Source organism: Pecten maximus, chromosome 4 (genome assembly GCF_902652985.1).
Source record: "Pecten maximus chromosome 4, xPecMax1.1, whole genome shotgun sequence".
Lineage (NCBI taxonomy): Eukaryota > Metazoa > Mollusca > Bivalvia > Pectinida > Pectinidae > Pecten > Pecten maximus.
The window spans coordinates 51,306,324-51,378,412 of record NC_047018.1 but is presented as its reverse complement, the minus strand read 5'-3'; the positions used below and the strand labels follow the sequence as shown (position 1 = coordinate 51,378,412).

At 37.4% G+C, this 72,089-nt stretch overlaps 1 protein-coding gene across 2 annotated transcripts; it reads left to right on the top strand.

Moving 5' to 3' along the window:
• Positions 1-14,146: 14,146 nt before the first annotated feature.
• Positions 14,147-55,261, top strand: LOC117326375 (nuclear factor interleukin-3-regulated protein-like). Of its 2 annotated transcripts, XM_033883101.1 has the most exons (3): positions 14,147-14,286; positions 14,484-14,600; positions 51,930-55,261. In XM_033883101.1, exon 3 carries the CDS (start codon positions 51,969-51,971, stop codon positions 53,577-53,579), a length of 1,611 nt encoding a protein of 536 aa, XP_033738992.1. In that variant the 5' UTR covers positions 14,147-14,286; positions 14,484-14,600; positions 51,930-51,968; the 3' UTR covers positions 53,580-55,261. The 2 variants fall into 2 exon arrangements, with proteins under 2 accessions (XP_033738992.1, XP_033738994.1); XM_033883103.1 differs by lacking the exons at positions 14,147-14,286; positions 14,484-14,600 and adding an exon at positions 14,614-15,127.
• The last annotated feature ends 16,828 nt before the right edge of the window (positions 55,262-72,089 follow it).

Here is a 72,089-nt window from a genome sequence, read left to right as displayed (position 1 = left end):
AATCGATTTCTGATTGATACACGACTGAAAAACACTACAGGGTATGTTGCATTATTGATATATGCAAAAATATAGCAGGGGAAAGTTTACTGGATAACAGGCTGATTACGTCATAATCCTATTCAAATTATTTATTGTTTACAACTTATCACAATAACACAAGATATGGCAGGGGCTGCGGTGGCCGAGTGGTTAAGGTGTCCGGACACTTTATCACTATCCCTCCACCACTGGGTTGCGAGTTCGAAACCTACGTGGGACAGTTGCCAGGTACTGACTCTAGGCCGGTGGTTTTTCTCCGGGTACTCCGGCTTTCCTCCACCTCCAAAACCTGGCACGTCCTTAAATGACCCTGGCTGTTAATAGGACGTTAAACAATAATAAACCAAACCAAGATATGGCAAGATATTTAACCACGATCATATTAACCTTACATCCTACCCAAGTCACTTTCTCACTTAAAATCGTATTTGATTTCGAGACATGACGCTGTAAAACAAATATTTTCAAGACTTGACTAACCGAATTAACAGTATGATTGTTACTCTTTATCGTCTTCTCTACACGAATCTTTTCCCTTCTTTGTTAATTTCTTTTCTGTTTGTCTGCCGAAACCGTGCTATATTTGCTAACAAGCCGAGTCGCCAAGACGCTTTCCAATAGTACAATACAAGACGTCAATAAGTCCACTAGCGTAGGGGAGATAACTCTTACAAATGTTTCCAACCAAATACAGGAAGGTTTGCGTTCCAGGGATGATTGGGAATGCGTATTTTTTAGATCTGTTTTGTTATAGACGAGGGCCCAAAAAATTTCGAATCACCCCTATATTCTCAAAGGGGGTCACTTCATTTAAAATGTGAATTAAAAAAATAATATGGCAGGGTAATGATTACTGTGGAAACTACAAGGTTGGCAAACCCGCCACGAGCAAAACGACACCACATTACCTCACTTCAATCGACTGAAAATCACATTTGATTCAAGTTGACACGGCGCATATTCATCTTTAACCTACCGTGTCACTCAATACGAATTGTTACATCCAAAACTGCTCCGTCAGCCTGTCCGAGAGGCGACTAAATTTGGGATCTTATCTTTTCTCTTCTTTCTTAACAACTTTCTTTTCCCTAATGTCTCCCTTGACAATGCCTCACTTTTGGCCTTTAGTTGAGCGTTCGCCCCTGTGAGGGCGGCTTTGGGTTCTGTCCCCTGGCCGAGACATACCAGAGTCTTTAAAAATGGTAGTTGTTGCTCCTGCTTAACGCTCAGCATATTAGGCCCGTTGTCAGTATAATGTGACCGGTTGGGTGTCCTGCTCGGTGTCTTCGGCAGTATGCTTCAGTGAGGTAGCACTATAAATCGGCAAAAGTTCCGGCCTATCACAAGGAGACTTAACACGAACATACCGCAGCCTCCCAAAACACACATACCCACTCACCACACGCATGCATGTCGCACGCACGGGAGGCCGTCCTTAAATGACCTTAGCTGTTAATAGGACAATAAACAAAATAAACCAAACCAAACAGCCTGTCCTCAATCCTCATTTGCATACGTGGTTAAAATGGTCATGCAGTTATATAATCAGCTGTCGCTTGGTGTACATATGTATCTGTTGGGTCATCTCGACATGCTTTTTTTTTTTACATGTAAAGTACGTACAGGACGTCGTTCGTGAGATAACAGACTTAATTATATGACAAGCATTTTATGTCAGTGACGTGGTCGTCCATTCATTTTCTTCAACTGCATCATTTTGGTAGTTTAAACCGCGTTTTCGGAAGACTGCATATACAGTGACGGTTCTTAACTTGGACGGGGTAATAATGTGATGCGGCAGTGATTCCGGAACGTGGGACCGGTCTCCGTTTTGTGTTATAGATTGCTTAGTTCGATTTCCGTTGTTCGCCATTAAAGGTTGTACCTGAGACTTTGACAAACTTACTGGTTATTTCACAAGGTTACAGCGAGCCATACAAAATAACAAGTGGTGTCAGAAGTGGGGTTTTAGTTACACGAACTGGAGGAAGTCAAAAACCCGGTTCTGTTTGTGTAATATATTATAATTCATATCATAAAGTTGACAGGAGTCTGCTTCAGGTACAGTGTAGTGTATTGTCATAGTGAAGTGGCTGCTCGTCCTCTTATTCTTCTTTCAATATTAAAGTTAGACGATGTTATTTCAGGTGTAACTCAAACGACGTGCCGGCCGGTTCATTAATTTCGCACAGTTTGTTCTGAGCCTGTTATGAACTACTATCGTTTTACATTTAGATTGTGCGGTCAAATACTGTTGTAGTTCACTGTTTAACGGATCGTTCACATCGAACGGTGATTGTCTTATTTGTCTCTCCTCCAGAGGTCAGAACAACATCTCATAGACTACTTATATATACACCTATGTCGGACAGCAAGGAGAAGCGACCAGCTGATGTATGTAGGGACGGTATTCCAAAGCTACCCATCCCGTTCACTTGTAAACGTGTCGCTAAATCATCAGTCCTTGTTGCCTTGCTCAAGTAGCAGGTCCTAATACTGAAGAGGAAATTTGGTAGCTGTTGTCGAAGTTTGGTAGTTGCGGAACGACACCGTCAAAGATGACGCTCTAAGGTGTAACTGGTTCAAACGAAAAGACCAAAATATCTTCATGATTGGCAATGCACGATGATGATACAAAAACTGTGTACGGCATAATCTGCGATAGGGAGACGGTTCTCGTGGAGGAGGCTCAAGCCAGTAGTCCTGTTTTGCGAAAGTCTCTGCTTACTCGCCGACAACTCAAACTTGTATAAGATGTCTTCTCCAACCAGGAGTCACTGCGACGCCTAGTCCGTTCCAGCTGAGAAAAGAGATCATACAGGCGTGTCATGGGGCAATTTTCTCAGGTCACCGAGGGGAAAAGAGAACCCCTGAACTAGTTAAAAAAAAACTTTCACTGGCACAACATGCCCAGGGATTATATATGCCCGGAAATACCATGTGTGTGCAGTGGAGGAAAAAAACAAAAACAAAGCAATGATGACATCCCTTCAGACCTATTTCAGTGGAGCACCTATGGACAGAATGCAATTAGATATCGTTTGCCCGTTTACAACCAGTGATACTGAAAACAAATATAATTGTTATCATAGACCAGTTTACTAAATGGGTTGAGGCGTATCCAATCAGGCAGCAGGACAGTGCGACGACGGCAGAAATAAGCAATGCAGTTCATTTTTAGATATGCTGTATCTCTGGAGAACCATACTGACCAGGGAGGGAACTTCCAATTATCCCATGCTGGCTTCTTGGGGTAGCTTCGAACGACCAGGTGGACGATTCAATCGCACACTGATGGCCAGGTGTTTTCTGAACCAGGGACATGCAGATTGGGACGAAAACATATCGCTTCTTTTATCAGCGGACAGAGGTACAACGTACCTCGCTCCTGGGTATATACCGAACCACCTGATGCTGAAGATCCCCACCTACATTGATAGGTTGTTATCGGGAATACATCTTACTGAACAGGAAGCAAGGGTCACTTTTGAGGCTTCCAAGGACCATCAGAAAAGATTACACGACTTACACACTCGAGAGAGGGATTACGAAGTTGGGGACTTGGTATACGTAAAGAACCAGCCAAGAACTGTTTGACAGTCTCCAAAGCTTCAGTCTATTTGGAAAGGTCCTTTTGTGATCACCAAGAAATACGGCTCGGTTGTGTATGAGGTCAGTGACCGCAATAGAGTGTCTGGTCTTCACCATGACCGTTTGAAGCTTTACTTACCTGATATCGTACCAGTCTGGGTTACCGAGTTGAAACATTCGTTTGACATTCCTAAAGTTGTTGAGGACGACCATTCTTCCTCTGATCTAAAAGAATCAGCGTTGCGGTCGCATATGTGTGGTCTCTGTGTGTCCGAACTTTATTGTTTTGTTTTGAATTTATCTATATTTCCACTGTATTTGTACTGATAAACCGTAAGGTTTAAGTATAATAAACTAAATGAATTGGAAAACCTGTATCAAAGTGTTAATTTAGGTACAGGTAAACAGATCAAGAAACCTTACCACAGATGAACTGCCTTAGTTGAACAGGCTATGAATAGACATATAGGGCTAATTGTAAAAAGGAGAAACTGACCAGGTGTGGTGATGACTAACACACCTGAATCCGATGAATCCTAATCAACTGTATATCAATGGCCATCAGGTGAAGTTGATGGATGGGTGGTGATGGGGGATTAGTACCCGTGGCAACGGGTTAGTGGGACAATTAAGTAAAGTACTTGTACATGTCTGGCAAGTCTATATATAGCAACCACTGGTACATATTACTGTTGTGTAAGGAGGGGGGATGGGGAGGGGGTCAGTACCCCTCAGTTGAGTGTCGATCAGTTAACCTTTGCACCTTAGGAGAAGTGAGGAGTGCACGAGATTTAAGGTATTGAAGTAAGCGTATAATGAGTGCACAACTGTTTTTTTTTTTAACTTATCGTCACAAAAGTCATAACCCGGTAATACATTGTACAATGTTTAAATGTATAAAGACTTCAACAGTGTAGAGTGAAAAAATCTACTTTTGAAACTAATTTTAATGCTGTTTGCGATCATTTTTATCATTTACCAACTTCTTTTAAAACATCAGTTTGTGTCAGTGGCCTAATAATGGCTGACTCAGGTCTCTCTCTCTCTCTCTCTCTCTCTCTCTCTCTCTCTCTCATTTTGTCCAATCATTGCAAAATTCTATAAAAACCTACAGTACTATCTGACTGTTTAGTTATAATCTGCGAATACACATTTAAACACTTATAACTGTGAACTGTAAAGAACTTGTTGCTGTAACAACTAACTCAACATAACACATCTGCTTGATGCTCTATCAATACAAACTAGTTATTTAACAACAATTTTGGAACCGACATGGTTCCTATGCTACACACGAGGAGTATTGTGCTCCTGACACAGTGTGTTCATATAAATTACTAGAAATATCTGCGAACACTCAAACAGAAAACTAGGTCGTAACAAAGTCTTGAAGCTTCTTTGGTGGAACGATGTTGCGACGTGGATAACGCCGCTCCGGCGTCGACATATTCTCTGGCGTCGGACAAGGCTCAATGACAGGAGACTGTGAACTGACTTCATTTGACGACTATTGACACATTGTTGATGGTACTGACGACACACTGTTGTCGATGACTCTTGACTTGTTACTGACTGTATTTTCCAATAAGACTGTTGGAGAGTTGGGTGTAACATCTCCTTTAACAGGTAAGTTGACTTCTGATGGTTTCTCGACCACCTCTGTAGCACGAAGCTGGTCCAAATATCTCCGCCAGAATACACCTGGTGCAATTTCAACTTTGTATGAGACTGGGCCTGTCTTCTCTGCAACCTTGCCATGAATCCATTTTTGTGAACCACGATAGTCACGTATAGATACTTTCTCTCCCACAGAGAATGATCTACAAGGATTGGATTCTTGTTTCCAGCGTTGTTCATCAACGCGTCGTCTTATATCCGGTTTGATCAAATCAAGCCGCGATGGTAAGTTACGTCCAATGAAGAGCTTTGCTGGGGTCTCATGTGTGGTCCTATGTTTACTGTTTCTATATGCCAATAGAAAGTTCGCCAGCCTTTTCTGTACTCCACCAGAGTCCTTCATGCTTGCTTTCATTGCACCTTTGAAAGACTGGACGAAACGCTCCGCGAGACCGTTAGTGCTTGGGTGATATGGAGCTGATGTTTTGTGTTAAATCCATTACACCTCATGACATTGGCAAAATTTTCCGATACGAACTGGGGGCCGTTATCGCTCACTACCTGAGCTGGGACTCCGTTTCTGCTGAATATCTCTCGCATCACCTCCACCGTTTTCTCTGCTGTGGTCGTTTTCATCGGAACCACTTCAGGCCATTTTGAATGGGCATCGACTGCCACAAAAAACATCATGTCGAGGAATGGGCCTGCAAAGTCTATATGAATACGCTGCCAGGGAATGGACGGCCATTCCCATGGGTGGATAGGCGCGGCGGGTGGCGCGTTCTTGACCTCCTGGCATCCTGTACAAGATTTACAAACGTGTTCAATGTCTGAGATAATGCCCGGCCTCCAGACATAGCTTCTTGCTAAGCCTTTCATCTTTACCACGCCGACATGTCCTTCATGTAACTCGTCTAGCACTCTTTGCCTGAGTGCACCGGGGACAATAACACGTATTCCCCAAAACAGACAGTTCTGATGAATGCTTATTTCCACACGCTTGTTGTAGAATATGCCTAAGCATTTATCTTCACCCTCGATCCACACTCGCTGTACAGTGGTGTACACTTTTGACAGGGTTAGGTCTTTTAAAGTTTCTCGTGAGATTTAGCATATTCCTTTACCTTTATTCTGGCAGTAATGTCCTTAAGGGTACCAAGCTCATCCTTGAACACTTCTGGATATTTCTCAAGCTGTTGAGCTACACTTAGTGTTTGTTTCGAACCACTTGTAACTGTAACTGTCTTAATTTCATGCCAGTTCAGTTTTATACTGCCTAGCCAGTCTCTCCCAAACAAGGGAGGTCCTCCATGTTTCACCACGAACAATTCCAGACGTTTATGTTGACTGTTGAGTCCAACTTGTACTTCAAAAACAGCAATTGGGCTCAGTTTTTCTCCAGAATATGTTTTAAGTGTCACTTTTGTTTCTCTAATATCACTCTTTCTCTTAGAGAAGTACCGGTCAAATGTTGATTGACTTATAATTGACACAGCTGACCCAGTGTCCAACTCTATGGCCAATTCAACATCATCAACCATAGGGTGTAACCAAATGGTGTCAGAACCGACAGATTTCCCTGACCGGCTCGGAATGTCAAATATCTCTAGTGAGCTCATGGTTTACCGGACAAGCACGCTTTCTTTATATGTCCCTTTTTATTGCACTTATGACAAATGGCATCTTTGAAACGGCAATCATTGGGGTGGTGTGTGTCCCTTACAACGATTACAAACCTTATTCTTGTCATGCTTGTTGGGAAATGAAGGTTTCTTGGTAGTTTGCTGTTGTACTTTCTTTTTCCGTATCTTATGTACCGGAGTCTTAAAATGTTGTCTCTGTAGCTCTACCGCATCCTTCGTGGCTGTTTCAAAGGCTATAGCGACCTCTAGTGCCTTCTGGTAAGTTAAATCAGATTCGGTTAATAACTTTTTCTGTATATGTTCCGCCTTCAACTCACAAACTAATCTGTCTCTCAATGTATCATTGAGGGTGTCTCCGAATGTACAATTCTCGCTCAGCTTCCTCAAGGCTGCATTATAATCCCTAATTGACTCTCCCTCACGTTGATCCCGTTTGTGAAACCGAAACCGTTCAGCTATTACAAGCGGTCTCGGCGAGTAATGGTCTTGCAAAATTTTCGTCAAAACTGGGTATGTTTTGGTTGCCGGTAAATCTGGCGCGGGCAAATCACGCAGAAGTCCGTATGTCCTTTCGCCAATCAGACTGAGGAGAGCGGGGACTTGTTTTTCTTCTTTTATTGTATTAGCAATAAAATGTTGGTCTAGCCGTTCTTTATAGGCCTCCCATCGTTCTATACTCTCATCGTAAGTGTCAGTTCTGCCAACTTTACCCGTCATACTGGTTTATATTGATGTTGGGGAAATTCACAATTATCCGCACTGATACACGTGGTTTGAACAACGAAATCGACCCAGAACAAAAATACCTTCTACCAGGGGTCTCCTGTAAAATTGCGATGTTTAGATTTCTTGATTATCTTATAAACAAGTCTCTTGTAACACAACTGTCATATTCAATGGCGGCAACTTAGAACTATTTATTTCAGTAAAACGTATTCGCTACGCCAGGCGAGACTAAATGGGATCCGGACACTTATATAGTTCCGGAATGAATAAACTACATATGTCTTTATCCATTCCCTCTATGTCTCTTGTTTCGTTCCTATTTCTTAATTATAATTTTTCTCTTTGATTTACATTTTCTCCTCTGCTCTCTCTCTCTCTCTCTCTCTCTCTCTCTCTCTCTCTCTCTCTCTCTCTACACATCAGACCTAGTCGTGGCAATGACCGATTGGTCGAGCTTCATATCAGGGTGGATTTCAGATAATTAGCTAGATCCTTATGTCATAGTTCTAATTTGTTCGGAGACCATCTGCCAGGCTAGTTATGTGAGATATTACACCAGTAACGTTATCCTACCCAGCGATAACAATACCCTATTCCGGCACATGGACATACAGGTTTACATATGTCAATCAATTGATTACGAGCCCCTGACTTCGTTACTCTAACGTCTAAATTGACTGTAGTGTGGAAATCAGCGCTTTGCAGTGGTTCATTTTATTTGCTCTGTGTTTTTGTTTGCCACTTTTATTTGATAATTTTGCCTTTATCTTTTTTTAGTATGATAGAATTGTGTGTGATACGGAGGAGAATGGAATTATATAATTAATCACTATTACGAAAAATACTTTATAACGCGTTAACTCTTTGACAATGTTAACACTAAGTGGTATACTTATATCATGTTTATACAAAGTCTTGTAGGCAAATGATATGCTTGACAATGCAAAAAGAATATGAAAAGGTTAAAAATAAAATGAAACTCACCCTCAATATTTCGAGAATCATACATTGATAAAATTTCATGCGAGTCCCGAGTACTGAGTCATGTATGTACTTTTTGATAGGGCTATTGATTTCTGGAGATACTTAAATTTAAACTTGAGGAACTCATTTACTAACAACACAGTCAAAAATAGCTTATGAAATGAAATCGTAGATTGATCACTGATCACATGACGTACAAATCGTTTGGCAATTTTCACCTCAACTTTATTAGCACTTAATTACAAAAATGTAATTTGGTGGCTAAACACCATGAACAAAATCTAAATAACAATAAAATGTTTACAAAACACTAAATTAAACGCCTTCCTCAGCTCTAACCACCTGTTGATAAATAAACAAATCTGACATGGTTTGTTTGTTTTTGTTTAACGTCCTATTAACAGCCAGGGTCATTTAAGGACGTGCCAGGTTTTGAAAGTGGAGGAAAGCCGGAGTACCCGGAGAAAAAACACCGGCCTACGGTCAGTACCTGGCAACTGAAGCTCATTTTCGTAGTTGACTTTCCCTATTATAAGTAAGCTGTTGACAGTCTTATTCGTGATGTATTCTTATTTATGTTTGTCCTTATTTTAAGCAAACTGATTAGAGTTATTCATACAAATAGGCATTTTGTTCAAAGTTTGTGACAAAAGCGTCCTTATCCATTTCACATTTTTTTTTATTTTCAAAAATGAAAGGCCAAGACCTACTTGTATGTGGTTGTAGAGTGGGTTTCTTGATTTCGTTTGCTTTTCATGTGAGCTGTCAAATTCGATGCACGGGACTCTCACGTATCAACTCATTCATAACAAATGATTATATATCATCGTTATTTAAACAAAACTCTTCAAACCTCTCGTAAGTTAAACTCTTGAACTATCCTAAGCGTTCCCAGCACAATATGTTAGTTCAACAGAGGTGAAAATGCACCTGTTGGCAGTCAATTATAAAACCGCATTACCTTGTAACCTGTATGAGGATTCTGGACAGGATGAGAGGCGAAAATGATGTCAATATCACCTCACTACATCATATATCACCTCACTACATCATATATCACCTCACTACATCATATATCACCTCACTACATCATATATCACTACATCATATATCACCTCACTACATCATATATCACCTCACTACATCATATATCACTACATCATATATCACTACATCATATATCACTACATCATATATCACTACATCATATATCACTACATCATATATCACTACATCATACATCACCTCACTACATCATATATCACCTCACTACATCATATATCACCTCACTACATCATATATCACCTCACTACATCATATATCACCTCACTACATCATATATCACTACATCATATATCACTACATCATATATCACTACATCATATATCACTACATCATATATCACTACATCATATATCACTACATCATATATCACTACATCATACACCACACAATACACCCACACAACAAAACACACACATAAAGCACCGACACCCACCAACAATACACACACAAACACCCACACAGCCCAAACACGAAAAGCAAATCCAACAATACACCCACACACATAAGCACACACAAACACCCCACTACACAAACACCGCACTACACAGAAGCACACACAAAACACACAGAACACACACCCAAATCACACACAAAAACCCACTACACAAAACCCCAAAATAACACTACACAAACACCCACACAGCCAAATCCCCTACACAGAAAACTACAGCATATATCACACATCATAACACCCACGACATCATTACCACACATAACACACACAAAAACACACAATACACACACAATACACCCACAACAAATCACCCACACAGCAGAAACACCCACACACAACACACACAGACACACCCACACACAAAACACCCACGACACAAACACCCACGCAGCATAACACCGCACGAACATAAAGCACACACAGACACACCCACACCCAAACACGACAGCATACAGCACCCAAAAGAAGCAAGACACCCACGACACAAACACCCACTACACAATGACACCGCACTGACAGCAGAACACGACAACAAGACACCACCATAGACACCGCACTACAACAAACACCCCGACAGCAAGGGGCACACAGCAGAGAGCACGACACAAAACACACAGCAGAAGCACACACAGAAGCACCGCACAAGAAGAGATCACCACACGACAAGAGACACAAACAGGAAGCACGACAGCAAACACCCACACAGCAGACAGCACCGCACGACAACAGAAGCAACACGACACAGAGACACCGCAGACCGATGCACCGGCACACACATGGCACCCGACTCAAACAACACAAAAACACACTAAACAGCATATCACACATCATATAGCACCGCAAACACAGCAATATCACAACAACCCATAACACTACACAAACACACAGCAAGAAGCACACACAGAAAAAAAACCAAACACGACATCAAAATAGACACCAAATCAGAAACACCCCCTACTCAAACAACCACTACACAAACAACCACACACAGAACCCACACACAAATCCCCTCACACAAACACCATACACCAACACCAACAAACACCGCACTACAAAACACACAGCAAACACCCACACAAAATCAAAACACAAATCACTACACAATATCACACACAATAGCACCTACACATCATAATCACACACAAAAGCACCCACACAGAACACACACATCAGAACACACACATCAGAACACACAAGGCAAGCACCCACACACAACGACACAAAAACAAGTACACACAGCAATACACCCAACACATCATAGAACCCACGAAACAAGAAGCACCCGCACGACAAAACAAACACGACAACAAACACTCAGCAAACACCGCACACACAGAAACACCCGGACCCACAAACACACCCCACTACATCAAACCACACAATACAAACCCCACGAAGCAGAAGACCCACTACACAAAGTCACACTCATATATTCACTACAGCAGATATCACTAATCAGTATATCACCACCTCACGACATCATATATCACGTACATCAGATATCACTACAGATCATATATCACCTACAATCATATAATCACCTGCACTACAACATATATCAAATCCTATACTACACTACATCCTATATCACTACATCATATATCACTACAGTCATACATTACCTCATGCACTACATCATATAGCACCCTCACTACGTCATATATCACTACATTCATATAATCACTACAATCATATAGCACCTCACTACATCAATATACACTACAATCATATATCACTACATCATAGATCACCACTTACACTACATCATATATCACCAGCACTACATCAATATCACCCTCACTACATCATATATCACCTCACTACATCATATATCACTACATCATATATCACCTCACTACATCATACATCACTACATCATATATCACCTCACTACATCATATATCACTACATCATATATCACCTCACTACATTCAATATATCACTGAACCTCACATACATCACTACATCATATATCACCTCACTACATCATATATCACTACATCATATATCACCTCACTACATCATATATCACCTCACTACATCATATATCACTACATCATACATCACCTCACTACATCATACATCACCTCACTACATCATATATCACTACATCATACATCACCACACTACATCATATATCACCTCACTACATCATACATCACCTCACTACATCATACATCACCTCACTACAACATACATCAACTCTATATTTAATCATCTCATTATGTCATACATTACCTCACTACATCATATCTATATTAACTCATGACATATCAAATTAATAAACAGCCTAATAATCATTTGTTTCTATAGTAGCAGCTGTTTCCCTGGCGTGTTAGACGACACGATTTTATTGGAGACCAGATCGATAAGATGACGTCAGATAATAGAGGATGTGACATGTGGTAAAAGCTGATTGCACATTATGATCACGTGACTTAAACGCAAGAGTACGGATAATTATCTGGTAACCGCGAGTTTATGATGGCAGTTTCTGTAAGCTCAGTATATAGAGCACTGTACGTATACATGTGTGCTATCAGTGTATCGGCTCTCACGAGAGGTTTCTAATTAGCACAGCAGCCACAGAAATTATGAATGAAGATATTTCTATCGCTGTTATTGGTATATCTGGATATATGAATGAGTAACGCGGATGCATTTGTACACATGCAAAGCGCTAAGCGATCGAGCTGTGGTAAACATATCGTACGCAGTACACGTGTACCCATATTGATAGATATGTTTTACTATTGATATTTCTCAAAATAGATAGTGTTTTGCGAAGTCAATCGTGCATACGAAAGCGCATGCCCGAACGTGTCATCTATACTGCTACGTCGTACGTAACGAGAGTTGTAGGTGGTTGTTAAATCGCTTTCATCACTTGACCGATTTCCTTCCTACATAACACACACGTGTATACGTAGTGATAATGTGACGCGGCCCTTTTTTCACTCATACACTGCTATTCAGAGCGGAATAGGCTAGTTTGTTTTAATATAAGCACTGTCTTACCGTCGCTCACTAAGGCTTTAGAACATAAAATGTGTTAAACTTCTGATAAAATTAACATTATGCTAAGAAGCTCAAATGGTAACAAAGTACATGTTGTCATGGAAACACGTGGCCTTTATCGATCAAAGTTTGTAATGGTTGAATGGCTAGCTGGCGGTCCGGAGAGGAAATTGCTTTATGCAAATGTGGTGTGAGAACCTCTGGCCGGGCTTATCCTCCAGATGACCTCACATAAAACACAAACATAGCCAGTGAACCAGCTGTCCCCTTCTCACATCAAACAAGTTTTGAATCTAGGTGGTCTAGCGTTATTTCCGTGGACAGTGATAGACCGGGCCCTATCTCTAAATACTAATAACTATGTATTGTCTTCGTTTTTTTGTATTCATGTATTTATACATATATACCTAGAAATATAAATATGACGCAACCTATATCATCATAAACGCTTCATGGGAGAGCGGGCATGGACGGGTAAACCCCGAAGTGTCTTAACCTTGACCTGCCGGTCACCACACATTATCATCCCGGCAGCTGGACGGAAGCTGCTCCAGAACGCTCAGTACTGAAAGCATGTCAAGCCCTTCATTTAAACAAATCCTGTCCACGTAATACACAGAAATATGTTAGTCCCCAACCTGTGTGAGTTCCCAGCTATAATTATCGTCCTGTATTATACGTAAACAGCAGGCGAGCTCGTCCATAGATAAATATGTTGAAACAACAGCTTGCCTAAAGCTATCATCTAATTATTACACATATAGTAATTTACTGACAGCTCGCTAACAACCCCATTATATGTGCTCACACACAAACGTACACACATACATATGAGTACATGTACACGTAAAAGTGATCTACTCGCCGGTATTTCCCAGTCCTGGGTAGAATGTGTTCTGACATCGTTACCTATCGAGGCCAGGATTGGCTCGTTTTTCCAAGTAAGGCAAATATGTGAAGATTTATTGGTGACCTATATACAGCAGAACGTATCGGCTCTCCATACGTTACGCGCCCATTATATAACTTGCATGCGCACGCATCTATGCCGGGTCACGACTGTTATTGAGGACACGGTCCCGCTTCGTCCTGAGTTTGGCCCTCAAATTCAATGGCTGGTTCACCTCAGTTCACCCCAAAACTGAGGTAAGTCTGGGCCAGTGTGTAGCCGGTCTCATGGTGATTAGTTTGGCCAGCTGACCAATTGCCGGCCAGTCTGTAAGCGTAAAGCGCTGTTGTGTTCGCTCTGGTGTACTCTGGAGGTTATATCAGTTCACGGACCACGTGACTTGCGTTGTGGATGTCCAGTTTTAACAAGTTATATAATTATTCATATTTTGTAGCATCTACCTCGAGCTTGGACGTGGAGAACGGGATCTAAAAGACGTCGTGAACTTTCTCAGGAATTAATATCTATGTTTATCAGTGGACTGGATAGATGTAGGTCGAAAAGCCAGAAGGTATGTATTGGTGTGTACTTCCCCCTTTGTGTACTGGGGTCTCGAGAGGTCACCGCTTGTTTGTTCAGCGGGACCTGGAACAGAAAATAGTGGGTAGTATGTGGCAACCAAGATCGTATATACACATACACATAGTGTAACATACTGTTACTCAACCTGTTGATGACACGGCTGAAATAAAACCTGTACGTGGCTAACGCTCTCCGCCACATTTATGTAAACAGGTCAGTTGTATATAAATAAGTAGCTGGTCGCGCCCTTGTTAAAATGCTGTAACATAACTTGACTTTAGAAGGATACTGATTTCACATAAATTTACTGTTAATAACTTACATGCATGATGATTTAAGATAAAGACACTGCTATACTTGTCACATGACATGATAAATGGTGACATCGGAGTTGCGTAACCGAGGCTCCTGTTTACATTAACTTGAGCGCTGTTGCGCAAGGTGTATTCTAAACGATATGGCGATGACGATGTTTTTTCTTTGAAATCCATCCCAGTACTAATGGCACGATGACAGGTTTGTTCACAGCATGGCTGAATTTTTTATTTTGCTAATACTTTTTTCAGAGATGTTGACAATACTGTTTTTTATCTGCAACGAGCTTTATTTCCGTTACATGTTTTACACATATAGATTGTACAGCAAATAGTTTTTTGTCCAGTTGTTGTCTATTGTTGATTCCAGTGATATATAAACTTTATTCATGATAGATATAATTTAGTATTCAAGTGAAATTAGACAAACTAACCATACCCGTACATAATTTATACATTTTAAAGATTTAAATTATAAGAATGAGATCTACAACAATTATGATTATGAGGAGAAGAATGAGAACTACAACAAATATGATTATGAGAAATGAAAGTCGTATATATATCCACATGGATATTTACATATGTACCATACTCGAGTAAGGTCTTGGTGACATCTCGTCAATTTTACACTATAGTGTAAACATGGATTAAGCATATCAAAGTTGACTATTGAATTAAGACTGTGTGGATATGTGAGGAAGACTTATGGGAATGTTGCCGCGCGTGCTTACAAGGAGTGGTTGTTACGGAGAATATCAGGCTGAAACAAGTACACGATGATCACTGGGTGATTCATCCGAATAATCATTTACCAAGACATTACACACCTTTTCGTGATCGCGTCATACAAGGCGGTTGAGTAATTCTCTCTATGTAGACTTATTAGACCCAGATAATGGGATATCTTTATTCGTAGTCGTTGACCTGACACAAGCGGTTAACTTGACAGTGGTTGGATTTACACCAATATGTACTTACTGAAGTCCATTAATACATATATATAGACAACACAATCAAATTAGAAACAATGTTTCAAATATTCAATAATTTATACAAAATCAACGATGATGTTGATGTAAAGCTGTAGTATATTATGCGTTCATGAAAAAATAGTAGTTTCCTCAAGTCGAAAACTTCCGCTGTGTTTTTATTTACCGTTTTCGGTTTTATGTATTCACTTGCAACGTATAAGAAAAAAAGAAGTAAACAATTTAACCTTGTGAATAACATTAAGGCCGTTCGTGTTTACCAAAGGATTTATATGATGTTTTTAATGGTTATGTACGTGACTTGAGTATGGTCGCATTGGCAGTTGGTGGAAATATACAGCGACCGGGTGTAATGTTACTAGTTCAGATACAGGTGGCATGCCAAATCGATGTTCACATCAGTAGCGCGGAACAATCGATATCATCAAGATATATCTAGTAGTTTTTGTGGTTTAAAATGAATGTTTATACAAAATCTATCATCACAAAAACATGGGTAACCTAGGAAACGGTTCAGCTTTAAAGAACATCTTTTTATGTCGACCAGGTGTAGGTAAAATAAAAAGGCTGATATGACGGGTACAATAGCACCCCGAGGGCACTGATGTATCATCAGTTATGTCATCTGGTACACGTCAGACTAAAACACAGTAGATATAAAACACACAACACACAGTAGACATGAAACCAAAACACAGTAGATATCAAACACACAACACAGTAGATATAAAACCAACAACACAGTAGATATAAAACACAACACACAGTAGATATAAAACACAACACACAGTAGACATAAAACCAACAACACAGTAGATATAAAACACAACACACAGTAGATATAAAACCAACAACACAGTAGATATCAAACACACAACACAGTAGATATAAAACAAACAACACAGTAGATATAAACACACAACACAGTAGATATAAAACCATCAACACAGTAGATATAAAACACACAACACAGTAGATATAAAACACAACACACAGTAGATATAAAACACACAACACAGTAGATATAAAACACAACACACAGTAGATATAAAACACACAACACAGTAGATATAAAACACAACACACAGTAGATATAAAACACACAACACAGTAGATATAAAACCATCAACACAGTAGATATAAAATCATCAACACAGTAGATATAAAACACACAACACAGTAGATATAAAACACACAACACAGTAGATATAAAACACACAAACACAGTAGATATAAAACACAACATAGTAGATATAAAACCAAGAACACAGTAGATATAAAACACACAACACATTAGATATAAAACCATCCCCCAATAGTACAAAAAAAACCAACCCCGTAGAAAAAAAAACACAAAAACACAGTAGATTTTTCCAACCACAAATAGGATATAAAAACCCCAAAAACAGTGGATATAAAACCCCAAAAACACCGTAAAATTTAAAACACACAAAAAAGGGATAAAAAACCACATAACAGAAATTTAAAAAACCCAAAGAACACATAGATAAAAATCAACACCCCAAAAAGATTAAAACTAAACAAACAGTAGATATAAAACAAAAACCACAGAACTAAAAACAAAAACACAGTAATAAAAAACCCAAAAAAACAATTTAAATAAACCAACCACAGGGTTTTAAAAACCATAAACACAGTAGATATAAAAACCCACAACCCCAGTGGGAATAAAAACACCCAACACAGAGAAAAAAAACCCCCCAACACAGTGATTAAAAACAACACACAGTAGATTTAAAACAAAACCCCAGTAAAATATAAAACACACAACACAGTAGATATAAAACACACAACACAGTAGATATCAAACACACAACACAGTAGATATAAAACCAAAACACAGTAGATATAAAACACACAACACAGTAGATATAAAACACACAACACAGTAGATATAAAACCAAAAACACAGTAGATATAAAACCAAGAACACACTAGATATAAAACACACAACACAGTAGATATAAAACACACAACACAGTAGATATAAAACCCACAACACAGTAGATATAAAACACACAACACAGTAGATATAAAACACACAACACAGTAGATATAAAACAAACAACACAGTAGATATCAAACACACAACACAGTAGATATAAAACACACAACACAGTAGATATAAAACACACAACACAGTAGATGTAAAACCAACAACACAGTAGATATAAAACACACAACACAGTAGATATAAAACACACAACACAGTAGATATAAAACACACAACACAGTAGATATAAAACCAAAAACACAGAAGATATATAACCAAGAACACAGTAGATAAAAAAACAAAAATACAGTAGATATAAAACACACAACACAGTAGATATCAAACACACAACACAGTAGATATAAAACCAACAACACAGTAGATATAAAACACACAACACAGTTGATGTAAAACCAACAACACAGTAGATATAAAACACACAACACAGTAAATGTAAAACCAACAACACAGTAGATATAAAACCATCAATACAGTAGATATCAAACCAAAAACACAGTAGATATAAAACCAAGAACACAGTAGATAAAAAAACAAAAATACAGTAGATATAAAACACACAACACAGTAGATATAAAACCAACAACACAGTAGATGTAAAACCAACAACACAGTAGATATAAAACACACAACACAGTAGACATCAAACAAACAACACACAGTAGATATAAAACACACAACACAGTAGATGTAAAACCAACAACACAGTAGATATAAAACACACAACACAGTAGACATCAAACAAACAACACACAGTAGATATAAAACACACAACACAGTACATATAAAACACACAACACACAGTAGATATAAAACACACAACACAGTAGATATAAAACACACAACACAGTAGATATAAAACCATCAACACAGTAGATATAAAACCATCAACACAGTAGATATAAAACACACAACACAGTAGATATAAAACCATCAACACAGTAGATATAAAACACACAACACAGTAGATATAAAACACACAACACAGTAGATATAAAACCATCAACACAGTAGATATAAAACACACAGCACAGTAGATATAAAACACACAACACAGTAGATATAAAACCATCAACACAGTAGATATAAAACACACAGCACAGTATATATAAAACACACAACACAGTAGATATAAAACCATCAACACAGTAGATATAAAACACACAACACAGTAGATATAAAACACACATCACAGTAGATATAAAACACACAACACAGTAGATATAAAACACACAACACAGTAGATATGAAACACACAACACAGTAGATATAAAACACACAGCACAGTAGATATAAAACACACAACACAGTAGATATCAAACACACATCACAGTAGATATAAAACCAACAACACAGTAGATATAAAACACAACACACAGTAGATATAAAACACACAGCACAGTAGATATAAAACACACAACACAGTAGATATAAAACACATATCACAGTAGATATAAAACCAACAACACAGTAGATATAAAACACACAACACAGTAGATATAAAACCATCAACACAGTAGATATAAAACACACAGCCCAGTAGATATAAAACACACAACACAGTAGATATAAAACACACAACACAGTAGATGTAAAACCACACAACACAGTAGATATAAAACACACAACACAGTAGATATAAAACACAACACACAGTAGATATAAACACACAACACAGTAGATATAAAACACACAACACAGTAGATATAAAACACACAACACAGTAGATATAAAACCATCAACACAGTAGATATAAAACACACAACACAGTAGATATAAAACCATCAACACAGTAGATATAAAACCATCAACACAGTAGATATAAAACACACAGCACAGTAGATATAAAACACACAACACAGTAGATATAAAACACACAACACAGTTGATGTAAAACCAACAACACAGTAGATATAAAACACACAACACAGTAAATGTAAAACCAACAACACAGTAGATATAAAACCATCAATACAGTAGATATAAAACCAAAAACACAGTAGATATAAAACCAAGAACACAGTAGATATAAAACACACAACACAGTAGATATAAAACACACAACACAGTAGATATAAAACCAACAACACAGTAGATGTAAAACCAACAACACAGTAGATATAAAACACACAACACAGTAGACAGAAAACAAACAACACACAGTAGATATAAAACACACAACACAGTAGATGTAAAACCAACAACACAGTAGATATAAAACACACAACACAGTAGACATCAAACAAACAACACACAGTAGATATAAAACACACAACACAGTACACATCAAACAAACAACACACAGTAGATATAAAACACACAACACAGTAGATATAAAACACACAACACAGTAGATATAAAACCATCAACACAGTAGATATAAAACCATCAACACAGTAGATATAAAACCATCAACACAGTAGATATAAAACCATCAACACAGTAGATATAAAACACACAGCACAGTAGATATAAAACACACAACACAGTAGATATAAAACCATCAACACAGTAGATATAAAACACACAGCACAGTAGATATAAAACACACAACACAGTAGATATAAAACCATCAACACAGTAGATATAAAACACACAGCACAGTATATATAAAACACACAACACAGTAGATATAAAACCATCAACACAGTAGATATAAAACACACAGCACAGTAGATATAAACACACATCACAGTAGATATAAAACACAACACACAGTAGATATAAAACACACAACACAGTAGATATAAAACACACAACACAGTAGATATAAAACACACAGCACAGTAGATATAAAACACACAACACAGTAGATATAAAACACACATCACAGTAGATATAAAACCAACAACACAGTAGATATAAAACACAACACACAGTAGATATAAAACACACAACACAGTAGATATAAAACACAACACACAGTAGATATAAAACACACAGCACAGTAGATATAAAACACACAACACAGTAGATATAAAACACACATCACAGTAGATATAAAACCAACAACACAGTAGATATAAAACACACAACACAGTAGATATAAAACCATCAACACAGTAGATATAAAACACACAGCACAGTAGATATAAAACCAAAAACACAGTAGATATAAAACCAAGAACACAGTAGATAAAAAAACAAAAATACAGTAGATATAAAACACACAACACGGGAGAATTAAAACCCCCCACAACAAACGGACCTTAAAAAACCAAAAACCACAGTAGATAAAAAAAACCCCAAAACACATTTTGGTTTAAAAACCCAAAACAAAATAGAAAATAAAAAACCAAAACACAGAGCCCATCAAAAAAACAACACAAAGTAGATAAAAAAAATAAAAAACAAAACCACACAGTAGATATAAAACAAACCACAGTAATATAAAACAAAAAACACAGTAGATTAAAAAACCCCACAAAACATTTAAAAAAAAAACAAACAGAAATAAAACACACCACATGGGATAAAAAACACCCCAACCGTAAAAAAACCCATCAACACAGTGATAAAAAAAAAACCCCCCCGTAAAATAAAAAAACCACAACTCTTTTTTTTTTAATTAAAACCATAAAACCCCAGTAGTTTAAAAAACCACACAGCACAGAAAAAATTAAAAAACCCCCCAAAACACAAAAAACCAGTAATAAAACACACAACACAGTAGATATAAAACACACAACACAGTAGATATAAAACACAATCAACAGTAGATATAAAACACAACACACAGTAGATATAAAACACACAACACAGTAGATATAAAACACACAACACAGTAGATATAAAACACACAACACAGTAGATATAAAACACACAACACAGTAGATATAAAACACACAACACAGTAGATATAAAACACACACACAGTAGATATAAAACCATCAACACAGTAGATATAAAACACACAACACAGTAGATATAAAACACACAACACAGTAGATATAAAACACACAACACAGTAGATATAAAACCATCAACACAGTAGATATAAAACCATCAACACAGTAGATATAAAACACACAACACAGTAGATATAAAACACACAACACAGTAGATATAAAACACACAAACACAGTAGATATAAAACACACAACACAGTAGATATAAAACACAACACACAGTAGATATAAAACACACAACACAGTAGATATAAAACACACAACACAGTAGATATAAAACCAACAACACAGTAGATATAAAACACACAACACAGTAGATATAAAACACATCAACACAGTAGATATAAAACCAACAACACAGTAGATATAAAACACACAACACTGTAGATATAAAACCATCAACACAGTAGATGTAAAACACACAACACAGTAGATATAAAACCATCAACACAGTAGGTATAAAACACACAACACAGTAGATATAAAACACACAACACAGTGGATATAAAACACACAACACAGTAGATATAAAACCATCAATACAGTAGATATAAAACACAACACAGTAGATATAAAACCATCAACACAGTAGATATTAAAACACACAACACAGTAGATATAAAACACAACACACAGTAGATATAAAACACACAACACAGTAGATATAAAACACACAACACAGTAGATATAAAACAAACAACACAGTAGGTATAAAACACAACACACAGTAAATATAAAACACAAAACACAGTAGATATCAAACCAACAATACAGTAGATATAAAACTATCAATACAGTAGATATAAAACACAACAGACAGTAGATATAAAACCAACAACACAGTAGATATAAAACCAACAACACAGTAGATAAAAAAAACAAAAATACAGTAGATATAAAACACACAACACAGTAGATGTAAAACCAACAACACAGTAGATATAAAACAAACAACACAGTAGATATCAAACACACAACACAGTAGATATCAAACACACAACACAGTAGATATAAAACCAACAACACAGTACATGTAAAACCAACAACACAGTAGATATCAAACACACAACACAGTAGACATCAAACAAACAACACACAGTAGATATAAAACACACAACACAATAGACATCAAACAAACAACACACAGTAGATGTAAAACACACAACACAGTAGATATAAAACACACAACACAGTAGATATAAAACACACAACACAGTAGACATCAAACAAACAACACACAGTAGATATAAAACACACAACACAGTAGATATAAAACACACAACACAGTAGATATAAAATCATCAACACAGTAGATATAAAACACACAACACAGTAGATATAAAACCATCAACACAGTAGATATAAAACCATCAACACAGTAGATATAAAACACACAACACAGTAGATATAAAACACACAACACAGTAGATATAAAACCATCAACACAGTAGATATAAAACACACAGCACAGTAGATATAAACACACAACACAGTAGATATAAAACAAACAACACAGTAGATATAAAACACACAACACAGTAGATATAAAACACACATCACAGTAGATATCAAACACAACACACAGTAGATATAAAACGCACAACACAGTAGATATAAAACCAACAATACAGTAGATATAAAACACACAACACAGTAGATATAAAACACACAACACAGTAGATATAAAACACACAAACACAGTAGATATAATAACACACAACACAGTAGATATAAAACCATCAACACAGTAGATATAAAACACACAACACAGTAGATATAAAACCATCAACACAGTAGATATAAAATCATCAACACAGTAGATATCAAACCATCAACACAGTAGATATAAAACCATCAACACAGTAGATATAAAACCATCAACACAGTAGATATAAAACACACAAACACAGTAGATATAAAACACACAACACAGTAGATATAAAACACACATCACAGTAGATATAAAACACAACACACAGTAGATATAAAACACACAACACAGTAGATATAAAACACACAACACACTAGATGTAAAACCAACAACACAGTAGATATAAAACACACAACACAGTAGATATAAAACACACATCACAGTAGATATAAAACACAACAACACAGTAGATATAAAACACACAACACAGTAGATATAAAACCAACAACACAGTAGATATAAAACACACAACACAGTAGATATAAAACACACAACACAGTAGATATAAAACACAACACACAGTAGATATAAAACACACAACACAGTAGATATAAAACACACAACACAGTAGATATAAAACACACAATACAGTAGATATAAAACACAACACACAGGAGATATAAAACCATCAATACAGTAGATATTAAACACACAACACAGTAGATATAAAACACACAATACAGTAGATATAAAACCACAATACAGTAGATATAAAACACAACACACAGTAGATATAAAACCAACAACACAGTAGATATAAAACACACAACACAGTAGATATAAAACAAACAACACAGTAGGTATAAAACACACAACACAGTAGATATAAAACACACAACACAGTAGATATAAAACACAAAACACAGTAGATATAAAACACAACACACAGTAGATAAAAAAACAAAAATACAGTAGATATAAAACACACAACACAGTAGATATAAAACACACAACACAGTAGATATAAAACCAACAACACAGTAGATATAAAACACACAACACAGTAGATATAAAACACACAACACAGTAGATATAAAACACACAACACAGTAGATATAAAACAAAACACAGTAGATATAAAACCACAACACAGTAGATATAAAACACACAACACAGTAGATATAAAACCAACAACACAGTAGATATAAAACACACAACACGTAGATATAAAACACACAACACAGTAGATATAAAACACACAATACAGTAGATATAAAACACAACACAGTAGATATCAAACCATCAATACAGTAGATATCAAACACAACACAGTAGATATAAAACACACAATACAGTAGATATAAAACTATCAATACAGTAGATATAAAACACAACACACAGTAGATATAAAACCAACAACACAGTAGATATAAAACACACAACACAGTAGATATAAAACAAACAACACAGTAGATATAAAACACAATACCCAGTAAATATAAAACACAAAACACAGTAGATATAAAACCAACAATACAGTAGATATAAAACTATCAATACAGTAGATATAAAACACAACACACAGTAGATATAAAACCAACAACACAGTAGATATAAAACCAACAACACAGTAGATATAAAACCAACAACAAACACAGTAGATATAAAACACACAACACAGTAGATATAAAACACACAACACAGTAGATATAAAACACAACACACAGTAGATATAAAACACACAACACAGTAGATATAAAACACACAACACAATAGATATCAAACACACAACACAGTAGATATAAAACCATCAACACAGTAGATATAAAACCATCAACACAGTAGATATAAACCATCAACACAGTAGATATAAAACACACAACACAGTAGACATCAAACAAACAACACACAGTAGATATAAAACCATCAACACAGTAGATATTAAACAAACAACACAGTAGATATAAAACACAACACACAGTGGATATAAAACACATAACACAGTAGATATAAAACCATCAACACAGTAGATATAAAACACACAACACAGTAGATATAAAACACACAACACAGTAGATATAAAACACACAACACAGTAGACATCAAACAAACAACACACAGTAGATATAAAACACACAACACAGTAGATATAAAACCACAACACAGTAGATATAAAATCATCAACACAGTAGATATAAAACCATCAACACAGTAGATATAAAACACACAACACAGTAGATATAAAACCATCAACACAGTAGATATAAAACACACAACACAGTAGATATAAAACACAACATAGTAGATATCAAACACACAACACAGTAGATATAAAACACACAACACAGTAGATATAAAACACACAACACAGTAGATATAAAACCAACAACAAACACAGTAGATATAAAACACACAACACAGTAGATATAAAACACACAACACAGTAGATATAAAACACACAACACAGTAGATATAAAACCATCAATACAGTAGATATAAAACCATCAACACAGCAGATATAAAACACACAACACAGTAGATATAAAACACACAACACAGTAGATATAAAACACACAACACAGTAGATATAAAACCATCAATACAGTAGATATAAAACACACAACACAGTAGATATAAACACAACACACAGTAGATATAAAACACAACACAGTAGATATAAAACCATCAACACAGCAGATATAAAACACACAACACAGTAGATATAAAACACACAACACAGTAGATATAAAACACACAACACAGTAGATATAAAACACACAACACAGTAGATATAAAACACACAGCACAGTAGATATAAAACACACAACACAGTAGATATAAAACACAACAACACAGTAGATATAAAACACACAACACAGTAGATATAAAACACACAACACAGTAGATATAAAACCATCAATACAGTAGATATAAAACCATCAACACAGTAGATATAAAACACAACAACACAGTAGATATAAAACCATCAACACAGCAGATATAAAACACACAACACAGTAGATATAAAACACACAACACAGTAGATATAAAACACACAACACAGTAGATATAAAACACACAACACAGTAGATATAAAACACACAACACAGTAGATATAAAATCACACAACACAGTAGATATAAAACACACAACACTGTAGATATAAAACACACAACACAGTAGATATAAACACACAACACAGTAGATATAAAACACACAACACAGTAGATATAAAACACACAACACAGTAGATATAAAACCATCAACACAGTAGATATAAAACACACAACACAGTAGATATAAAACCATCAACACAGTAGATATAAAACCATCAACACAGTAGATATAAAACCACAACACAGTAGATATAAAACACACAACACAGTAGATATAAAACACACAACACAGTAGATATAAAACCACAACACAGTAGATATAAAACACAACAACACAGTAGATATAAACACACAACACAGTAGATATAAAACACACAACACAGTAGATATAAAACACACAACACAGTAGATATAAAACACACAACACAGTAGATATAAAACCAACAACACAGTAGATATAAAACACACAACACAGTAGATATAAAACACACAACACAGTAGATATAAAACATCAACACAGTAGATATAAAACACACAACACAGTAGATATAAAACCATCAACACAGTAGATATAAAACACACAACACAGTAGATATAAAACACACAACACAGTAGATATAAAACACACAACACAGTAGATATAAAACACACAACACAGTAGATATAAAACACACAACACAGTAGATATAAAACACACAACACAGTAGATATAAAACACACAACACAGTAGATATAAAACACACAACACAGTAGATATAAAACCACAACACAGTAGATATAAACACACAACACAGTAGATATAAAACACACAACACAGTAGATATAAAACACACAACACAGTAGATATAAAACACATCAACACAGTAGATATAAAACACACAACACAGTAGATATAAAACACACAACACAGTAGATATAAAACAACAACACAGTAGATATAAAACACACAACACAGTAGATATAAAACACACATCACAGTAGATATAAAACACACAACACAGTAGATATAAAACACAACAACACAGTAGATATAAAACACACAACACAGTAGATATCAAACACACAACACAGTAGATATAAACCAACAACACAGTAGATATAAAACACAACACACAGTAGATATAAAACACAACAATACAGTAGATATAAAACACACAACACAGTAGATATAAAACACACAACACAGTAGATATAAAACACACAAACACAGTAGATATAAAACACACAACACAGTAGATATAAAACCATCAACACACAGTAGATATAAAACCATCAACACACAGTAGATATAAAACCATCAACACAGTAGATATAAAATCATCAACACAGTAGATATCAAAACCATCAACACAGTAGATATAAAACCATCAACACAGTAGATATAAAACCATCAACACAGTAGATATAAAACACAAACACAGTAGATATAAACACACAACACAGTAGATATAAAACACACAACACAGTAGATATAAAACACACACACAGTAGATATAAAACACACAACACAGTAGATATAAAACACACAACACAGTAGATATAAAACACACAACACAGTAGATATAAAACACACAACACAGTAGATATAAAAAAAAACACACAGGAGATATAAAACCAACAAAACAGTAGATATAAAACACACAACACAGTAGATATAAAACACAACACACAGTAGATATAAAACCATCAATACAGTAGATATAAAACACAACAACACAGTAGATATAAAACCAACAACACAGTAGATATAAAACACACAACACAGTAGATATAAAACAAACAACACAGTAGGTATAAAACACAACACACAGTAGATATAAAACACAAAACACAGTAGATATAAAACCAACAATACAGTAGATATAAAACTATCAATACAGTAGATATAAAACACAACACACAGTAGATATAAAACCATCCACACAGTAGATATAAAACCATCAACACAGTAGATATAAAACCATCAACACAGTAGATATAAAATCATCAACACAGTAGATATCAAACCATCAACACAGTAGATATAAAACCATCAAAACAGTAGATATAAAACCATCAACACAGTAGATATAAAACACACAAACACAGTAGATATAAAACACACAACACAGTAGATATAAAACACACATCACAGTAGATATAAAACACAACACACAGTAGATATAAAACACACAACACAGTAGATATAAAACACACAACACAGTAGATATAAAACACACAACACAGTAGATATAAAACACACAACACAGTAGATATAAAACACAACACACAGGAGATATAAAACCATCAATACAGTAGATATCAAACACAACACAGTAGATATAAAACACACAATACAGTAGATATAAAACCATCAATACAGTAGATATAAAACACAACACACAGTAGATATAAAACCAACAACACAGTAGATATAAAACACACAACACAGTAGATATAAAACAAACAACACAGTAGGTATAAAACACAACACACAGTAAATATAAAACACAAAACACAGTAGATATAAAACCAACAATACAGTAGATATAAAACTATCAATACAGTAGATATAAAACACAACACACAGTAGATATAAAACCAACAACACAGTAGATATAAAACCAACAACACAGTAGATATAAAACCAACAACACAGTAGATATAAAACACACAACACAGTAGATATAAAACACACAACACAGTAGATATAAAACACACACACAGTAGATATAAAACACACAACACAGTAGATATAAAACACACAAACACAGTAGATATCAAACACACAACACAGTAGATATAAAACCATCAACACAGTAGATATAAAACCATCAACACAGTAGATATAAACCATCAACACAGTAGATATAAAACACACAACACAGTAGACATCAAACAAACAACACACAGTAGATATAAAACCATCAACACAGTAGATATAAAACACAACACACAGTAGATATAAAACACAACACACAGTAGATATAAAACACATCAACACAGTAGATATAAAACACACAACACAGTAGATATAAACACACAACACAGTAGATATAAAACACACAACACAGTAGATATAAAACACAACACAGTAGATATAAAACACACAACACAGTAGATATAAAATCACAAACACAGTAGATATAAAACACAACACAGTAGATATAAAACACAACACAGTAGATATAAAACACACAACACAGTAGATATAAACCATCAATACAGTAGATATAAAACACACAACACAGTAGATATAAAACACACAACACAGTAGATATAAAACCATCAACACAGTAGATATAAAACACAACACACAGTAGATATAAAACACACAACACAGTAGATATAAAACACACAACACAGTAGATATAAAACACACAACACAGTAGATATAAAACACACAACACAGTAGATATAAAACACACAACACAGTAGATATAAAACACAACACAGTAGATATAAAACACACAACACAGTAGATATAAAATCATCAACACAATAGATATAAAACCATCAACACAGTAGATATAAAACACAACACACAGTAGGTATAAAACACACAACACAGTAGATATAAAACCATCAATACAGTAGATATAAAACACACAACACAGTAGATATAAAACACACAACACAGTAGATATAAAACCATCAACACACAGTAGATATAAAACACACAACACAGAAGATATAAAACACACAACACAGTAGATATAAAACCATCAACACAGTAGATATAAAACACACAACACAGTAGATATAAAACACACAACACAGTAGATATAAAACCATCAACACAGTAGATATAAAATCATCAACACAGTAGATATAAAACCATCAACACAGTAGATATAAAACACACAACACAGTAGATATAAAATCATCAACACAGTAGATATAAAACACATAACACAGTAGATATAAAACACACAACACAGTAGATATAAAACACACAACACAGTAGATATTAAACACACAACACAGTAGATATAAAACACACAACACAGTAGATATAAAACACACAACACAGTAGATATATAACATGTTCCCATTATGGTGATTTCATTAAATGACGTCGTCCACTTAAATTATTGAAACATCTGATACAATTTTACGTCAATAAAAACGTGAAGCTGCATATAATACCTTAATCATAGTATGAATGAAGGGAATGGCCAGCATGTCTTCCCTCTGACAGTCTTCCCTCTGACAGTCTTCCCTCTGACAGTCCTCCCTCTGACAGTCCTCCCTCTGACAGTCTTCCCTCTGACAGTCCTCCCTCTGACAGTCTTCCCTCTGACAGTCTTCCCTCTGACAGTCTTCCCTCTGACAGTCCCTCCCTCTGACAGTCTTCCCTCTGACAGTCCCTCCCTCTGACAGTCTTCCCTCTGACAGTCCTCCCTCTGACAGTCCTTCCCTCTGACAGTCTTCCCTCTGACAGTCTTCCCTCTGACAGTCCTCCCTCTGACAGTCCTTCCCTCTGACAGTCTTCCCTCTGACAGTCTTCCCTCTGACAGTCCTCCCTCTGACAGTCTTCCCTCTGACAGTCTTCCCTCTGACAGTCTTCCCTCTGACAGTCTTCCCTCTGACAGTCCTCCCTCTGACAGTCTTCCCTCTGACAGTCTTCCCTCTGACAGTCTTCCCTCTGACAGTCTTCCCTCTGACAGTCTTCCCTCTGACAGTCCTCCCTCTGACAGTCTTCCCTCTGACAGTCTTCCCTCTGACAGTCTTCCCTCTGACAGTCCTCCCTCTGACAGTCTTCCCTCTGACAGTCTCTCCTCTGACAGTCCTCCCTCTGACAGTCTTCCCTCTGACAGTCTTCCCTCTGACAGTCTTCCCTCTGACAGTCTTCCCTCTGACAGTCTTCCCTCTGACAGTCTTCCCTCTGACCCTCTGACAGTCTTCCCTCTGACAGTCCTCCCTCTGACAGTCTTCCCTCTGACAGTCCTCCCTCTGACAGTCCTCCCTCTGACAGTCTTCCCTCTGACAGTCTTCCCTCTGACAGTCCTCCCTCTGACAGTCCTCCCTCTGACAGTCTTCCCTCTGACAGTCTTCCCTCTGACAGTCCTCCCTCTGACAGTCTTCCCTCTGACAGTCTTCCCTCTGACAGTCTTCCCTCTGACCCTCTGACAGTCTTCCCTCTGACAGTCCTCCCTCTGACAGTCTTCCCTCTGACAGTCCTCCCTCTGACAGTCCTCCCTCTGACAGTCTTCCCTCTGACAGTCTTCCCTCTGACAGTCCTCCCTCTGACAGTCCTCCCTCTGACAGTCTTCCCTCTGACAGTCCTCCCTCTGACAGTCCTCCCTCTGACAGTCTTCCCTCTGACAGTCTTCCCTCTGACAGTCGAAGTGATACATTGCCTTCTAAACTGATGATCTGGTCTGTAAATCAAAGGCACAGTTGAGCAAATCAATATCAATAAATAACAATAAATAACAACAAATGGTCTTATATCGGCACAAACAGGAATTATACAGTCTAACAAAACATTGAGTAAATATCGAAATGTTTACAGTTTTAAGGCAGCATATTTCAAACATGTATTGATGATGGGAATTTTTTTACATAACAGTAGATATAAAACACACAACACAGTAGATGTAAAACACACAACACAGTAGATATAAAACCAACAACACAGTAGATATAAAACACACAACACAGTAGATATAAAACACACAACACAGTAGATATAAAACACACAACACAGTAGATATAAAATCAACAACACAGTAGATATAAAACACACAAAACACGGTAGATATAAAACACAACACAGTAGATATAAAACACAACACAGTAGATATCAAACACAACACAGTAGATATAAAACAAACAACACACAGTAGATATAAAACCATCAACACAGTAGATATAAAACACAACAACACAGTAGATATAAAACACAACAACACAGTAGATATAAAACACACAACACGGTAGATATAAAACACAACACAGTAGATATAAAACACAACACAGTAGATATCAAACACAACACAGTAGATATAAAACAAACAACACACAGTAGATATAAAACCATCAACACAGTAGATATAAAACACACAAGACAGTATATATAAAACACACAACACAGTAGATATAAAACACAACAACACAGTAGATATAAAACAAACAACACACAGTAGATGTAAAACCAACAACACAGTATATATAAAACACACATCACAGTAGATATAAAACACAACACACAGTAGATATAAAACCATCAACACAGTAGATATAAAACACACAACACAGTAGATATAAAACACACAACACAGTAGATATAAAACACACAACACAGTAGATATAAAATCATCAACACAGTAGGTATAAAACACACAACACAGTAGATATAAAACACACAACACAGTAGATATAAAACCAACAACACAGTAGATATAAAACACACAACACAGTATATATAAAACACACAACACAGTAGATATAAAACACAACACACAGGAGATATAAAACCATCAATACAGTAGATATAAAACACAACACAGTAGATATAAAACACACAATACAGTAGATATAAAACCATCAATACAGTATATACAAAACACAACACACAGTAGATATAAAACCAACAACACAGTAGATATAAAACACACAACACAGAAGATATAAAACACACAACACAGTAGATATAAAACACACAAACACAGTAGATATAAAACACAACACACAGTAAATATAAAACACACAACACAGTAGATATAAAACCAACAATACAGTAGATATAAAACCATCAATACAGTAGATATAAAACACAACACACAGTAGATATAAAACCAACAACACAGTAGATATAAAACCAACAACACAGTAGATATAAAACCAACAACACAGTAGATATAAAACCATCAATACAGTAGATATAAAACACACAACACAGTAGATATAAAACACACAACACAGTAGATATAAAACACACAACACAGTAGATATAAAACACACAACACAGTAGATATAAAACATGTTCCCATTATGGTGATTTCATTAAATGACGTCGTCCACTTAAATTATTGAAACATCTGATAAAATTTTACGTCAATAAAAACGTGAAGCTGCATATAATACCTTAATCATAGTATGAATGCAGGAGATGGTCAGCATGTTGCTGAGTTACATACCAGTTCAAAAAACTATCCATACCAAAAAAAAAATACAAGATAACAGAAAACGGAATTAACACAATTTTGATTTGCCCTGCTTAGACTTTCGGCAAACATGGCACTGACAGTCTTCCCTCTGACAGTCGAAGTGATACATTGCCTTCTAAACTGATGATCTGGTCTGTATATCAAAGGCACAGTTGAGCAAATCAATATCAATAAACAACAATAAATAGTCTTATATCGGCACAAACAGGAATTATACAGGCCTCGACCTTTAGACATATGGACACTGTTTTTTTAAATGCAAGTAAGTCTAACAAAACATTGAGTAAATATCGAAATGTTTACAGTTTTAAGGCAGCATATTTCAAACATGTATTGATGATGGAAATTTTTTTACATAATAATTATGAAAGATATTTCGCGGTATCGCTATACAAGACAAAATCGTGTACAACATTGATGATGTTGTGATTAAGGAGGAATACTTATTGTGGGTTGTTTTAGATTGATAATGTTGTGATTAAGGAGGAATACTTATTGTGGGTTGTTTTAGATTGATAATGTTGTGATTAAGGAGGGATACTTATTGTGGGTTGTTTTAGATGTACATCACTAACTGTTCAATTGATTAAGATATTTGGAAAGGGTTAATATATTTTTAATCTTACTCGCTTTTACTCGAGAGATTATGATTTAGTCAACTGCCACATGGCTCAAGATAGAATGTTTGTGATCTGTGTACAGATGTATTCTTATTATTGACAGAATGTTTGTGATCTGTGTACAGATGTATTATTATTATTGATGCCATCACAGGAGTTCAAATCATGAAAATGTTTTCTTTAATTCCGGTATTGCGTTTTTAGCAGTTGAACTGATTGACATCCTCAAACTATGTGATGTTTTGAAAAAGAAAATTGCATTTGGAAAAAATCAGAATAAACACATTGAAAAATAAACAACAAAAATTATGAAGAGAAAGGCACTACATTACCAATTCTAATCCAGAGAAAAGGTCGTTATAACAACTTGTCGGAGAAAAGTGGAGGTAGGGGGCTAAGTTGAGCACCAATCCTGGTGAAACCAAAATCTAAATTACAATATTTGATCGTTTTAGCTCTTAATCTAAATATAACGACTCATTGTTAAATGTTCATCAATGATCATATTGGCATTAATAATTGGTTTATGTTAGATATTACTTGTTAAATGTGATTGTTTTAATCTTTATGTCCAAATATCTTACTAATGCCCCCCCCCCCCCCCCCCCCCCCCCCCCCTTCAGTACCTGCAGTACAGGATTTGGTCAACATTTGGTTTGAACCATTTTTGAAGAGGAAACTCAAAAAGTAAGAAAGTATTTGTAACATAACTGATATAGGAGCATTTCCCCATGATTACTGAAATTACCCAGTTGATCGATATAGCCCTCGGGGCCTCTTGTGTATTAAAAACTGTAAGATAAACTTTACTATATACACCATCCGTGCATGTCATAAAAACCAATGGTAGCATAACATATCTGAGAATACAAAAAAAAAAAAATCATCCATGCATACTACAGGGGATGTGAGAGCAAGCCGAGCATGACATCTGTGACGTAGAACCACGTGCCATCTATAAGTCAGAAGTATCTTACTATCAGCGGCTGCCTGCACTATAAATATGACAGTCATCAACCATTTCCATAAAGTTTTTGAAGTAACCGTTACGACAGTCTGCCATAGCTGCGCTGATTATACTACAGCCTTGGTGGAATGATAGATCGATGTCAGTATATAATGTACTTAATTTGCAACATGTACTAAATCATTGAGCATGAAGGAAACAAAGGTTATAAGATAGGTACTTTTCGCTCTAGTATGCTAATTGCTATAAGGTTTCTTTCTTTCTTCAACTGGGGGGGGGGGGGGGGGGGGGGGGGGGTGTGTTAAAAATGAATATGTTCGACAATAGTTAAAAAAAAGAGAAAAATATATCGCTGAACCGCAAGATGAACGAAATTCACTTCAGCTGTTATCGATTTCAACGAACGTGAACTAAGAGTATAATATTTATTACCGGTGGAGGAATACCACGAACCATCCAGTCCGTAAGAGTCATTAGGAAAACCAATGTTACAACACTCTTGTATGGGGGTATGACGGGCCAACGCGGTGTGAATGGACACCATTCAAACTGGACAATGAAAGGGTATTTAGAGTTTAGAAGAAAGCTTCCAAAAGTGTTGTCCTTGGGGAATCGGATGGATAGGGTGGATACAAAGACTGACGTCAGATGTATAGTAATATATATTTGGTCATCAGGGAGATGAAACTTGTGGGAATCGCTTGTCCAAATATTGTATCAAAATGATGGCGGTGGCGATCTCGAAATCCTCGGGCTGTGTTGATGAGAAGCTAAACCTGTTTTTGATAACATTTGCCCCGGATATGACGCGACAGGTGGCGTTACTGGTCAAGATGAAGTATGTGATTGGTCAATGTAGGCGTAAATGCAAAATGCAGATATGCAGTTAAAAACGAAACAAAGATAAGATTGAATGCAAGCTAAATACAACATAAGTAGATTATCTTTTTAAATGACACATTAATAAAATCATATTCAAATGCAATCTTATTATTACCAAAAATTATTCAAACTGATATCATTTTGTTATTAGTGCTAAAACGCTTTAGTTCGTTAATTTATTTCACCAGCAGTTTTACATTATAACCACCACCATTAAAACTATGCCGTTTATCTTTTTAAAACATATTTCTTGTTTTGATAACATACCGTGACCCCACCTTCAAGTTTCCTCAATTGCTAACACAAATTTTGCATTTCCATTTAATGTTAATATAGTTTCATCTTGAATAAAGTAATTTGAGAAGCACCTGTAACCACTAGATAATCGATTACTAGTGTCCGTGTTAACCTCTCCATCTTACATATGCGCACATTGAATAGATTTTTCAAAATCACTTGTGTGAGACCAGCGTACCGTGACGTCACGATGAATTGCTACACAGTGAAGTCGATGGAAGGTTGGGCCAAGGTTACACGAGGCAATTCCGATGACATATTCAGTAAAAACAGGTTGACTTGTAGCAAAATCCATAAATATATAGTGTTACGTTGCATGTGAGCCAGGAATAGCGTTTTGGTACCTCGGTAGTCGGGATGGCTTGTTGTACTATCAGTAAAATGCTGTCGTGATTAGTGAACTCAAGCGTGAGCTTCAGACCACTCTCACAAGGGTCATGGGTTCGAGGCGCAATGCCGGCAGTAAATGATGTCTGTCCGGTTATTTGATTCTCAAACAGTGACACGCTGAATTATCACCGTGGTTTTTCTTCCGTCATCCGAAACAACATTTCCATTAGCGGCGTCGTAAGAAGAGTTCTACAGATATATATCTCAACAGCTTCTGGTGTGTCTATAAGTCAGTGAATCGGAACAGCTTCTGGTGTGTCTATAAGTCAGTGAATCGGAACAGCTTCTGGTGTGTCTATAAGTCAGTGAATCGGAACAGCTTCTGGTGTGTCTATAAGTCAGTGAATCGGAACAGCTTCTGGTGTGTCTATAAGTCAGTGAATCGGAACAGCTTCTGGTGTGTCTATAAGTCAGTGAATCGGAACAGCTTCTGGTGTGTATTTAAGTCAGTGAACGGGAACAGCTTCTAGTGTTCTTACTGTATGTGTGCAAGTAAATGAACCGAACCAGTTTCTGGTTTGTCTATAAGTCAGTGAACCGGCGCAACTTCTGGTGTGTTTATAAGTCAATGAACCGAACCAGCTTCTGGTGTGTCTATAAGTCAATGAACCGGAACAGCTTCCGGTGTGTCAATAAGTCAGTGAACCGGAGCAACTTCTGGTGTGTCTATAAGTCAATGAACCGGAACAGCTTCTGGTGTGTCTATAAGTCAATGAACCGGAACAGCTTCTGGTGTGTCTATAAGTCAGTGAACCGGAAAAAACATCTAGTGTGTTTATAAGTCAGTGAACCGGAACAGCTTCTGGTTTGTCTATAAGTCAGTGATTCGGAACAGCTTCTGATGTGTCTATAAGTCAGTAAACCGGAACAGCTTCTGGTGTGTATAAGTCAGTAAATCGGAGCAACTTTTGGTGTGTCTATAAGTCAGTGAACCGGAACAGCTTCTGGTGTGTCTATAAGTCAGTGAACCGGAACAGCTTCTGGTGTGTTTATAAGTCAGTGAACCGGAACAGCTTTGGCTTTGTCTATAAGTCAGTGAACCGGATCAGCTTCCGGTGTGTCTATAAGTCAGTGAACCGGAACAGCCTCTGGTGTGTCTATAAGTCAGTGAACCGGAACAGCTTCCGCTGTGTTTTTTTGGCTCAGTCAGATAATGTTATTGTCCAAAGTTTGGAATTGATGATCTTGTAAGGTCTAACAACTACAAAACGAAAATATAGATTTAATTTCTGAAAATTATTTACATTTCTTTTTTAATTTTGGACATGTTTGGGATAAGGTAAGGACATTTGTTTGCTCTTGTTACGATTGACGTACCAGACAGGATCCTCACACTCTGTTAGTAGTTAATGTATCTCACAGGATCCCCACACACTGTTAGTAGTTAATGTATCTCACAGGATCCTCACACTCTGTTAGTAGTTAATGTATATCACAGGATCCCCACACTCTGTTAATGTATCTCACAGGATCCCCACACACTGTTAGTAGTTAATGTATCTCACAGGATCCCCACACTCTGTTAGTAGTTAATGTATATCACAGGATCCTCACACTCTGTTAGTAGTTAATGTATCACACAGGATCCCCACACTCTGTTAGTAGTTAATGTATCTCACAGGATCCCCACACTCTGTTAATGTATCTCACAGGATCCCCACACTCTGTTAGTAGTTAATGTATCTCACAGGATCCCCACACTCTGTTAGTAGTTAATGTATCTCACAGGATCCCCACACTCTGTTAGTAGTTAATGTATCTCACAGGATCCCCACACTCTGTTAGTAGTTAATGTATCTCACAGGATCCCCACACTCTGTTAGTAGTTAATGTATCTCACAGGATCTCCACACTCTGTTAGTAGTTAATGTATCTCACAGGATCCCCACACTCTGTTAGTAGTTAATGTATCTCACAGGATCCCCACACTCTGTTAGTAGTTAATGTATCTCACAGGATCCCCACACTCTGTTAATGTATATCACAGGATCCCCACACTCTGTTAGTAGTTAATGTATCTCACAGGATCCCCACACTCTGTTAGTAGTTAATGTATCTCACAGGATCCTCACACTCTGTTAGTAGTTAATGTATCTCACAGGATCCCCACACTCTGTTAGTAGTTAATGTATCTCACAGGATCCCCACACTCTGTTAATGTATCTCACAGGATCCCCACACTCTGTTAGTAGTTAATGTATCTCACAGGATCCCCACACTCTGTTAGTAGTTAATGTATCTCACAGGTTCCCCACACTCTGTTAATGTATCTCAAAGGATCCCCACACTCTGTTAATGTATCTCACAGGATCCCCACACTCTGTTAGTAGTTAATGTATCTCACAGGATCCCCACACTCTGTTAATGTATCTCACAGGATCCCCACACTCTGTTAGTAGTTAATGTATCACACAGGATCCCCACACTCTGTTAATGTATCTCAGTCCTCACACTCTGTTAGTAGTTAATGTATCTCACAGGATCCCCACACTCTGTTAATGTATCTCAGTCCTCACACTCTGTTAGTAGTTAATGTATCTCACAGGATCCTCACACTCTGTTAGTAGTTAATGTATCTCACAGGATCCCCACACTCTGTTAGTAGTTAATGTATCTCACAGGATCCCCACACTCTGTTAGTAGTTAATGTATCTCACAGGATCCCCACACTCTGTTAGTAGTTAATGTATCACACAGGATCCCCACACTCTGTTAGTAGTTAATGTATCTCACAGGATCCCCACACTCTGTTAGTAGTTAATGTATCTCACAGGATCCCCACACTTTGTTAGTAGTTAATGTATCTCACAGGATCCCCACACTCTGTTAGTAGTTAATGTATCTCACAGGATCCCCACACTCTGTTAGTAGTTAATGTATCTCACAGGATCCCCACACTCTGTTAGTAGTTAATGTATCTCACAGGATCCCCACACTCTGTTAGTAGTTAATGTATCTCACAGGATCTCCACACTCTGTTAGTAGTTAATGTATCTCACAGGATCCTCACACTCTGTTAGTAGTTAATGTATCTCACAGGATCCCCACACTCTGTTAGTAGTTAATGTATCTCACAGGATCCCCACACTCTGTTAGTAGTTAATGTATCTCACAGGATCCCCACACTCTGTTAGTAGTTAATGTATCTCACAGGATCTCCACACTCTGTTAGTAGTTAATGTATCACACAGGATCCCCACACTCTGTTAGTAGTTAATGTATCTCACAGGATCCCCACACTCTGTTAGTAGTTAATGTATCTCACAGGATCCCCACACTCTGTTAGTAGTTAATGTATCTCACAGGATCCTCACACTCTGTTAGTAGTTAATGTATCTCACAGGATCCCCACACTCTGTTAGTAGTTAATGTATCTCACAGGATCCTCACACTCTGTTAGTAGTTAATGTATCTCACAGGATCCCCACACTCTGTTAGTAGTTAATGTATCTCACAGGATCCCCACACTCTGTTAGTAGTTAATGTATCTCACAGGATCCTCACACTCTGTTAGTAGTTAATGTATCTCACAGGATCCCCACACTCTGTTAGTAGTTAATGTATCTCACAGGATCCTCACACTCTGTTAATGTATCTCACAGGATCCCCACACTCTGTTAGTAGTTAATGTATCTCACAGGATCCTCACACTCTGTTAGTAGTTAATGTATCTCACAGGATCCCCACACTCTGTTAGTAGTTAATGTATATCACAGGATCCTCACACTCTGTTAGTAGTTAATGTATCTCACAGGATCCCCACACTCTGTTAGTAGTTAATGTATCTCACAGGATCCTCACACTCTGTTAATGTATCTCACAGGATCCCCACACTCTGTTAGTAGTTAATGTATATCACAGGATCCCCACACTCTGTTAGTAGTTAATGTATCTCACAGGATCCCCACACTCTGTTAGTAGTTAATGTATCTCACAGGATCCCCACACTCTGTTAGTAGTTAATGTATCTCACAGGATCCTCACACTCTGTTAGTAGTTAATGTATCTCACAGGATCCCCACACTCTGTTAGTAGTTAATGTATCTCACAGGATCCTCACACTCTGTTAGTAGTTAATGTATCTCACAGGATCCTCACACTCTGTTAGTAGTTAATGTATCTCACAGGATCCTCACACTCTGTTAGTAGTTAATGTATCTCACAGGATCCCCACACTCTGTTAGTAGTTAATGTATCTCACAGGATCCCCACACTCTGTTAGTAGTTAATGTATCTCACAGGATCCCCACACTCTGTTAGTAGTTAATGTATCTCACAGGATCCTCACACTCTGTTAATGTATCTCACAGGATCCCCACACTCTGTTAGTAGTTAATGTATATCACAGGATCCCCACACTCTGTTAGTAGTTAATGTATCTCACAGGATCCTCACACTCTGTTAGTAGTTAATGTATCTCACAGGATCCCCACACTCTGTTAGTAGTTAATGTATCTCACAGGATCCTCACACTCTGTTAGTAGTTAATGTATCTCACAGGATCCCCACACTCTGTGAATGTATCTCACAGGATCCCCACACTCTGTTAGTAGTTAATGTATCTCACAGGATCCCCACACTCTGTTAATGTATCTCACAGGATCCTCACACTCTGTTAGTAGTTAATGTATCTCACAGGATCCCCACACTCTGTTAGTAGTTAATGTATCTCACAGGATCCCCACACTCTGTTAGTAGTTAATGTATCTCACAGGATCCCCACACTCTGTTAATGTATCTCACAGGATCCCCACACTCTGTTAGTAGTTAATGTATCTCACAGGATCCCCACACTCTGTTAATGTATTTCACAGGATCCCCACACTCTGTTAGTAGTTAATGTATCTCACAGGATCCCCACACTCTGTTAGTAGTTAATGTATCTCACAGGATCCTCACACTCTGTTAGTAGTTAATGTATCTCACAGGATACCCACACTCTGTTAGTAGTTAATGTATCTCACAGGATCCTCACACTCTGTTAGTAGTTAATGTATCTCACAGGATCCCCACACTCTGTTAATGTATCTCACAGGATCCCCACACTCTGTTAGTAGTTAATGTATCTCACAGGATCCCCACACTCTGTTAGTAGTTAATGTATCTCACAGGATCCCCACACTCAATGTATCTCACATGATCCCCACACTCTGTTAGTAGTTAATGTATCTCACAGGATCCCCACACTCTGTTAGTAGTTAATGTATCTCACAGGATCCCCACACTCTGTTAGTAGTTAATGTATCTCACAGGATCCTCACACTCTGTTAGTAGTTAATGTATCACACAGGATCCCCACACTCTGTTAGTAGTTAATGTATCACACAGGATCCCCACACTCTGTTAGTAGTTAATGTATCTCACAGGATCCTCACACTCTGTTAGTAGTTAATGTATCACACAGGATCCCCACACTCTGTTAATGTATCTCAGTCCTCACACTCTGTTAGTAGTAAATGTATCTCACAGGATCCCCACACTCTGTTAGTAGTTAATGTATCTCACAGGATCCCCACACTCTGTTAGTAGTTAATGTATCTCACAGGATCCTCACACTCTGTTAGTAGTTAATGTATCTCACAGTTCACAACTATTTATGTCAATGCATTAAATTGTTATCCACGAATTGCCAACAACTCAATTGACACTTCCTTTATCAAGCATATCAGCTAATCGAATGTTAGCTTTTTCGTACATGGTAAATCCAATATTTTTTCTGAGTCAACGAACTTAAATTGTGGTCAACACCCCACCATGGCCAACCAAATTATTACATATTACATGGTCCCATTAAGCAAGGGGCATTCGGGCCTGACCTAAAGGGTCATATTTAGTGAAATTTCAATACACTTTTTCATTGATGAATGGTGTCAAGGTGTTTTGTCAAAAATATATATGTTTATACATGTACGATGTATGAATGATTACATGTGTACATACATGTACAATGTATGAATGTTTACATGGGTACATACATGTACAGTGTATGAATATTTACATCTGTCTGTACATGTACGATGTATGAATGTTTACATGTGTACATACATGTACAATGTATGAATGTTTACATGTGTACATACATGTACAGTGTATGGATGTTTACATGTGTACATACATGTACAATGTATGAATGTTTACATGTGTCTGTACATGTACAATGTATGAATGTTTACATGTGTCTGTACATGTACAATGTATGAATGTTTACATGTGTACATACATGTACAGTGTATGGATGTTTACATGGGTACATACATGTACAATGTATGAATGTTTACATGTGTACATACATGTACAATGTATGAATGTTTACATGTGTCTGTACATGTACAATGTATGAATGTTTACATGTGTACATACATGTACAATGTATGGATGTTTACATGTGTACATACATGTACAATGTATGGATGTTTACATGGGTACATACATGTACAATGTATGGATGTTTACATGTGTCTGTACATGTACAATGTATGGATGTTTACATGTGTACATACATGTACAGTGTATGGATGTTTACATGTGTACATACATGTACAATGTATTAATGTTTACATGTGTACATACATGTACAATGTATGAATGTTTACATGTGTCTGTACATGTACAATGTATGAATGTTTACATGTGTACATACATGTACAATGTATGAATGATTACATGTGTACATACATGTACAATGTATGAATGTTTACATGGGTACATACATGTACAGTGTATGAATATTTACATCTGTCTGTACATGTACGATGTATGAATGTTTACATGTGTACATACATGTACAATGTATGAATGTTTACATGTGTACATACATGTACAGTGTATGGATGTTTACATGTGTACATACATGTACAATGTATGGATGTTTACATGTGTCTGTACATGTACAATGTATGGATGTTTACATGTGTACATACATGTACAGTGTATGGATGTTTACATGTGTACATACATGTACAATGTATGAATGTTTACATGTGTACATACATGTACAATGTATGAATGTTTACATGTGTCTGTACATGTACAATGTATGAATGTTTACATGTGTACATACATGTACAATGTATGAATGTTTACATGTGTACATACATGTACAGTGTATGGATGTTTACATGTGTCTGTACATGTACAATGTATGAATGTTTACATGTGTACATACATGTACAATGTATGGATGTTTACATGTGTACATACATGTACAATGTATGGATGTTTACATGTGTCTGTACATGTACAATGTATGGATGTTTACATGTGTACATACATGTACAATGTATGGATGTTTACATGTGTACATACATGTACAATGTATGAATGTTAACATGTGTCTGTACATGTACAATGTATGAATGTTTACATGTGTCTGTACATGTACAATGTATGAATGTTTACATGTGTACATACATGTACAATGTATGGATGTTTACATGTTTGCATACATGTACAATGTATGAATGTTTACATGTGTACATACATGTACAATGTATGAATGTTTACATGTAACTTTACATGTACAATGTATGAATGTTTACATGTGTCTGTACATGTACAATGTATGAATGTTTACATGTGTACATACATGTACAATGTATGAATGTTTACATGTGTACATACATGTACAATGTATGAATGTTAACATCTGTCTGTACATGTACAATGTATGAATGTTTACATGTGTCTGTACATGTACAATGTATGAATGTTTACATGTGTACATACATGTACAGTGTATGGATGTTTACATGTGTCTGTACATGTACAGTGTATGGATGTTTACATGTGTCTGTACATGTACAGTGTATGAATGTTTACATGTGTACAAACATGTACAGTGTTCGGATGTTTACATGTGTACAAACATGTACAATGTATGAATGTTTACATGTGACTTTACATGTACAGTGTATGAATGTTTACATATGTCTATACATGTACAGTGTATGGATGTTTACATGTGTACATACATGTATATGGTTGTGCCAAACTACCATTTTGCTCGCTGGGAAGTTTTGGAAAAAATATAGAAAGTTTACGGATTTCATAGTTTTCTTAAAACCTATCATAATGGCAACGGTGGCAGATCTACACGTGTACGTGTGTTTTATATATCCACTTTTTGTGTAAAGGTTTTGTTTAAACATGAAAATGTCCATTATATGCCCTAGTAGTTCCGTTTATTTTTTATTTTTCCTTGGGGAAAGACCGTGATTACATTTTCATTTTTGAAATATTTGTTGAATTCACACAGGCGAGTAGAATGTTCAGCCGACCTTGAACCATTAACATCAGTACATGTATACATTGTAATACCTCGTCAAAACCCCTAAAGTGACCGCCCAGTGACCACCATAGTGTGACGTTATACTAAGGACCAGGGTCAGCTCGGGACGCGGACAGGTGCAGGTGCACAGGACCAGACGGTAACAATGAAAGGAACGTGGGACCCCCTTTATCATTTTTTTTTATTTTGACCACGACTGATTGTCAGTACAGTATGAAATATGCCCGGGAAATTGAAAACTAGAAAGCATAATGTATCTTTTTTGTTCTGCTTCACATAGCGAGCTAGACAGTGCACAAAGGACGTAAGGTCGTGACCTCGGCCACTGTGGTCATCACTGTAGCCTCGTATTGTCCAGCCAGTAATTGACCGTGATGCACGATGTTGGGTCTTTATATGGGGCAGTGCATCCGTCATGTTACACTAGCTTCCAGCCTCGAACAAAACAAATGTAGTCCGCCCCCAGGACAGTTTCATGGCAACAAACGATACTGTTTGTTACCCCGAGTCACAACGGTGGCGATCTGGACATAAGGGCAATTCAAATTAATGACACATACTATCCATGGTAGCAGGTTAACCATTATGGCATGGTCATTAGGCTTTCGGGCGTGATGGTCACGGGACGGTGAAGGAATAACTGCCGGGCTTCTCCCCTTTACCATTGTGGAAATGAGGCATTGTCCTTATAGAAATAATTATCAAGTTTACAGAAAAACATATGAAAACAAGAAATATCTTTAAAAGAGATAAACGGCATAGTTTTAATGCTGGTGGTTATAATGTAAAACTACTGGTGAAATAAATTAACGAACTACGATGTAATTAATAAATGCGCAGTTTCAGCACGTATAACAAAATTGAATAGATGCATCCACTTATTCAGCTTGCATTCAATTTAAAAGGGACATCACGGTAAAAACGTTGCAATTTTCACTGAATATACGCGTTTTGTTCCTTTCCAGCTTTGTTTCTGTGCTGTTCCAATGTTCACAGTCAATCCCTATGTCCAGCTTGACCACTCGATTAAGTTTGGAATCCCCCTCTAAATTTAGCGCGGAAATTATTTTTAGATCATTACGGGACTGTTTTGAAATCGTGGCAACACAAACACACGATAGTTTACAAGGCGATATCTATATTCCATCTGGGTTAGTTGGATAACGATATTATACACAGTGGTTTAAATGTTAAATAACACGTTCTGTAAATATTAAATCTGAATCGATGACACAAAGGCTTGTAGCAGTAAAGCAATGCATATTTCAGGGAGAACAGGGATTTCCTCGAGAGGGTAGGCGGTGACCTAGATTTTCGATCTGATAAGGCCGAGGTACGATTTTTTTTTCAAATTAAGCATGCGATTGTAATACAATAATTTACTCGTCTATAATGAAACATTTGAATTAGAAATATCATAATCATGTCCACAAGTACCTGTGGTATATATGTCTCTGCTTTAACTTTTGTTTCGTTTTTAACTGTATATCTGCATTTTGCATTGACCGCTACATTGACCAATCACATACTTCATCTTGACCAGAACGCCACCTGTCGCGTCATATCCGGGGCCAAAAGAAAATTAGACGGCTATGCCGAAAAATAAAGAGAAACATATTCTTCACTTTCCAGACTTTAATGTTTGTATCGAATAATTATGAATTATATTCACTAACATAAATATAAATTTACTTGAACATAAGCCCGAGATTAGATATCTGGATGTACAAAATAAACATGTAGCAATACGCCTATGTTAATTTTATTTATATTTACTAGTTATAAATACTTATATACTAGTATAATAAAGAGGTATGGCGCATATAGGTCTGTTTCGACCTAACGGTGACCGTTGATAAAACATTTTAATTTTAGCATTAACTAGACTGTCTTTAAATGATAACATAAACTTCACATTCCTGTCAGTCCGCATAGCTCATATGGTAGAACGATCGATCATCAACCCGAAGGTTTGGAGTTCGAATCACTAAGATGTATCTTATCAATATTTTGTTATATTTCTAAGAATGATACCTTTTATTTTTTCTTGGTCGTATTTGAAAGATATTTTCAACATTAAAGATTGAAATTCATAGTTGATATGAAGTATTTAGTATAAAGATAGAAATGTTGAGATAGAAAATGTTCACTTGGATAAAAAAAAAAGAGTGAAATCATAAACTATTTACTCCGTATCTCTAAATGAACTGCAGAGTCGACAACAGGCATACATGAATGAGTAGTGATATAAAATTCCTATGAACATGTCAATTGAACTTTATTTCATATGCATGATATGGTATTGATTGACTACATAATCCGTTCACAACACACAGCGCGCCAATAGACCATGACGATCTATTTTGGTATTGTGGAAATCACTGGGTCACGTGATAGTTTACCTGTATTTTTAGCCCAGACTATCGCTGTACGTGGCCTAGGTCAGAATAAGCGGAAAACGACCATACCTCTTTAATATTATTTAGATATTTATTCAATTTCGTTAAAACAAACTAATTTTAGTCAATAATATGGGATTTCCCAACCGAAATTGTCACTGCTACACGCTGTTTGAACCTACCGCGTAGAAAAACAAAAACATCCACTACATAGCACGCGCTGCCATCACATCGATTCAACTCGCGATGTTATTTTGCTAAACCTTTTAGTTACATTATTTATTTCTTTAATTACTTTCACCACCTGTACACCACCTAAGATGTTTTCTAATTTATTATAATAGTCCCTCGGCGAATAAATTATCGACCAAGGGATTCGTTTTCACAACATTACAACATAACGATATTTTTCGTTATTTGTTTAACTGTCCCATGTTCCATGTTCTATGTCTATATGTGATCGTATGTAATTTACCTGTGTCTTGATAAAGGGGCAGATTACCTCGAAAATTCAACAATTTCTTTGTCTGTACTGTCGTTATTACTACTTACCAATTATATATTTCTAGTAATACGCATCCATCGAGCATTTGTTTGTAAGGATCCAGTACATATATTGGACCATACCGTCGTTATTACTTACTAGACCCTGTACAACACTATGTTAGGATCCAGTACCTATATTGGATTATACCGTCGTTATTACTTACTAGACCCTATATAACACTATGTTAGGATCCAGTACCTATATTGGACCATACCGTCGTTATTACTTACTAGACCCTATACAACACTATGTAAGGATCCAGTACCTATATTGGACCACACCGTCGCTATTACTTACTAGACCCTATGCAACACTATGTTAGGATCCAGTACCTATATTGGACCATACCGTCGTTATTACTTACTAGACCCTATACCACACTATGTTAGGATCCAGTACCTATATTGGACCATACCGTCGTTATTACTTACTAGACCCTATGCAACATTATGTTAGGATCCAGTACCTATATTGGACCATACCGTCGTTATTACTTACTAGACCCTATACAACACTATGTTAGGATCCAGTACCTATATTGGACCATACCGTCGTTATTACTTACTAGACCCTATATACTAGTATAACAATATACGTGTATGATAATTAATATCTACATCGACAATGGGCCAGTCTTAACAGGCTCTGTCAGTATTACCAAGGACACTCTATAATGAGCAACTAATAAGCAATGTTATACACGTACATGGTTTGTATGTACCGTACCATATACATTATATCATGTTAAACAGAAGACTGAGTTCACATATATAAATTTATTAATATATTATTACATATATGTGTATATATATAAATTCAGATATATAAACGTTGTTAACATCATTCCAAATAGTTCATTCCTGATTTCTACAATAAAAGTGTCATAGTTGCACGTACATATTCATATAAAAAGCTTTCTAAAATCATAGACAGATACATTGATGACGTCACAGAGTACACAGGTGTAAAATGATATAAGTGGCTCACTGTATTAGACGCAATGGTCCGATATTACGCAACTATTATGTTAGTCGCCGAAATATTTACCAGCATCTGGTAACACTACAATACTTATATTTAAATAGAAATAAATTATTTTTGAATGAAGCACAGATGCGTTTAAATTTCCCGCTTATCATATAAATGACGGCATTAGACTCAAGTCGAAGAACAGCCGAATGTTCCAGAAGAAATCATAAAGTTCCTCGTGTCATCGTAAACGGCACGCTCGTAGCATGATCTTAACACAAAGTTACCTTTATTATATATTTCACATATGTGTGTAAATATTGGAAATTATTCACAATTGTAGAATATCCCATTGTTAGGAATCAAGGCCATTTTCTCTGCGCAATGATATGCCAATATCATTTAGCAGTGATGCGGTGTTGAATGGGTATTGCACCGGATAGACTCGATTATTTCCTCGTAAACGCTTATATTTCTATCGACTGAATTTATGTTCAGAAGAATATCAACTCTTAAATTGTAAATGGAAGTCGTCCTGATAGTAGTTGATAACGATTCCAAGAATATTTCGTTTGGAACAGATGCCATATCTTACTGGTCAGATCAGTATCGCCAATTAAGTAGACGGTGTTCAATTTCACAGGGGCTCGGTTTCGGATTACTGAATACGACTTAAGATAGACCTTGGACATCAGTGAATACACATCCGAAAACAATGTCGATACCACTGATTTTTCGACATGGTTTTCATGGATGTCAAATTTGGTAATTTCGTATCTGGAATAGCGCTTATAATAATAAACTTGTAGCGTCATAAATATTGTGAATGTGATTTATTTTTGTAACTAAAAGTTAGCATAAAAAGCTTTCTAAGCCTGTCGATACCGAAAGTAACGGGTAGCCATTTTTCAGTTGTAAACAGTCTCATAACTACTATGTGGATTACGTACGACATAAAAAGTTACAGGAAATAAAACACAGGATGTCAACATATGTATATGTACGTAAACATACAGGTAACTGACAGCGGACATGGTCGACACATACATAAACGGAGTAACCCTAGGCCTATAACAAGTAAAAGTAATGTTATAGCTTTGTTAAATACTCAAAATATTACTAAAAGTATTCGTTATTTGGAAAAGAAAACATATTACAATTTACGTTCAAACTGAGTTACGCTTAAGTGCGATTAACAAAATCTGCCTCTTTTCATATCACAAGAAGTGGACTGACAAAACATGTAACGGGAAGCCTGCGTCTGAACTTCAGCATCCGCAATTATTCTAGTAACTGTTAATTACCCAGACATGTATCAACATATTCATTCTTTTTATCAATTTTAAGTTGACTGTACGATAAATATTGATGACATATGCTTCGAATTGTGAGATTAAGTATAATCTTAGTATTAAATTAGTTGGATGACATTGTTTATTTTGTGAAAATAATGACAATTTACAATCCATACCTCTACAATATTATTCAGGTGCATGCAAATTGACCACTGGGTAGCTTTGGTACTCTTGACAAATGTCTAATCCACAGTTGGTCGTGTGGACAAATGTCTAATCAACATTTGGTCGTGTGGACAAATGTCTAATCCACAGTTGGTCGTGTGGACAAATGTCTAATCCACAGTTGGTCGTGTGGACACATGTCTAATCCGCCATTGGTCGTGTGGACAAATGTCTAGGTCACAGTTGGTCCTGTAAACAAATGTCTAATTTACAGTTGATCATCTCGACAAATGTCTAATCCACAGTTGGCCTATGTCCTTAGTTCTCCGACTGAGTATTCTCTTGTACCTAATTCCTTAACTCGTTCTTCCTGCTTACTCTGCATGACCCTTAATGGCCCCTTTTTTGGAGTGGGGGGGGGGGGGGGGGGGTCATTTTATAAAGCATGGTCGATTCCTAAAGTGTGATATACCACTGCAAACTGAGAATATCGCGTGATATTTGTAGACGTAATGGAAGCAATAACGCAAATCATGATATATTATTTTCAACAGTTTTTTTTTGGGGGGGGGGGGGGGGGGGGGGGGGGATATCCCTCCAGAGTGTTTTTCTTAAAATACCTATAACCTATAACAAACGTCTCCTGCCATATAGGATTTTGATAATTGAAGATTGTTATTGGTATTTCTTGTACTAGAGCGATATCTGTCTTCACATGCAGCTATCCATTGGTCCCTAGTTGTGTCCATATAATTATGAGACTGATCGGTAAAATTAACTGGCACACAGACTGCCATATTGGATTTTTACAATTCAAGTATGTTATCGAAAGTTCTTGAAAAGTACTGGAGGGTTTATTTCTCAACATTCACGTGTTCGTTCCCATGTTTCCTAGTGCCCATTCAATTTCGAATCTGATCAGGAAAACAAAATGACCGACAGTCAGCTACCTTGGATTCTGACAGTTTAAGTTTCTTTGTCCGATGAAGTTCTTAGATCTTCCTGAAATTTCATACGAATGGTTTCCTTTTAAGGTGTTCAGGACGTAAAGAGGAAAGACGTGAAAGGAGGGGGGAAAGTAGATAGAAGACATGCCTTTTAAAGAACCAATAAAGATAAAGATTTTTACAGCCATGAATTAAAATTTGCCGAATTTCATTACATTTATGTCGTAACTGGCTCAAGTACGTCAAAACATTCAAAACTCGGCCACTCTGGTTTTCTAAGGATGACATATCTCAGCATTAAGTAGAGTTACATGAATTGACTAAAAGAAGAAATGTACCGCTTTAAGAAGTCTTTTTCAATTATGTTTCTTTTTCGTTTTTTGCAGTTCTGGCTTGATATACTGGCATTTGATGATAACTAGATAATGCTGAAAGACGGAACGTCCCCTAACGCGATCGAACCTGACCACGCCCCCGCCGACAACCACCCCGACCATTCGAATGCTGCAGGGACAGGAACTTGTGATCCGATGGATGAAATCAACAAGTTCCGTGATGCCCATGACGGTGGCGACTCTCTAAGCGAGCTGTCAAGCGACTGTGAATACCCGTCCCAGTCCTCCTCGATACCTACGTGTGTTGTAGCACCGACCTCCACTGACCCCGACGAGTACATACCCTCACGTAAACAACGCGAGTTTATCCCAGAAAACAAGAAAGACGATCACTATTGGGAAAAACGCAGAAAAAATAATGATGCCGCGAGACGATCGCGAGAAAAGAGGAGATACCATGATTTAGCGCTGGAGAACCGGATTGTAGATCTCACACGTGACAATTGTGGACTTCGGAATGAATTGTATGCCATAAAGAAACGTTTTGGGATACCTCTAAACGAGAAATTTGTGGGAGATGACGAACCATCTCCACTACACATTCAGAGACAGTCCGACAGTGCCAGTCCTTCTTTAGTCGGGACTGGTGCAGTTGGCGGAATGTCCCCGGGGAACAAAGCTATGCCTACTGGATACATGCAAATGGGAACCGGTCGAGGGAGTATCCCCGTGTCTGTACCCCCACCATTGCTTCACATTGGCGGAGGCATGCCGGTCGGAATGAACTTCGGCGCGAATGGTCCTATGTCGATGTACGTTGGCGTATCTACCTCCGATGACGTACCTGCTGGGAACACTCACCACGTCACCTCGACATATCGGGAGTCAGAAGACCAAGAGGATCAGCCCCCACCTGCTCATTCCCAGCACGTGAAGCGGGAAGTCGATCAGGATGTGGTGTATGGGTCGGATATTCCCTCATATTATCAACGGGGTCCTGAAAGTCCGTCTACATCGTTGCATCAGTCGGCGACTATGTACTCTCGGAATACAGCTCCTGCCACCTCTTTACCGATCAAAAAAACAATGGACTATTCGGATGACAATTCTACACAGGAAGAGCCCCTCTCTTTAACCGTTAATAAATCTTACGGGGTATCGGGAAACGAAAGCTCCAATTCGACATCATCAAGTGAAAGTATGCTATCACAAAGTCCTCCGGCTACAGCTCTACCTCATAAGTTACGTCATAAATCCCCCGGCGATTATAGCTCATTCGCCCAATCACCCAGCCAGTACGGACCGTTCCCACACTCGTCCTCTTTCGGCAATCCTTTAATTAACGGTTTAGCTCAATTATCGGAGATCGCTCTTGCTCAATCAGGCCCTCTTCCTCTTCTCAAGACCTCGTCATCGGGGAGGAAGTCTGGCCATAAACACAATCCACGTTCCCACATTGATCCGAAATACGCCGAACGACGAAAGAGGAACAACGAAGCAGCTCGGAAATGTCGCGAGAATCGAAAAAGTTTGACAATGGTACGAGAAGCTAAATCCGAGTATTTAGCGGGAGAAAACGGAAAACTTCGGGACGAGTTGGATGATCTCCAGGATGAAATGAGAAAGCTCAAGGAATTGATAGAAAAGAAACGAGTGAAAGGGAACAATTCCCAAGAAAAATCGGACGGTGATTCCTTTTGATATGAACGGGTCACGTGATAAAACGGGTCACGTGATGAAAGAACACGTCCATTTTCCTTAAACTTTTACGGGTATTACAGGATCTGCGACATACGCTCTGAGGCACCCTACGTGGAAATCCATCTCATTTCAACAACTGAAAGGCAGCCGCCATCTTTTAATTGATAATCAGGTATATATTGGGTCCCGCTGGAACCTACACTCAGGTAACAAGATATCGCGTAAATCATTATCGTAGCGTTACATAGCGTCAATACTCGCGCTAACTTATCATTCTCACATTACCAATTGAAAGGAACTATTTTTTAAAACATTTACCTTTTATAGATTAAGAAATTATTGTCAAATATATTAATGTTTAGCATGGATTCGCGCTATACACGTGCACTTGATCACGTGACACTTGTGTGGTGTCAGACGCCAACTACTTTCCATGGCGTCGGGACAACTGATGAGTGGTCACCAGTGGTCACCAGTGGTCACCAAGTTCTCTCATGCATATGTATAACATTACGGGTGTACGTCACATAGGTGGCTTTGTTTCAATATTGATATGTATTTGTTTATTCTGTGTTCTTTTAACGAGTTATGTATTTAAGAGTTTAAAGAAGTGAGTTATATTTCACTAACACGTCGTCGACGTGGTCACACACAAGGATGTACTAGACACTATCACGACATCACGGCTAATTCAATCTAGATTCTGAATTAGCTAAACTTTTGCGATTGCTTCAATGCAACGAACTGTACTGGGAGACTTCAAATTAACTTCAAATATTAAAACACTTTTCTTACACGTATACAACTTTGGATGCGTAACATTCCGTGCTTCATTTCGTAGTATGATCAATGCTAACAACTTTACAGGAAATTTGATTGTCCTGAGACACATATACATGTTCCTGAGACACATTTACATGTTTCTGAGACACACTTACATGTTTCTGAGACACACTTACATGTTCCAGAGACACATTTACATGTTCCAGAGATATATTTACATGTTTCTGAGACACATATACATGTTCCAGAGACATATTTACATGTTCCAGAGACACATATACATGTTCCAGAGACACATATACATGTTCCAGAGACATATTTACATGTTCCAGAGACATACTTACATGTTCTAGATACGTCACACTTTTTAATGTCTGTTACTCTGACACGGGTTTCAATTGCAGGGTGATACGTCACACTTGTTTAGACAACAGATGTCTATTTTTATGACACGGGTTTTAATTACAGGGCGATACGTCACACTTGTTTAGACAACAGATGTCTATTATTATGACACGGGTTTTAATTACAGGGCGATACGTCACACTTGTTTAGACAACAGATGTCTATTATTATGACACGGGTTTTAATTACAGGGCGATACGTCACACTTGTTTAGACAACAGATGTCTATTATTATAACACGGGTTTTAATTACAGGGTATTACGTCACACTTGTTTAGACAACAGATGTCTATTATTATGACACGGGTTTTAATTACCAGGGTGATACGTCACACTTGTTTAGACAACAGATGTCTATTATTATGACACGGGTTTTAATTACAGGGCGATACGTCACACTTGTTTAGACAACAGATGTCTATTATTATGACACGGGTTTTAATTACAGGGCGATACGTCACACTTGTTTAGACAACAGATGTCTATTATTATGACACGGGTTTCAATTACAGGGCGATACGTCATACTTGTTTAGACAACAGATGTCTATTATTATGACACGGGTTTTAATTACAGGGCGATACGTCACACTTGTTTAGACAACAGATGTCTATTATTATGACACGGGTTTCAATTACAGGGCGATACGTCACACTTGTTTAGACAACAGTGTCTATTATTATGACACGGGTTTTAATTACAGGGCGATACGTCACACTTGTTTAGACAACAGATGTCTATTATTATGACACGGGTTTTAATTACAGGGCGATACGTCACACTTGTTTAGACAACAGATGTCTATTGTTGTAACACGGGTTTTAATTACAGGGCGATACGTCACACTTGTTTAGACAACAGATGTCTATTATTATGACACGGGTTTCAATTACAGGGCGATACGTCACACTTGTTTAGACAACAGTGTCTATTATTATGACACGGGTTTTAGTTACAGGGCGATACGTCACACTTGTTTAGACAACAGATGTCTATTATTATGACACGGGTTTTAATTACAGGGCGATACGTCACACTTGTTTAGACAACAGATGTCTATTGTTGTAACACGGGTTTTAATTACAGGGTGATACGTCACACTTGTTTAGTAGGGTATTACGTCACACTTGTTTAGACAACAGATGTCTATTTTTATGACACGAGTTTTAATTGCAGGGTGATACGTCATACTTGTTAAGTAGGGTGATACGTCACACTTGTTTAGACAATATATTTCTATTGTTGTAACACGGGTTTTAATTACAGGGTGATACGTCACACTTGTTGATGTCTATTGTTATAACACGGGTTTTTACCGCAGGGTGATACGTCAACGACAACAGATGACTATTGCTATGACACAGATCTAGAATTTTTTTCACGGGTTTATACAACATACATATACAGTAATTGATATATACTTGTTTATTTTTTATGTATTCATATTGTAAACAGTTATATTAATGATACAATATGGTTTAAACATTTATGTTAATTGACATATCTTGCAAGGATTATGTGTGTACAATGAATGATATATTTGAATATCATTTTAGTATGTAGACTCAGACCTGTAACATTTTGGGCTGACAATAATCAAGCATATTACCTATGATACACTAACGACCACTTCGTTACCTAAAACACAGCAGAACTTTACACAATAACCCAGTACATCGTTACGTACGAGTGAATGTTACACACATTATATGTACAATAATGTAAAACATTTTTTCGTGTGCGATCATCCTCGACTGTGCCTATTTTCATATATTTCTGCATTTTGTTTGTTGTTGAGGGAAACTTTTATCTATTTATCTTCTTTTTTTGTCTTTTTTAACCTTCATCATGTAATTAGAGGTCATATGGCTATATATATACACTGTGACTGTTTGTTACATTTGGCTGTTTGGTGCAGATTTAATTTATATATAGCTTTCCGATACCTTCACAATGTTTAGACGTGCCATATCGTTACATATTATATATTCATGTACATACAAGGAAATGCCTGGTTTTATTGTAAAGGAAGAGTGCGTATTTAATATAATGCTATTATACTTTTTTAACGAGTACAATTACCTCATCTATCTAAAACGAATTCCACATTATTCAGATTATTGTTTTATTTTTGTCAAATTTAAGTTATGGCTTGATAACTCATGCCGAAGCAAGTCCCTGTATTTGTGTGGGTGATAGACTTGGTTTGATTAATATGTGTGTGTTTGTTGTATAACTGCTGTATATATATATATATTTGTGTGTGTTAATGTTTTTATTGTATTTCGCAGTGAGCCTGTTCGAACGTCATTTAACGTCGAGCGATCGTCGCGCGTTTAGGCTATGCGCGTCACACTTCAACACGTCTTTTACACGTAGATTTATCATGATTTTTTTCTGTTAATCGAGCTTGAAGTGCTATCTGAGGAGTTTTACTGACTTTTAGTGCTATCCTCATCGCCAATAGTCGGCACAAAGTTGCTGCTGAAACATTCAACGGCGTCGCTAAGTGGTAATAAAGACCTATGCTGCAATGGGCTGTCTATGGACAGTCTATGGGCAGTCTATGGACAGTCTATGGACAGTCTATGGACAGTCTATGGACAGTCTATCGACAGTCTATGGGCAGTCTATGGACAGTCTATGGACAGTCTAAGTTGAGACATGGGGTCCGTGGTCGGCCACATTACAGGAAGGGTATTGTCGGCCATGTTGAAGGACACTCGTGATCGGCGATAATAAAGCGAGTCGTTTGATAGCGATGATAAAATGAGTCCATTGTGTTACAGACGATGTAATATGTAGGAAAGTAGTCTCGGCTCACTTTGTACCACTACAGCGGGTTACGTTCGTCTTATTCCACCCTTACTACGTTATCCCCGCAATATCGTATCCCAGACTGTTCCCGCGATATTTCATCTCGTCTATTCCCAAGATATTTTATCTCGTCTATTCCCGCGATATTTCATCTCGTCTATTCCCGCGATATTTCATCTCGTCTACTCCCGCGATATTTCATCTCGTCTACTCCCGCGATATTTTATCTCGTCTATTCCCGCGATATTTCATCTCGTCTATTCCCGCGATATTTTATCTCGTCTGTTCTCGCGATATTTTATCTGATCTACCGTTGTAATTATATACGTTTGAAATTGCAACAGATTGAAATGACAGTCATATTTTGTTTAATGCGTACGCTTTCTCCGGGGAATCGGAGAATGTTTTATAATGTAGGAGCTGTATACCGATTGTATGCGGACGTTTTTGTTAATTTTCAGGGATTCCTGGGCATTCTTATTGATTTTAACGCCATGATTAGAAGTGCCATACGAAATATCTCCGTTGCCATATTTTTTACACTATTCGGGTAAATGATGATTGTTATGTAGTATGTTTGATATTTGATCGCCATTTTACTGAACAAAACAGAAATGGTGCATGGCTCACATTTTCTTGACAGTTGACATTTTACTTGCATAAAGTATGCAAATGTGTGAAACGAACATTATTTTGAATGTCTGCCGAGAATAATGACCAATCATGTGCCGTTACTGGGCGTGTCGCGTCAGTGTATATAAATAAGACTCTGTACAGAGTTGTAGCTGTTTAACCATATCCAATAAGAGGCTCTGTCGCAGATTTGTTGTTTTTTGGTCATTTGACATAAGGGGTCCTGTTTAAGAGTTGTTGCTGTTTTACTGTATGACATAAAGGGTCCCAGTCACAGGGTTGCAGCTGTTTGTCAATATAACGTAAGGCGACCTGACACATAATTTTAGCTGTTTGATCATATGACGAAGGGGGCCCTGTTGCACAGTTAAAGCTTTTCGATCATTTGACATAAGGGGCCCTGTTGTAGAGTTGTAGCTTTTCGATCATTTGACATAAGGGGCCCTGTTCCAGAGTTGTAGCAGTTTATCCATATGATATAAGGGGCCCTGTTCCAAAGTTGTAGCTGTTTATCCATATGATATAAGGGGCCCTGTCGCAGAGTTGTAGTTGTTTGAGCACATGACATAAATGGCCTATCACAGAATCACCAGAAAAAATGTTGCCTGCCATAACTGGCCGCTTCATACAATGATTGTCTGTCTTACAATGTGATATGTCCGTATCTACCCGTATTTGGGCAGACGAGGCTGTTATGAGAGCTGTGTGGTCTGACATGGGACACAGCATCACGCACCCTGCCCACTTTGTGACACGCCTCGCCATGTAGTTGGTACCCAGTGTTTAGCATATGTATAACATATATAATAGTTTGCTAGTTGAATCTTACCATTTGTGTATCTTCATCTTAGTCGACCATTGGACGTTTGGTCTCTATAATTAGATAATTACATAGTTAACTTACCTTGAATAGCACAAGCGTCTCGCAAGGGGATGATCTGAGCAGGATTTCCATAATCCAACAGTAAACAAGGAATGGTGTATTTGTCAACACGTATAACGCTGACGTCACCATTCAGGGCCATCACGTGTAATTGGATTTCTTCACACCAACTTACCACGACATCTGTCATCCGTCCACCGGGGTCATCGGTTTAAGTTTACTAATATATTTTTTATCAAATTCGCGATTCTTTGGACATAAAACGACTACAAAGCAATCGAATCCTACTGGTTTTATGAGCATGTCGTTTTGAGAAGAAAGGGCGAACGATAGTGCATCAGGCCCCTTGGGTCTTGGGTCTATAGTAAAAACAGAATTTTGTCCAAAATTCTTTAAATTGGTGGTGGGTAATTTTGTCATTTTAAAAAAGTGGCGAAACATTTTGATAAAGTTTGATTTTTTTTTTCTCCGTAATCAAAACTAAATTGTGGGAAGAATATTTCATTGCGTGCTGCCACACCGGAGCACGTTTACACTGACATTCCAGCCATTGACGGGTTACGTTGTCGGCTAATCTCTATGACACACGCACGGTACTGCCATTATTTTTGGGGGGATTTCCCAGAATCGCAACATTTTACTCCAATTATGTCAACGAAATCAACTATTGTGACATGATGTTTTAACTTATACAAACCTTGACAAATTCGCCGATACGTGTATAATGCGAGTGGGACACTGGAACAAATCGAAATGTTGACATCAAAATAAATAAAATGTTTGTCGTGTGTTTGACTATACCTACTTCATCCTACATATTGTACTAGATGAAGAACGTGAACCGTATTTTGTATCGTTTGGCTAAAACTAATAGTATACTTGGACCATGCTTGATTTTCGAAATATTTCAATTAATAATATTTGTCTTATTATTGTGAAATGTGCATACTTATTTTGTTTCATTAATTTTTTTCTGTTTTAGATTCTCTATTTAATTGTCTTAGACTTAGTGCTAAATCAGGTTTAAATTTCCGGTATTGAATGGTGTTTATTTGCCAGCATGATCAATTTTTGACGTCATGGTAATTTTACCTCAACTTACGGTCAGCTTACCTCCCATGTTTATTAGACCATATCGTCCACAGGACCACTGAGCTTATTTGATGGCGCGTCGTCCGTCGTCAGTCGTCCGTCGTCAGTCATTCGTCTGTCACTTTTTCCTATAAAGCAGTACGTGCCTTTAACGACACAATGGCTTATTTCAGAATCATTCTTAAGGAAGGGGAGCCAACAAAATGTTGGTATTTTTCGGCGTCGTAAAAATATTGACACGGCAGTCACGACAGCCATTTTGTAACATGATTGCACATTCCTGGTTTTCCTGTCCAACACCTATTTTAAACTTCTGCTTAAGTTTCAAACGAGGGCCAAATCATTCGGAACTCCAGGGGGAATCAATTGCTGCTTTCTATGATAAATCCCGATGAATTCAGGATGGGACTGAAGAGTTTCTTAACAACATGATTTTATATGTTTTAAGAAGCCTGTATCATTGAATAAATTACAGGCTTGCTGCCTGGTTTGTTCGAGGGGAGGTAACGCGTACATACGAAACGTGACGGACAGGAGAATTTGGGGAACAAAGGTAAACATTAGAAGCCCTTCATCTCCCTGTACAGTAATTTGGATTTGGAAAGGAGTAGTGTTGGCTCCTCAGGGAAGGTCGGTTGGACTCTGTCAGATTTTTTTTTATAATCTTCCTCCAGTTCTATATTTAATAAGAATTGGTCTGAAGCCTTCTTATTAGAAATGTCTATTCCCACCTGTGGCAGATGGAGGTGCCCAGTAGACTAGGTCCTATTTGGTTATGGGAATTTGAAGTTTTTAACTTCATTTGATTAAAACATTTTTTGGAACCAGATAGTCAAAATTTAGCAATAACTATCTAGGTGAGCGATGGAAGCCTCCTTTTATTTGGTTCAACCAATTTTAACTTAACTTATCGTCTCATAACGCGTTCAAACTCATTTGAAACCCTATACACTTCTTATCTTACTAGTTGCATTAGCTGTAATATAACGTAATTCAAGTTTTTTGTTATAAATAATTCTACATTCAGGTTCGTTACTTAATTCAAATTTGAAATATCTTTAAAATAAGATAATCGATTTAAGTTTTTTGATATACTTAATTTTGATTGATGATTTTTACGAAGTTATAAGAATAATGATTGATGAAAACATTGTATTTTCCCATGAAATCATTTTCAACGGAAGCAGCTTATGTATGTGTACACCAACTGGGGAACATTTGTAAACATCACTTTATTTAAGCCTCTCTATGTTTTTTTTTATATAAAGTAACATTTTAATCCCCCTGTGGATTTTTCTCCAATTGATTTCCTTCAAATCTACTCAGTGACGTCAACAATCCATTTGTAAAGTATGTAATGAACAACTAAAAAATAGAACCTGAGCCAACACAGCGCACGCCGACTTACATGTCCGGATGATAAACAGCATGAGCTTGTTTATCCAATGCCGAGAAGTTTCACTGACAATTCAGAGTGGATTTTCGCGTTTAAAACTTTTGTCTAACATCCGTAGATGACGTTGTGATTTTAGTCAATCTTTTTCTTTGCCTTCGCGGCAGCAACCAGTACGTCTGATCGACTTTGGGCTTTGAATGCCTAAGGCCACAAAATCAGTTTGCGCATGCGTATATGGCATATTTTCCGCAGCTCATTTACATGCACTCGTGAGCTTTCCCGTAATCAGTGATCAGCTTGACGGTTTTAATTGCAATTATGAAAACATACGGCATTGCTTCTCATATTAATCATATTCAGGGTATATATTCTATAATTCATCATATTTTTGTAACTTTATCATCATTTATATGTTGCGAAATCATAGAGAGGCTTTTAAACAAAATGGCGATAAAAAGGTTTGTAAAAAGTTTAGCGGACTTTATTAGAAAATGTGCCGTTGCTATGTGGTATTGTTTACGTATATCCTTTTGTCTTGGTGATTTCTACCTCTTATAGAAAGAGATATTGAATTTAAAATTCTATGTACATGTTATATATTAACAAAATCATAATGTTTAGCTATGTTATTCTGTTGGATTTCCGATATCTACCTCACCAGTATAACTGTAGAATGAAATTTGACATGTGCTTGTGTTTGTGTCCTTTACAAATAAAAAAGTCTTCAAGAGGATATAAGTTTTTGTTTTGTATTTATGCTCCTTGTTACCGGTGTCTGTAACCAGTGAAATACACTTTACATTGGTCGAAATTGATTGATTCTTCAGCCCGCCATCATCAGATAGTGGACTTTTTAAATAGTACTTCGATCTTCGTCCGTCGACTATTTTTTTGTTTTGACAATTGAAGTTGTTATCGTTAGTTATCAGAAAGTTCTTCATGGATCTGTTTTAAATCTCTCCTATACTCTTAGAATATTTATCAATGAAATGTCCCCTTAAAATATTTACCAATAAAATGTATAATTAGCACATTTGCTAATGAAATGTCCCCTTAAAATATTTACCAATAAAATGTATAATTAGCATATTTGCTAATGAAATGTCCCCTTAGAATATTTACCAATGAAATGTTCCCTTAAAATATTTACCAATGAAATGTATAATTAACATATTTGCTAATGAAATGTCCCCTTAAAATATTTACCAATGAAATGTATAATTAGCATATTTGCTAATGAAATGTCCCCTTAGAATATTTACCAATAAAAGGTCTCCTACAAATTGCAGACGACATAGTAGTTGTAGATAATCCTCTCTATTTCTGAATTGAAGGACATTATCTGATAGTCCTGTTATCTTATTATATGCATTCCGATACGCTATTATCGATATGACACCGTTACATAAACGTATACACTAAGATGTAGACTGTCCATCAGACACTGCCCAAACTAACAGATTCACCCACATATATACTGGCTGGTGTAAGGGTAGACATTAATCTATTAATCACTTCTTTTTGTCACTCTAAAATATTTTAAGCATAAGTGGAGTACAATGGCTTCATCCATGACATAAGAAACGTGATTTCATGTTGTCCGTTTCTACATATAATTTAGGTGACAGTACACAAAAGCCATGACATACATAATGTGAACTCACGTGTGTGTAGATTATCGAGGTCACACATGATATTGTAACTAAGAGGTGTCTAGGCCCAATTGTTTACCCTCGATTTCACACTAACAGCATCGGTGACCTATTACGATTAGTTTTACCTCGTGGATTTTGTTTTCCGCTGGAAATATGATATCAGACAGACTGTCCTGATGTACCTGTCGAAGTATAATCTACCTGAAGTAGGACATAGTCTGACATCATATCTCGACAGCGTGACAAAAACCGGAGCGTGGGTCCGGTGTTCAACCCCCAAGTCATGGATCATATATCCTTGGGTTTAGATTACTAGGGACCAGCCAAACAATTGTTTTCCCATATACTTTATCGTTAACGTTTTGGAGTATATTATTCAAATTCTTGAATTAAATATGGCAATTACGGTTTATAACAAAAGATTAGGGTCTCATATAACACATAATCAAAAACGCTGAGTCCTTCTGCTCAAATTTTCTCCAGGGTAGCCATTTTGAAAATGGGTGAATTTCGCAGTAAAAATTCTCAAAAATCTGAAATGTTTACCTGTTAATCATTATTACCTGAACTTGTGAAAAAAATTCAATCGGACTTATGAAATTTATATCAACATTTGTTATTGATAGTTACCTATCAGGCTACATATCTATTTCCTCACTTCATAACATACTGGCCAATCAGTGGCTGCCAGACATTTTATCCCTGGCCCAACTTTCTCTACACAGGGGTTGTTTCAAAAGTCTATTTTTTCAATTTGTTGGTTTTTCACTATACTAGCCTATTCAATAACCATTCAGATGAATTAAATAACCAAGCCATTAATACAAGTTTAAGTATATACTATTTAGAATGGGGAAACCATCAACATGTGTTGAGCTTGAAATACAATTGCCACAGTGTATTAGTAAATAACACTAAACACATCTTTGGCCACCAGGAATTACTCAGTAGTACTCAAGGCATTACATGTACTTGTTGATTATGAGCTGCACTCTAAGTGAGTGTCTTATATATTAAAACATGTTTGTGACGTCATCTATTGTTATAGCATGACGTATAGTCGAGACATTACTGTTATCACCTGCAACTGTGAAATAGTTGGAATCAACTGTGGGATAGTTGGAATCAACTGTGGGATAGTTAGAATCAACTATGGAATAGTTAGAATCAACTGTGGAATAGTTGGAATCAACTGTGGGATAGTTGGAATCAACTGTGGGATAGTTAAGAATTATTCAGCAGTAATTCAAAAACTATTCAACAGTTGAAGGTGATAAATGTAGATATATATGACCTCTATTTCATGCTTTATTGTTTTGATTATGAATAAGATATTAAATGGAAAAAAATAACACTATATAATAAAAAGATATCCATAATACATGAGAAATTTTACATTTAATCAATGCAGAATTCCGAGAGCATAACATATTCTCCCCAAAAGAAATCACGGAAGCTTGACATTTTTGTGTGGCTAAAAGTTCCATCTTAGCATCGACACATTTCACGAAAATTTCACTGAATTCCAGTAAATATTTCATAAAGTATATATTTCCTGGATACTCTGTTTATTTATCTCATGCGTGTTTCTGTTGTAAATATTCCTAAATTGGAATAAAGGTTTTCGTCAGAAAACAACATTTCCCCTTTAACTTCACATAAACACATTTTGGCGGTTTACAGCCTGTTTGCTTCCATCAGTCCTCCAGGCCTCAAATGACTACCTGTCCAGTTTACCACGGTATTTCTGAACCTGGCGGCTATGTTGGTTCTCCAAGTTATGCTCTGTTTCCTGCATGGCTTGATTATATTCCTGTTCCGAATCGATTACACACGTTATATATTCGAAAGAATATCACTTTGAGGTCAACATTAATGGTAGTTTTTGTTTGTGTGAGGAGAACTTCACTACAGTACTGTGGACAGTCCTTCATGTTCAACAGTGAAATATGAACTGAGTAAATGTTTGATAGTAGCACCTCGTCCCTGTGAGACAGTCACAGATTTATGAAGAGTATGATGCATGCTTTTTAGTGAGATAAACAAGTATAGGTCTCAGAGTGTTACAGGTAAAGGTTTACCTGGAACAGTGAACAATACACCTGTGTAATAGTCAAGTTTTATGATGCCACGTTTTAAGTATGAAAAGCACATCAAACTGGGGAATAGTCAAGATAATGTATAGTTCTAAGACCTAACCGGCCTCGAACTAAACATTATCCTGACTATTCTACAGTTTTCGGTGTCTCTACAATACATAATAAATAGATGAAATATAGACAACTCAAAGAGGCAACGTGCCGCACACTACAATTTGATGAGAGTCGTATCTGATAATAATTTAATCTTGTTTGTAACAAGCATTTTCATTGGCTTAGAAATTTATATTATTCGATAACGTAAAATATGACGTCGACGTTTATAACGTTGCTTTTGATTGGCGGATGAAGCAGCGTAATGATTTGAGAGAGAAAATTGAATAGCAATAAAGTGAATTTTGCAGGGTATCGATTAAATTAACTTAGCTTAGGGTGTTATAAAAAATAACTCTAGAAGTTGAAAATGTATGAGTGACTAAACTCATCTACATAAAAAAAATTATTGTCCACACAGCGTTCTGAGATAGTACACTGGCTTGTACTGATGAAACAGAGATGTCCAGACCCTGTGCTCACCCCTATTCATAAACTTTGGCCACGGGCGGGGGACTAGCGGTCCGCTGATTAGCTAGAGGTCAACGTTGAGTAATATATTTTCGAACAAAGTAAATCAGAGAAAATAAGAACCTAACATAAGACACAGCATGTCGGTCAGTATTTAAAGAAATTCGTCATAAGCTTACTGACATAAATGGTATTCGATTGACGACAGGAAAACTAATATTTTGCAAGCCAGATTAAGATGTAGGTCGAGTACCCTAAATGACGACTTATTTCATGCTAATTTGATTTTTGTCAATGCGGAAATTACGTTACCATTCCCTCTTTAATTGTAACAAGTATGTAAATCAAAGAGTAAAATGGTATCGGGAATTAAATGAGTTCATCCCACTGCAAGTACTACTGATATTACATGTAAATCATGATTTATCGAACACAGAAACCGGCAGAATATGTCTGCACACCCAGCAATATATTCACGATGCAAACATATTTTGATTTCTGTATCTCCATCCGCACTATTCCTCTCCCTCTATCATTCCCTCCCTACCAGCTCTTTTCCTCTTCCTTCAATCAAAGATGCCCTCTGAATCATATATATTAAACTGAATGTGTGCATAGATAATAAGTCAATAAGCTAAGGTATTTCTCGACTCATATGGCACTTGGATAATGAAAATATCAGAAGGAAAGGAAAGACAAAGTGGAAAGGACATGTGAAGGAATGTCTTCTAATGTCAGCTGTAAATGAACGAGACTTCCACATTCTCTCCCTCCATTCGCACTTCTTAACATCCCATTTCTGTCCTTCCGAAACTCCAATTTCCAAAATAATATAACTATATTCAAATTATATTACATAGATCTCCTGAGCTGACATATATATCCTGAGCTGACATAGATCTCCTGAGCTGACATAGATCTCCTTAGCTGACATAGATCTCCTGAGCTGATATAGATCTCCTGAGCTGACATAGATCTCATGAGCTGACACACATCTCCTGAGCTGACATAGATCTCCTGAGCTGACATATATCTCCTGAGCTGACATAGATCTCCTGAGCTGACATAGATCTCCTGACCTGACATATATATCCTGAGCTGACATAGATCTCCTGAGCTGACACATATCTCCTGATCTGACATAGATCTCCTGAGCTGACATAGATCTCCTGAGCTGACATAGATCTCCTGAGCTGACATAGATCTCCTGAGCTGACATATATATCCTGAGCTGACATAGATCTCCTGAGCTGACACATATCTCCTGAGCTGACATAGATCTCCTGAGCTGACACATATCTCCTGAGCTGACATAGATCTCCTGAGCTGACACATATCTCCTGAGCTGACATAGATCTCCTGAGCTGACACATATCTCCTGAGCTGACATAGATCTCCTGAGCTGACACATATCTCCTGAGCTGACACATATCTCCTGAGCTGACATAGATCTCCTGAGCTGACATAAATCTCCTGAGCTGACATAGATCTCCTGAGCTGACACATATCTCCTGAGCTGACATAGATCTCCTGAGCTGACATAGATCTCCTGAGCTGACACATATCTCCTGAGCTGACATAAATCTTCTGAGCTGACATAGATCTCCTGAGCTGACATAGATCTCCTGAGCAGACACATATCTCCTGAGCTGACATAGATCTCCTGAGCTGACATAGATCTCCTGAGCAGACACATATCTCCTGAGCTGACATAGATCTCCTGAGCTGACACATATCTCCTGAGCTGACATAGATCTCCTGAGCTGACACATATCTCCTGAGCTGACATAGATCTCCTGAGCTGACACATATCTCCTGAGCTGACATAGATCTCCTGAGCTGACATAAATCTCCTGAGCTGACATAGATCTCCTGAGCTGACACATATCTCCTGAGCTGACATAGATCTCCTGAGCTGACATAGATCTCCTGAGCTGACACATATCTCCTGAGCTGACATAAATCTCCTGAGCTGACATAGATCTCCTGAGCTGACATACATCTCCTGAGCAGACACATATCTCCTGAGCTGACATAGATCTCCTGAGCTGACATAGATCTCCTGAGCAGACACATATCTCCTGAGCTGACATAGATCTCCTGAGCTGACACATATCTCCTGAGCTGACATAGATCTCCTGAGCTGACACATATCTCCTGAGCTGACACACATCTCCTGAGCTGACATAGATCTCCTGAGCTGACATAGATCTCCTGAGCTGACATAGATCTCCTTAGCTGACATAGATCTCCTGAGCTGATATAGATCTCCTGAGCTGACATAGATCTCATGAGCTGACACACATCTCCTGAGCTGACATAGATCTCCTGAGCTGACATATATCTCCTGAGCTGACATAGATCTCCTGAGCTGACATAGATCTCCTGAGCTGACATAGATCTCCTGAGCTGACATAAATCTCCTGAGCTGACATAGATCTCCTGAGCTGACATAGATCTCCTGAGCTGACGTAGATCTCCTGAGCTGACATATATATCCTGAGCTGACATAGATCTCCTGAGCTGACATAGATCTCCTGAGCTGACACATATCTCCTGAGCTGACATAGATCTCCTGAGCTGACACATATCTCCTGAGCTGACATAGATCTCCTGAGCTGACATATATATCCTGAGCTGACATAGATCTCCTGAGCTGACACATATCTCCTGAGCTGACATAGATCTCCTGAGCTGACACATATCTCCTGAGCTGACATAGATCTCCTGAGCTGACACATATCTCCTGAGCTGACATAGATCTCCTGAGCTGACACATATCTCCTGAGCTGACATAGATCTCCTGAGCTGACACATATCTCCTGAGCTGACATAGATCTCCTGAGCTGACATAGATCTCCTGAGCTGACATAGATCTCCTGAGCTGACACATATCTCCTGAGCTGACATAGATCTCCTGAGCTGACATAGATCTCCTGAGCTGACACATATCTCCTGAGCTGACATAAATCTCCTGAGCTGACATAGATCTCCTGAGCTGACATAGATCTCCTGAGCAGACACATATCTCCTGAGCTGACATAGTTCTCCTGAGCTGACATAGATCTCCTGAGCAGACACATATCTCCTGAGCTGACATAGATCTCCTGAGCTGACACATATCTCCTGAGCTGACATAGATCTCCTGAGCTGACACATATCTCCTGAGCTGACATAGATCTCCTGAGCTGACACATATCTCCTGAGCTGACATAGATCTCCTGAGCTGACATAAATCTCCTGAGCTGACATAGATCTCCTGAGCTGACACATATCTCCTGAGCTGACATAGATCTCCTGAGCTGACATAGATCTCCTGAGCTGACACATATCTCCTGAGCTGACATAAATCTCCTGAGCTGACATAGATCTCCTGAGCTGACATAGATCTCCTGAGCAGACACATATCTCCTGAGCTGACATAGATCTCCTGAGCTGACATAGATCTCCTGAGCAGACACATATCTCCTGAGCTGACATAGATCTCCTGAGCTGACACATATCTCCTGAGCTGACATAGATCTCCTGAGCTGACACATATCTCCTGAGCTGACACACATCTCCTGAGCTGACATAGAACTCCTGAGCTGACATAGATCTCCTGAGCTGACATAGATCTCCTGAGCTGACATATATCTCCTGAGCTGACACATGTCTCCTGAGCTGACATAGATCTCCTGAGCTGACATACATCTCCTGAGCTGACATACATCTCCTGAGCTGACACATGTCTCCTGAGCTGACATAGATCTCCTGAGCTGACATATATCTCCTGAGCTGACATAGATCTCCTGAGCTGACATAGATCTCCTGAGCTGACACATATCTCCTGAGCTGACATAGGTCTCCTGAGCTGACATAGATCTCCTGAGCTGACATAGATCTCCTGAGCTGACATACATCTCCTGAGCTGACACATGTCTCCTGAGCTGACATATATCTCCTGAGCTGACATATATCTCCTGAGCTGACATAGATCTCCTGAGCTGACATAGATCTCCTGAGCTGACACAGATTTCCTGAGCTGACACAGGTCTCCTGAGCTGACATACATCTCCTGAGCTGACATAGATCTCCTGAGCTGACATAGATCTCCTGAGCTGACACATATCTCCTGAGCTGACATAGATCTCCTGAGCTGACATAGATCTCCTGAGCTGACACATATCTCCTGAGCTGACATAGATCTCCTGAGCTGACATAGATATCCTGAGCTGACATATATCTCCTGAGCTGACACATGTCTCCTGAGCTGACATAGATCTCCTGAGCTGACATACATCTCCTGAGCTGACATACATCTCCTGAGCTGACACATGTCTCCTGAGCTGACATAGATCTCCTGAGCTGACATATATCTCCTGAGCTGACATAGATCTCCTGAGCTGACACATATCTCCTGAGCTGACATAGATCTCCTGAGCTGACATAGATCTCCTGAGCTGACATAGATCTCCTGAGCTGACATAGATCTCCTGAGCTGACATAGACCTCCTGAGCTGACATACATCTCCTGAGCTGACATACATCTCCTGAGCTGACACATGTCTCCTGAGCTGACATAGATCTCCTGAGCTGACATAGATCTCCTGAGCTGACATAGATCTCCTGAGCTGACACATATCTCATGAGCTGACACACATCTCCTGAGCTGACATAGATCTCCTGAGCTGACATAGATCTCCTGAGCTGACATAGATCTCCTGAGCTGACATAGATCTCATGAGCTGACATAGATCTCCTGAGCTGACACAGATTTCCTGAGCTGAAACAGATATCCTGAGCTGACATAGATCTCCTGAGCTGACATAGATCTCCTGAGCTGACACATATCTCCTGAGCTGACATAGATCTCCTGAGCTGACACATATCTCCTGAGCTGACATAGATCTCCTGAGCTGACACATATCTCCTGAGCTGACATAGATCTCCTGAGCTGACATAGATCTCCTGAGCTGACACATATCTCCTGAGCTGACATAGATCTCCGGAGCTGACACAGATTTCCTGAGCTGACACATATCTCCTGAGCTGACATAGATCTCCTGAGCTTACATAGATCTCCTGAGCTGACATAGATCTCCTGAGCTGACACATATCTCCTGAGCTGACATAGATCTCCTGAGCTGACACAGATTTCCTGAGCTGAAACAGATCTCCTGAGCTGACATAGATCTCCTGAGCTGACATAGATCTCCTGAGCTGACACAGATTTCCTGAGCTGACACAGATATCCTGAGCTGACATAGATCTCCTTTTTGTCTAAAATTAATTTGAGTTGCCTCCCGTTAAACGGTTTGCTGTGGATTTTCTTGTGAATTTTAATGTTGACATCAAAATTGGAAATTGAAAGGTAGAAACCAGCCGCCATTTACTTGGGACCCATCTTAGAAATGTCGGTGTTGTTATAGAACGGTGACGTTAAATAAGTAGTTTCCTGGCTTAACGTGTAACAAAATTAGCAGAGTAATCATAATTGTCATCAAAATAGGCAAAACAAGGCAAAAAAGGACTTTCAACATTGGACAAGAAAAATATCAATTATTATTGAAATTCAAACAATGTTATTGATTATAAATAATGCGTTTTTTGACCCGTGACCTTTGGTGATCTAAATACCGACCTTTGGCATACTTTCCTTGTTATAAGATGATGACCGCTTTGATTTATGGCCTTTGCATTGTAATAAGCCTTCTGCCTTTGGTAGTATATATTGAAAACAATCAAATGTTTGTATTCATGTAGGATGGATTAATAAATTAATAAACAATAACAAAGCTCGGGAAACCCCAAAATGAATAAATAAATATGAGTAAACACTTGTAATTAAAGTAATTGACCAGAACGTCATATATCAGAGTAAGATTTTATAGTCAAAATAAGGTAACGTTTATCTGTAGAACAGAGGATCAACATTTACGTATGTTTATTGGGAGGGAATTTGGAACGTACAGATCTATAAAGGGTTTTAATCAATCGTTTATGTAATGTAATGAAGAGTTTCATGAATACCTATAAATAAATCAGTATGTTATCGTTTAATTTATTTAATGGTCAGTGTATTAATTAACATTTTAGTGGCATTGTATGCATTTTAAAGTAACGAGAAATCTACAAAAAGTCTCAGAGAAAATCTTCTGAAGAAAACAAGAGGCCAAGAGTCCTGTATGGTCACATGGTCTA

Coding starts and splice junctions, on each gene's coding strand:
- LOC117326375 (XM_033883101.1), top strand. CDS start 51,969: ATGCTGAAAGACGGAACGTCCCCTAACGCGATCGAACCTGACCACGCC.